Raw genomic sequence first — 52672 nt, 5'->3', positions numbered from 1 at the left:
AGTGATCTGAAAGAATTTCCTTTCTCTCATTCACATCAAGTCTCACACTCAAGTCTCATTTTGTCTCACCTTGGCTCTCACTCCAGAAATAGGGACATGAAATAGGGACTCTAATCTTGTCTGCATTAGTTTTGTTTGTACAAAAACTTTTCAGTTTGGTATAATCGAAATCAAATCAAAGTGAGCCTCTCAGGGAAAGAGGCATTCAGAGTGAGGAGCAACTGATGAAAAGGATAAACAATTATTCAGTGCTTACTTCATGTTGGAAAGGAGAGGGAGAGAGTGCAGTAGTAAATCTTTAACAACTGGCTCTCTGCAAGAAAAAAAAAAAAGAAAAGAAAAGAAAAGAAAAAAATAACATTTTCTCCCTTTATTAAGTCTAGATATTCAACAAAACAATAAATTAAGCTGGATTTGTAGCCATTGGCTGATTTGCAAGGTGTAAATGCTCAAATTTGGCTCCAGCACAGCCCTAGGTACTGGGAATGCAAATATGGAAATTAAACAGTCTCTACTTTCAATGAATATAAATTCTTCACACATATGTAACTACAAGTGTAATAGTCCTTGTTGGCTCCTCCTTAATTTGAACTCCAGAAGGTGACTGCTATCTGGGATTCAAGATTGTATACTGTGATATCACTCTTCTAAAATTATAGCTCACAAGCCCTCATTAGGGTGCTTTCCATTAACAATCAAGATAGCAGACAAAATTAATTTTTACCAAAGGCATTCACTGATAATGACATATTGACAGCAGTAGTTACAAAATGTTCCCCCACACACTTAAACTCTGAAGTGCTCCCTCCCACAAATACACATATTGTCTGTGGAAAGAATGGTAGAAACTTAAGGGAACAATGGTAATGAAGTTAACAAATGAAACCAAGACAACCTACAATTCCAGAGCCTGATTAAGGTCCTTTTTCTCTTATAGGATCATAGATTTTGATCTGAAAAGAATTTTAGAGGCTATCAGGTCCTTGTCCCTTCAGTTTACAAATGAAAAAGTTAAGGCATAGAGAGATTAAGTGACTTGCTTAGAGCCCCACGGCTAAAAATTAATCTGATTTGGCAGATCTTTTGATCACATTTGAATTCAGATCTTCAGGACTTCACATCAAACATTCTTTTCGTTGGGATAAATTCCCTTGTTCCTCACAAGAATATATTTCTACTGGGCAAGCTACCCCCCACATCATTCATTTGATGGATAAGTATATAATCAATACTATCTCCAACTTCAGGTTCAGTAGGAAACTACTATATTCTTTTAGAACTGAGACCCATATACTAGAACTTGAAGAAGCCTCCCTTGTTCTTCTCCTACAAGCTCTTAGCATGGAGGTTTGGCCTCCACAAAAAGGTTTATCTTAACATGGAGCCATTTTTTCCTTACAACTCTTCCTGTTACATGGAAAGGTGCCCTTAGTGAGATAACTCAGCTTAATTTATGGTCACTGTCCAATACATTTCCCAAATCTTCACTCCAGTAAGGGATATATATCCCTGTAGGATAATAACATCTACCTCCCAAGGTTATTTTGAGGATCAAAATGAGTAACAGTTATAAAGAGCTTTGCAGAGTGTCTTGCATTCAGTAAGCCTTAAATAAATGTTAGCTATTATTATTAATGTTAATATTAATAATAATAGGGGACAGGGTGCAGAAGCACCTGGGAGTATCCATTTTCTTTGTGACCCTTTCAGAAGGCTTCCTAGTCTTTTCATATGTAAATGAACAAACAGATCCAATGATCTAAAAGGGAGCACATTTTCTTTTCTTTTTTTTAAATAGCTTTTTACTTTTCAAAATACAGGCAAAGATAGTTTTCAACATTTACACTTGTAAAATTTTGTGTTCCAAATTTTTCTCCCTTCCTTCCCCTCTCCTCTCCTCCTCCTTCTCTAGACAGCAAGTAATAGGTTAAACATGTGCAATTCTTCTAAACATATTTCCACATTTATCATGTTACACAAGAAAAATCAGATCAGAAGAAAAAAAACAAGAAAAAAGCAAGCTGGCAACAACAAAAATGGTGAAAATACTATGTTGTGATCCACATTCAGTCCTTACAGGTTTTTCTCTGAGTGCAAATGGCTTTCTCCATAAGTCTATTGGAATTGTCCTGAATCACTTCATTGTTGAAAAGAGCCACATTCATCACAGTAGATCATCATATAATCTTGTTATTGCTGTGTGCAACGTTCTTTTGGTTTTACTCTACTTTATTTCACTCAGTATCAGTTCCTGTAAGTCTCTCCAGTCCTTTCTGAAATCATCCTGCTGATCATTTTTTTAACAGAACAGTAGTATTCCATTACCTTCATATACCATGACTTATTCAGCCATTCCCCAACTGATGGACATCCACTCAGTTTCCAGCTCCTTTTTCTAGGGCTCATTTTCTAGGTACAAATATTTTCTACTGGTCTTACCTATCTCAGTGTCTCTGTAACTTGCCCTCTTAAACCTATAAATTTGCTGGTCTGAAAAGGCCCTCATATCAGCTGATTTGAGGAAAGGTTACTAAGCTTACAGACATTATTTTTCATTCATTTTTATTTGTTATTCATGAGCATTGCAACCACTGTATGTTGTTGATGTTGTTCATCTATATTTACTGCAGTTCTACATTTAGATCCTGGGGAATGGATTCATATCCTGACTGCTACTTCCCACATGTGTAACTGAGCAAATCAAATCTTTCTGGACCTCAGTTCCTTCTGGGAAATGAGGGGGGTTAGTGAGCTCTAAGATAACTTTCAGGTCTAAATCTAATCTTATGAGCTAGATGACTTCTAAGGTCCTCCAACTCTTAAATTCTAAGAAATATATTAAAGATTAAATAGGGAAAGCCTGAGAAGCCGAGCCTTATATCTGTTTCCATGGGAAATTTCATTCTGGAGCCAAACAGGTGAGTTACAGAAACACTTTTGGGACACCGGTAAGCTGGATACAACTTGTACAATATATCAATCAACACACATTTATCCATTTCTATGTGGAAGGAACTGTGACATTAGGGCTTGTGGGGAGAATGCTAAGAATTAGAAGAAATTTCTTCTCTCTCCCATGTCTCCAATCTTTCCCAAGAGACTAAGACATTAGTGGGGAAATTGTGTGCAAAACCCACAGGAAGAAGATAATGACAGATAGTCTCTTGAGTAACCCCATTGCACAGAGATGTCCAGAGATGCTTCCTGTTCTCCTGTTTGGTCTCCAAGTTCCTTCTTCTCATCAATCTCAGCCCCTGTGCCTCTCTTAACCTCAACAGTCCGCCTTCCTTCCAGGGGGAACCTAAGAGTACTAGTTCTTCCCAGAAACCCAGCTCCAATTTCCCCTTTGCTCCTGAGCCTTCTGCACCAAGATGGAGAAAAGCAAATCTATTCCACCCTCCTCCCCCTCACCTCCTGCAGCTCTTACCTAGAGCTGAAAAATTCCCATTCCAGACTAGTGTGCTGATTCTTAGAATCTGGGGAGATGGGGAAGGTGTCCAGAAGTTTAGATGTTAAATCTAAAAGGAAGGGGAGTGAATTAATCCAAGAGGGGAAGAAGATGGGATAGTATCTAGACAGTCTTAAAAGATTTTTTAAAACAAAGTTTTAAAAGACTTTTGAAAAGACTAACAAAATGGATAAAAATTTAGCCAACCTGATTTTTAAAAGAGCAATTTTTTAAAAAAGTGAACAAAAAAATCAAGTCAGTAAAATAGCAAATGAGAAAGGAGAAATTACCTCAAAACCAGAAGAAATAAAAATGATCAGAATTTACCATGCACAATTATTTGTCAACAAAATGAACACCACAAAAAAATTAAAGGACTCCTTTCAAAAATACCTAAGCGAACAGAATACCCAGTAGAGATCTTAAATAATCCATTCTTAGAAGAGAACTGGATATAAAAGAATTATCAAAAGTTTGCTGATCTTGATTCATAAGCGGATTTTATCAAACTGTAGAAGAACAATTAATAAAGGCCAGGCAGGTAGTGAAATTAAAAAAGTATGGGCCCTGGAGTCAGAAGGACCAGAGTTCCAAAGTGGTCCCAGACACTAGCCCAGACCAGGGCAAGTCATCTAACCCTAATTACCTCTAAAGCCAAAAGTAAAAGAATAGTTAATAGTGGAACTATAGAAATTATTGCCCACAAGAAAAAACAACCTCTTCAAACTTCTTTTATGAGAAAAATATATCCTAACATTTAAACCAGAGAAGAATAAAAGAGGGAAAACTATAGACCAGTATCATTTACGAACATCTATTCAAATTTTATTTTATTTTATTTTATTTTTTTATTTAATAGCCTTTTATTTACAGGATATATACATGGGTAACTTTACAGCATTAACAATTGCCAAACCTCTTGTTCCAATTTTTCACCTCTTACCCCCCCCCACCCCCTCCCCTAGATGGCAGGATGACCAGTAGATGTTAAATATATTAAAATATAACTTAGATACACAATAAGTATACATGACCAAAACATTATTTTGCTGTACAAAAAGAATCAGGCTCTGAATTATTGTACAATTAGCTTGTGAAGGAAATCAAAAATGCATGTGTGCATAAATATAGGGATTGGGAATTTAATGTAATGGTTTTTAGTCATCTCCCAGAGTTATTTTTCTGGGCATAGCTAGTTCAGTTCATTACTGCTCCATTGGAAATGATTTGGTTGATCTTGTTGCTGAGGATGGCCTGATCCATCAGAACTGGTCATCATCTAGTATTGTTGTTGAAGTATATAATGATCTCCTGGTCCTGCTCATTTCACTCAGCATCAGTTCGTGTAAGTCTCTCCAGGCCTTTCTGAAATCATCCTGTTGGTCATTTCTTACAGAACAGTAATATTCCATAATTTTCATATACCACAATTTATTCAGCCATTCTCCAACTGATGGACATCCATTCAGTTTCCAGTTTCTAGCCACTACAAAAAGGGCTGCCACAAACATTCGTGCACATACAGGTCCCTTTCCCTTCTTTATAATCTCTTTGGGATATAATCCCAGTAGTAACACTGCTGGATCAAAGGGTATGCACAGTTTGATAACTTTTTGAGCATAGTTCCAAACTACTCTCCAAAATGGTTGGATTCGTTCACAACTCCACCAACAATGCATCAATGTCCCAGTTTTCCCACATCCCCTCCAACAATCATCATTATTTTTTCCTGTCATCTTAGCCAATCTGACAGGTGTGTAGTGGTATCTTAGAGTTGTCTTAATTTGCATTTCTCTGATTAATAATGACTTGGAGCATCTTTTCATATGACTAGAAATAGTTTCAATTTCTTCATCTGAGAATTGTCTGTTCATATCCTTTGACCATTTTTCAATTGGAGAATGGCTTGATTTTTTATAAATTAGAGTTAATTCTCTATATATTTTGGAAATGAGGCCTTTATCAGAACCTTTGACTGTAAAAATATTTTCCCAGTTTATTGCTTCCCTTCTAATCTTGTCTGCATTAGTTTTGTTTGTACAAAAACTTTTCAGTTTGGTATAATCGAAATTTTCTATTTTGTGATCAGTAATGATCTCTAGTTCTGCTTTGGTCATAAAGACCTTCCCCTTCCACAGGTCTGAGAGGTAAACTATCCTATGTTCCTCTAATTTATTAATAATTTCATTCTTTATGCCTATTCAAATTTTAAAAATAAAATCCTGCCACATTATAACAATTTACTTAAATATCATATATTATTAATAAGTTTAATTTATACTAGAAATACAAAAATGGTTTGAAATTAGGAAAACAATGAACAGGATTAGTTGATTTTACTTTTGCAAATATGATTTCACTTTTGCAACATTTCTTGAATCTTCTGTCCTGTGACATTGCCATCACTATACTATAGAGCCTCATCAACTCATGTCTGGATTCTTACAATAGCCTGTTGGTTGTTCTGCCTGCCTCAAGTCTCTCCCCATTACAATCTATCCTCCATTTTGTCACCAAAGTGACTTTCCTAAAGCTCAGATCTGAGCATGTTGCTCATACTCAATAAATTCTATCAACTCCCTTTTGCTTCCAGGACCAAATACAAAATCCTGTTTCACATTTAAGGTCCTTTATAATCTGATTCTGAACTCCCACCTTTCTAGTCTTACACTCTCTGAAATGTACTTTTCCATCTGGCATCCTTGTATTTCTCAAACAAGACACCCTATTTCTTAACTATGGCCATTGTCTTTTTCTGGCTTTCTTCAAATCCCAACTAAAATCTTACCTTTTAGAGGAAGCTTTTCTCAATCCCTCTCACTTCTAGTATCTTCCTTCTGTTAATTATTTCCTACTTATCCTGTATAAAGACACTGTGTACATATTTTTGTTGTCTCCCTAATTCAATTGTGAGCTCCCCAAGGACAGTGACTTTTACCTGTCTTTGTATATCCAGCACTTAGTACTTGGTCTATATTCCAAAGAGATCATAAAAAACCGGGAAAAGGACCCACATGTGCAAAAATGTTTGTCACAGCCCTTTGTGTAGTGGCAAGGAACTGGAAACTGAGCGGATGCCCATCAGTGGCTGAATAAATTATGATATATGAATGTTATAGAATATTATTGTGCTATAAAAAATGATCAACAGGATGATTTCAAAGAGGCCTGGGGAGACTTACATGAACTGATGCTAAGTGAAGTGAGTAGAACCAAGAGAACATTTACACAATATAACAAGATTATGTGATGATCAATTGTGATGGATGTGGCTATTTTCAACAGTGAGGTGATTCAAGGCAATTCCAATAGACATGTGATAGAGAGAACCATCTGCAGCCAGAGAAAGGGCTATGGAGACTGAATGTGGATAACAGCATCATATTTTCACCTTTTAAAAATTGTTGTTTGTTTATTTGCTTTTCCTTTTTTTCCCCTTTTAATCTGATTTCTCTTATGCAGCATGATAAATATGGAACTATGTTTAAAATTGCACATGTTTAACCTATATTGGATTACTTGCTATCTATGGGAGAGGGGAGAGGAAGAGAGAGGGAGAAAAAAATGATACACAAGGTTTTACAAGGGTGATTATTGAAAACTACTTTGCATGAATTGGGAAAAATAAAAAGATATTGTTTTTAAAAAAGAAAAAAAGGAAAAAAAAAACCTCCAATTCCATTTTTTCGTCCTGAGAATGAAAAGGCACAATTCATCCAAATGAGAGAAGGAGTAAGAATTATAGAGGAAGACAATAAAGGGGGCAGAGCATTCCTATGGCCCAGAGCAGAAAAAGGAAGATAGGTAGATAGACCTGGATAAATTTGTAACCCTTTACCCTGCACACTTTCCACTCTCACCACATGGAGAAAAGGATTCCATAACAATTTCTCCAATAATTCCATCCCTACCAGAGTGGTAGGTAAGTGGTGTAAAGGATAGAGTTCAAGATCTGGAATCTGGAAGACCTGAGTTCAAATTCAGTCCAGACACTTATTAACTCTGTGCCCCAGTGCAAGTAGATTAATCTCTTCTTCAATATTCTTAAATGTAAAATGAGGCTAATAGGACTTACCTTATGAATTGTTTTGAGAATAAAAAGATAACATTTATAAAGCCCTTTCCAAATCTTTTTTTGTTTAATTATTTTCTGATTATTCATGTACATAAATTTTAAAAAAAATTATGAATTTTGTTGGGAAAGAAAAATCAGAATAAAATGGGAAAATCATGAGAGAGAAAAAAAAGAAAAAAAATTGAAATAGCCTGTGTTAATTTACATTCAGTCTCCATAGTTCTTTCTCTGAATGCAGATGACCTTTTCTGTACAAAGTTTATTGTGTTCACTGAATTGCTGAGAAGAACCAAGTCTTTCATAATTGATCATTGCACAATCTTGCTGTTACTATGTACAATGTATTCCTAATTCTGTTTGTTTTGCTCAGCATCAATTTGTGTGAATCTTTCCAGGCCTTTCTAAAATCAGCTTGTTCATCATTTTTTATAGAACAATAATATTCCATTACTTTCACATACCACAACTTATTCAGCCATTCCCCAACAGAAGGGCATCTACTCATTTTCCCATTCTTTGCCACAACAACAACAACAAAATGAACATTTCTGCACATGGGAGTTCTCTTCCTTCCTTTATGATTTCTTTGGGCTACAGACCCAATAGTAGCACTGCTGGATCAAAGAGTACTGTGTGTACTCTTTGTGTGTGTGTGTGTGTACACAGTTTTAAAGCCCTTTGGATATAGTTCTAAACTATTCTCTAGAGTGCTTGGACAATTTCACAACTCCACCAACAATGCATTAGTATTCCAGTTTTTCCACATCCCCTCCAACATTTATCATTATCTTTTCCTGTCATTTTAGCCAATGTGAAAGGTATGAGATGGTACCCAAGAGTTGTCTTAATTTGCATTTCTCTGATTGATAGTGATTTAGAGCATTTTTTCATGTCTATAGATGTCTTTAATTTCATCATCTGAAAATTGTCCATATCCTTTGGCCATTTATCAACTGGGGAATGACACAATTCTTTATATATTTTAGAAATGATGCCTTTATCAAAAACATTGATTGTAAAAAAAAAAAAATTTCCCCAGCTTCGTACTTCCCTTTTAATCTTTGTGTTATTTTTGTTTGTGTTAAAAAAAAATTTAATTTAATGTAATCAAAATTGTCTTTTTTGTATTTCATGATGTTCTCTAGTTCTTCTTTGGTCATCAACCCCTCCCTTCTCCAAAGATCTAATATGTAAAGTATCCTTTGCTCTCCTAATTTGCTTATGGTATCATGATTTACACCCAAATCATGTACCCATTTTGAGCCTTTTTCAAATCTTAAAACATTATAGAAATGTTAACCATTATTGTCATCATTATTGTTGGTAGGATTATGAAAGACTAAAATTAAAAAAAAATCTGGTCACAATAGGACAACATTAGTAAAAGCAATTACACAGGCTAATAAATAGGGTGGTTAATGCAGTATTTTATAAACACAAAGATCCAAGCTTTTGGGACAAGAACTCACTATTTAACAAAAAAACTGGAAAACTATATGGCAACATTTTATACTATACACCAATATAAGGCCAAAATGGATACATGTTATAGACATAAAGGTTGATACTATAAACAAATTAGGGAAACATGGAATAGTTTACCTATCAGATGTATGGATAAGGGAAGGATTTATGCTCCAAAAGAGATAGAGAATAATAGAATATATAAAATGGACAATTTTGATTCTATTAAATTAAAAGTATTTTGCCAAAGAAAGCCAACTACAACCAAGATTAAAAGGAAGGAAAGCAGACCTGGGAAACCATTTTTACAGCAACTATCTCTAATAAAGGTCTCATTTCTCAAATATATAAAGAACGGAGTCAAATTAATAAGAATATAAGTCATTCTACAAAAGATATAAACAGTTTTCAGATGAAGAAATCAAAGCTATTATATTATTATAATAATATATTATATTATAGAGAGACTCAAGGGCATATATTTTTTAAAGGGGAGGAAGGACAGGAGTTTGGGAATGGAAGAATAGAGAGTAGGAGGGCCTTAAACCAAAAACCAAAGACTATTTTTAGGAAGAAGCTATTTCTTGTGTCTAATATGTCAGGTGGGATCTTTAAAGATAATCTGTAAGGTCTTAGGCTGCTTTGATGAATGTATAAAAAAGCACTTATTGAGCACTTACCATATGCCAAACAGTGTACTAAGTGCTGGGGATACAAATACAAGCAAACAAGTGTCTTTTTCTTCAAGAAACATTTTTAAAAATTATTTTATTTTTTCAATATGAAAAGTTTATTTTTTTCTTTCTCTACCAACTGAGGGAAAAATATACTTGGTAAAAACAAACAAACAAACAAATGTGTCCATTGGCCATATCCAGAAGTATCTCTTTCTGAACCTTGAATCCATCACTTTTCTGTCTGGAGGTAGGTAACATACTTGATCCATCATTGGTCCTCTGAAATTTGGTTAAGAGTTTTTGCCTTTGAAAGTTGTTTCCTTTTACCGAGTTGCTACTGTATAAGTTGTTTTTCTTGGTTCTGAATTTAGGGAAAGATGACATTATTAGGGGAATGGTGGATAGGGAGAGATGTTCTGGAGTGGGAAAGCAGGAGTTGTAAATGATTGACATATCCTTTTCAGTAATAGTGTGGATTATTTACTTTTTTCAGAGCTAGAGATAGGAAGTACAATTAAGGGTACCTTTCTGGCAGCCTTTAAGGATGACAGCCAGTAGTCTATCTGAGGCAAGATGTACAGGGGATCCCACTGATCTAAACCCAAGGTCCCAAGGATGGCCCAATTGAAATGGAGGCTGGAGAAGAAGTGACTAGAAAGAATTTTCCTATTATCATAAATACTGCCTCATTTTTTTAATTATTTAGAGAAATCCCCCTTTCACCAATACTTCTACCTCCATACATTTTTTTTCCTAATAAAATCTCCAAGTGAGGGAGAAAAGGGGCAGAAAATGAACTAGTGCCCTCTCTCCTGGACCTGTATCTTTCCCTTCCTCCTCTCCTTGATTTATAAACTCATTGGATATTAACATTGGAAGAAATCACCTGCTCTAGTCCCTTTTACTAGCAAAGAGTCTGAACCAGAATGGTTGTCACATAACAAGTTGCTGATCGAATGGGAAGTAGGATCTGGGTTTCATTGGGTGGGGAATCAGGAATCCTGGATTCTCTCCCTGACTCTGTCACTAACTTGCTTCATGACAGGGACTCTACTTCCTTCCCTTTTAAGGCTTCAGTTTTCTTCTGTCCCAAATGGGAAGAAAGTGGGTAAGCCCTATGATCCTAAGTAGTTGCCAAATAAAGGAAGTCTATCTCAAACCCAAACTAACTTGGGAAATGGAGGGAAAGGTGCTAAAAAGGGAGCAAAGGATTTTGGTCCTAGAGAACAAATGTTGAATCATATTCCCTTTCTCTTTTTGGACATGTTAGGGGAGGAGGCGGTGATATTACAAATGTGTCATGAGGGCTGGCACTGCTGGGGGCTGGGTTTGCTTAATTGCTTTTATTAGAGGCATGATGATGTGCAGGTGTAGGGGGAAAGAAATGAAATTATAACCATAAAGGACTGGCTTTTTAAAAGACGATATAATTTTTAAAAAGACAAAAATTAAGTTATTTGTCACAAGGGAAAGTTTGGTGGACAGGTGAAGAAAAGGAGCATATTCAGAAATGAAGATAATGTGGAAACAAAAGAGTAATACATTTTTAAAAGAGAAAGAAGGAAAAGTGAGAGAGAGAGAGAGAGAGAGAGAGAGAGAGAGAGAGAGAGGGAGAAATTGAGATTGGGAAGAAAGGGAGAGACAGAGAGAGGGAAAGAATACTATTGTGCTATCAAAAATGATAAAAGAGACAGTTTCAGAGAAATCTGGAAATATGTTATGAATTGATGCAGATTTCAATGAATAGAACTTGAATAATTTATACAATAACAATGTAAGACAAATAACTTTGAAAAAGACAAGAATTCTGATGATCCCAGAGGACCAGTGATGAAGCTCTTGACAAAGGTTATGAACTTGCAGTGCAGATTGAGACATTTTTTTGAACATGGTCAAAATGAGAATTTGTTAAACTTGATTATGCATACAAATACAAATGTTACAAATGCTTCCCCCCCCCCAAGGAGAACTAGTGAAAGAGGGGGGGAAATAGATTTTTGTTCATTAACAACATTAAATTCAGTTTAAAAAGGAAAAGAAAAATAAAGAGAGCAACTGAAGAAAGAAAGAAAAGGAAGGAAGGAAAAGAGGGAGAAAGGAGAGAAGGAAGAAAGAAAGAAAGAAAAGGAACAGAAATTTTACAAAGGTGAAACAAGCCAGCCTCTGGTACCAAGATGGCTCTGGGAAAAAAAAAAAAAAAACAGAAAAAAATATGCACCCTTGCCATCATAAAGAAGTGTACACTGGTATTTTCTTTCTTTTTTTGCATTTTTAAAAATTTTATTTTAATAGTATATTATTTTCCCAATTACATGTAAAGATGATTTTCAACTTTGATTTTTGTAAGATTTTGAACTCCAATTTTTTTTCTCCCTCTCTCCCATACCTTTTCCCTCCTCATACTCGCAAGCAATCTTATATAGGTTATATGTGTATGCAATTGTATATTCTTACAGAAATAGCTAGTCTCAGCTTTGGGGAAAAAGTCATAATGGATGGGTAAGTGGGCTGGAAAACCAAATATGAGTGACTACTCTGGTTTCCGCTCCAAGAGAAGTCACTTCTGCCTTTTTGTAATTTCACAATGTGTGTATGTATGTTCAGGGTAATGATGTAAAAGAATTAGTGAAAGCCAACCAACTCTTGATCTGGGTGGGTACAAAAAGGAGATGGGTACACAGGCACACACCACACAGTTGCTTGTAGAACCAAGGAATTAGTGAAATAGTCCTGGGATCCAGAAGCCATCTAACATGGAGAGGAAGGTCCCAATGGCCAATGGTGAGTATTCTGGAGGGATAGAGGGATGAGGTTGGGGAAGATTAGGAGCATCAAAGGATTCCTCTTGTGAATCTTACCTGCACACCAAGCCCCTCTAGCCTCCCCTATTTCCTGTTCCAGGATCAATTTCTACAAACAAGACTAAGGACTATTTCTTTGGAACCCAAAAAATTTCACTTTTCCCCCCTATTTTGTTCTATTTTCATATATAAACTAGTAAGTCCTAAAAGGAACAGGGCAAGAATTCTGTTTTAACTGTCAGGATGGGGTAGGGACACACCAGTCTCTGGTCTCATATCATTCTGAGGTCTCATCTCTCCCCTTATAATTATAGACTCTTCCTAATGCTCTGTCCTCGTTGAGGGAACTCCTCTGTGGTGTTGAATAGGATATATGAGATGTGGGGTGACAGGCACAAAAATTAGGGGACAAACTTTGAGTTTGAGAGCCCAAACCTTGATTCCTCATGCTTTCATCACATATATAAAATGTTTCCTTGCATATAATATGTGTGTATGTGTGTGTGTATATATATATATATATATGTGTGTGTGTGTGTGTCTTTATATGTATAATGTATATATCTGTGGCTATATCTGTAGCCTAACCTATTGTAAATGTGGCCACATAACTAGAAGAGCAGTTCTATGCCTCAGTTTCTTTTAGGTAAAGAGGATCAGAAGAGGTAAGATTATTTTTTATAGTATTTTATTTTTCCAAATACATATAAAGAGAATTTTCAGCATTCATTTTGATAATTGTGTTCTAACTTTTTTCCCTCTCTCCATTATCTCCTCCCTCCCCAAGAAGCAAGCAATCTGATATAGGCAAACTATGTATAATCTTTTTAAACATATTTCCATATTTGTTATATTGTGCAAGAAAAATCAGACCAAAAGGAAGAAAACTATGAGAAAGAAAAAAAACAAACAAAAAGGTAAAAATACTATGCTTTGATCTATATTCTCCATAGTTCTCTCTCTGGAAGCAGATGGCACTTTCCATCCTAAGTCTATTGGAATTGCCTTGAATCATCTCATTGTTGAAAAGAGCCAAGAACATCCCAATTGATCATCACATAATCTTCTTGTTATTAGTTACAATGTTCTCCTGGTTCTTCTTACCTCACTCAGCATCAGTTCATGTAGGTCTTTCCAGGCTTTTCTGAACACCATAATTTCTTACAGAACAATAATATTCCATAACATTCACATACCATAACTTGTTCAGCCTTTCTCCAACTGATGGGCATCCACTCAGCTTCTAGTTTCTTGCCATTACAAAAAGAGTTGCAATGAACATTTTTGTACACAGGTGTCCTTTCCCCTTTTTTATTAAGAGGTAAGCTTATATTGTGGTGGAGGAAGATCCCTTTAGTATCTGGACAGATAGGTGTGTGGTGGGGAACAGAGTGATGCTTAGAAAATAAGAGGGGGTAGGGAAGAAGACAGAAAGGCTGACTTTAAAATACTTTCCTCACTATGCTCAAAAAGTTATCAAACTGTGCATACCCTTTGATCCAGCAGTGTTACTACTGGGCTTATATCCCAAAGAGATTATAAAGAAGAGAAAGGGCCCTGTATGTGCACGAATGTTTGTGGCAGCCCTTTTTGTAGTGGCTAAAAACTGGAAACTGAATGGATGTCCATCAGTTGGAGAATGGCTGAATAAATTGTGGTATATGAATATTGGAATATTACTGTTCTGTAAGAAATGACCAACAGGATGATTTCAGAAAGGCCTGGAGAGACTTACACGAACTGATGCTGAGTGAAATGAGCAGGACCAGGAGATCATTATATACTTCAACAACAATACTAGATGATGACCAGTTCTGATGGACCAGGCCCTCCTCAGCAACGAGATCAACCAAATCATTTCCAATGGAGCAGTAATGAACTGAACCAGCTATGCCCAGAAAAAGAACTCTGGGAGATGACTAAAAACCATTACATTGAATTTCCAATCCCTATATTTATGCACACCTGCATTTTTGATTTCTTTCACAAGCTAATTGTACAATATTTCAGAGTCTGATTCTTTTTGTACAGCACAATAACGTTTTGGTCATGTATACTTATTGTGTATCTAATTTATATTTTAATATATTTAACATCTACTGGTCATCCTGCCATCTAGGAGAGGGGGTGGGGGGGTAAGAGGTGAAAAATTGGAACAAGAGGTTTGGCAATTGTTAATGCTGTAAAGTTACCCATGCATATATACTGTAAATAAAAGGCTATTAAATAAAAAAAAAATGAAAAGAAAGAGAGGGAAAGAAAAAAAAATACTTTCCTCAATCATGATAATTGTTTCATGATTCCTCCCAGGTAACAAGGACTCTAGGGATTCAAGTCGAAGAATCTATGGCTCCATCAACTCTCCAAACCCACCAGGGCTGCACCATGAAATGCCAATATCAACTTACTTAAATGAGAAGATCTCAATTCCGGACACGAAACCAGTAGGTTTCTGGGAGCCATTGGGCATTGTGGTGGAGATGAGGGGATAGTACCATGTATTATGTCCTTAGGATGGAGCCAATTTTGAATCTTCAGATCTGGCCCATAGTAACAACTTAAAATGCTTATTGACTGACTATTATGATATCCTGGCATCTAAGTCCCCAAATGGATGGAGCAAAGCTTTCTCCCTTGTAGTTTCTTCTTTTGGAGTCATAGAATGGGAATGGACCATAAAAATCTTTAAATCGAGGATTCTTAATATTTTTCAATGCCTTAGACCTCTCTGACAGTCTCATAAAGGGTACTCTCCCTTCTCAGATTTTTAATGCATGAAACAAAATGCATAGAATTACAAAGGAAACAAGTATATCAAAATACTTTTATAAAAATATATTATTTTAAAAATACAAGTTCATAGACTCTAGGTTAAGAACCCTTGAAGTAATCTTATTCTTCCATCCTTATTAGTGTGAGAACTGAACTTCTGAGAGTGAAAGCAGTTGGTCAAAGGTCACAGTGGGAGTTGAAGCTACTCCAAAACCCTTGTTCTTCCCACACAAAACTTCACTGAGGTTGTGTGACTCAAGAGTGCTCAGAGAGCAACTACTCCCATTATCTCCCGCTTGTTCAGCATCTTCAATGCTAGCTCTCCTCAGGGATAAGTTGAACCTGGGTTTTGCAGATGGCAGAAGAGGTTGAAGGGGAATAATTTCACTCAGTTTCCCCTACTAACTTAGAAGCTGAGAAGATGAATCTCATGATGAAATCAGCTCAGAGAGTGTAAGGGAAGTAAATTATAGGAAATAGAGTAGGGATGTAGGGGGCCAGAGTATAACAAAGCAATACCCAAAGTCTCAGTTTCCTCCTTTGAAAAATGGAGATCATCTATGTTTTACTTCCTTTTTTCCTTTTTCCTTCTGCAGTCAGGAAGACCTGAGTTCAAATTAACTGACACTTAGTAGCTGTATGACCCTGGAGCAAGTCAATTAAACTTAAACACCCATAGTTACCTTAACTAATTCCAGGGTTGCTGTGAAGACACTTGGCTAAGAGTTTAGCACAGTATGTTAAGTAGGTAATTAATAAATGCTTGTTCCCTTCTCTCATTTCTTGTCTCACAGGCTAAAAACAGATGATAATAATTGACATTTCTAAAGCTAAGCTTACAAAGCAGCAGACACAGATCATTCCATCTGATTTTACAACAACTCTCTGAGGGCAAACATTATCAGTTCCATTTTAGAGCTGGGCAGACTGAGGCTCAGAGAAATTAAAGCACCCATCTGTGGAGGGGGGAAATAACCAGGATCACACAGTTGGTGTCGGACAGGACCATGATCCAGGATGCTCTTTTCATTGCATGAAAATGCCTCACTTGTAAGCAAAGTAAAACATAAACTGTAAAGCAACAGACAAATGTGAGCTGTTATTAATAGTAGTAGTCTAGCAGGACAAGATGGAAAGGAAAAACGGGAAACCCTAAAGATGCCCACTTCCTTATGTGTGTAAAGGCAGTACTAAGAGTCCAAGAAAATCTGCCTTGTCAGGACAGATGGGTTTTGTCAGAGTTACTCAGATGTGATGGTCAGGGCAGGAAGCATGTGATAGGGTCCATGAGTGATTCAGCAAATCCTTAGACCTATCCACTTAATCCTCTGGCTCCCTTATTCTCCCCTTACCAACCACATGCACAGTCACCCTAAAGCTCTCTACAGGATGCGGCTGGATTAATGGATAAAGTCAGGAAGAGGTGCTAATTGGGGCACGTGGGAGATACAAGAATGGGTGATTCCATTCCCATCCACAAACGCTTGAGAAACACCCACAGAACACCTTCTTAAGCGTTGGGGAGCCCTTGTTCTCATGGGACTAACAGTCTAATAGGGGAGGCAAGGACACTGTGCAAGGGAGTCCTACTATCAGACTTGCTGTAGAGGGAAAAGTAATGGTTCACACTCATTCAGTCAACAAGTATTTATTAACCACTTGCTATGTGGCCCAGGGGATGCAAAGAAAGGCAAAAACTGCCCAATCCCTCACCTTCAAGGATCTTGGAATCTAGTGAATGCATTCTAATGGAGTCAAGGGACCTATGTCTGAATCCACTCTCTGTGGAACATTCGGTTATTATATATATATATTGATATATATACATATTGATATATATATTGATATATATATATATGTTATATATATAATATAATATATATATACTATTGATAATATATTATTACATTTTATATAACTTGATTTTTCATTATTGATTTTCTCTTGACATTAGCTTCCTCATCTGTAAAATGAGAGAACTGGAATAAGGGGATGGCTTTGAAAGGCAATCTCTAAGATCTCTCTTTGAAACCTCTTGTTGTTCTTCCTGGAGAGTGGGGTGATGGATGGCCTGACTGTAGAGAGGGTCAGGCCACCAGTTGTAAGTAAGAGAACTCTAGGATTGGCTTCTGGGGACGGAACCCATCTTGGTTAGGAGAGCAGGGGTAGAGAAGCAGACTGACTGAGGGTGGGAGTAAGAAGGATCTATTCTCTTTCTTTTCTATCCCTTAGGGAAGATTCAGCTTCCGAAAGCTGTGGGCCTTCACAGGACCAGGATTCCTCATGAGCATAGCTTTTCTGGATCCTGGAAATATAGAATCTGACCTGCAAGCTGGAGCCACAGCCGGATTCAAAGTGAATGAGGGGCAGAGAAAGAATAAGGGTCACTCTGAGTGGGTTAAATCTTCCTCCCAATGGCAATCATGGTTGCCATTCACTCTCCCATCCCCACCCCAGAACTTTCTCTGCTCCAGGGAGAGCATGTACCCTGAAGAAGAGTCCTTTGGGGTAGTTTCCTACTTTTCCCCAGCAATCCAGTGGCTATAAAATCCAGGTATCCAGTGCTGAAGTCATGTGGGCTGAATTAGAAAAGACATCTCTCCCCTCCACTTCCTGAACCCCAAGTACAGCGGGAAGGGGGACAAGTTCTCAGCCCGGGGGCCAGCTAACTTGTCAGGGTGGGGCAGTGTACCACAGAGGTTGGGGGGAAGGGAGTGGTTTCCTTGTTAGCTGAGACTCCTCTCTTGCTGTGTTCTCCCCAGCTGCTGTGGGTTCTATTCTGGGCCACTGTTCTGGGCTTACTATGTCAGCGCCTGGCTGCCCGGCTTGGGGTGGTGACCGGCAAGGACCTGGCAGAGATCTGCCATCTGTATTACCCCAAGGTGAGGAGAAAATGGGGCGGCAGAGAACTGAAGGAACCCACAATCTTAGCACCCAACAAGGCCATCTTGATTTTAAAGAGTATGGACATCTGGGTTTTGCTGTGTCAGCCCTGAAGTGTGTTAGAATCAGGAAGACCTGAATCTGAATTCAATCCTGGTAAAATCACTTAACCTAGACTTAAGTTTCCTTATCTGCAAAATGGGGATAATAGTAGCTCTCATCTGACAGAGTTAAGTACTACAAAAATGTTAGTTGTTATTAAATGAGGAACCTGAATTTCAAGGACAGAAAGTGACTATCCCAGAATAGAAAGGGATCAGACTTTGTTGGTAGAGGGATGGGAGGGTAAAAAAAAAAACAAGCAGGAACATAACTGTCTTGTCCAGGAAGACAACTGTTCTATGACAAAGTTATGCTTGGGGGTCCATATCCTGCACCCCCTACTAAGATATTTTCTAGACTATCTGTTCCCCCTTTTCATAGTTCTGCTTCTCTACTCCCCCAGTCCCATTGTCTCTCTTCCTCCATATCCCTTATATGTCTTGACCTTGTGTCACTTTATTTGTCTGAAGAAAAGATAGCAAATATACTAATTCACACTAGATTGTTAAAGATTTACTGGATTCTATCTTTTCAAGAGTAGCTAAAGCAAAGGAGAGAACAATGTATATCCCAAATTACTAATTTCAGGGATTGAGAATGGGTCTCAAGTCCTCTTTAAACATACCTAATATCTTCTCCTGCCAGCCTGGCCCAAAGATACACCCTTTATTTCCCTTAAGCCAGACACACCTGAAGGAATACACAGAGGAAAGAGCTGCTTAAGCACATTCTCTCCAAATCCCTACCTACATCATTTTGTCTCTATAAGAAGATGCTCATAGAAATGGGGGGACAAATGGAGAAACGGAGCTCCCCAGAGCTAGAAGAAAGAGAGGGGCAATGGAGGGCCCCCAGTCTGGTGGGAGAGCCCCCTCTGAGTCCTCTTTTCCTCCAGGTGCCCCGGATCCTGCTCTGGCTGGTCATGGAAATGGCAATCATTGGTTCGGACATGCAGGAGGTCATTGGCACAGCCATCGCCTTCAGCCTGCTCTCTGCTAGGAGGTAGTGACCCTAGCATGTCTTGTGAAATATCAGGGTTCCATGTGGTGGAAAGAACCAGATTCTCTGAGTCAGAAAAGACTTGGGTTTCCCTCTGCCCTCTGATAGTCATTCAGTGGGCAATACTGGACAAGCCACTTTCATTCTCTTCTCCTCAATAAAACGGGAGTAAGGAAGTAGTAACTGCATTGCCTAGCCCATAAAGCATGTGAGCAAGCTCCTCGAGGGCAAGCAGTTCTTGATTTCATTTGATCCCCAGTTTAGCATGGTAAGTGGCAGAGTAAGTGCTAAATGAGTGATATACATATTTATCCACCTCTCTATCCATCTACCATCCATCTATTCAGCATCTCTGCCTATCTATCCATCTACCCAACATCTTCTACCTATCCATCTACCCATCATTTACCTATCCGTCTATCCACCCATCATCTATTTATTCATCCCTTATTTACTACCTATCCATCCATCTACCATGTATCTATACAGACTATCTATCCATGAATCTATCTGTTCACTAGAAAGGGGAATGAAAGCCTTGGTAATAACTACAAGTTTATAACTATACAATGATAGGATTGAAAACCAGAATGGGCCTTATCTTTACAGATCAGAAAACTGAGGTCAAAAGGTGAGTTAAATGACTTGCCCAAAGATTCAAATCCAGATTCTTTGATTCAAAGTTTATTCCACTACAATCCATCACATAAGGCTTTAATTATTTCTCTAAGCTTCCTTATCTCATTGATCTTTCTAACAACTTGGTGAGAGTGGGTAGGTGTTATTATCTTTATTTGATAAATGAGGAAACAGGCACAGGAAGGTTAAGTGAGTTGACACCCTCAGTCCCCAACTCTTCAGTCTTAACTCCTATGACCTGCATTCCATCACAGTGACGCAAGGAGGTCATGTACTGAATCTTCCCATCAATCACAGCTTCTATCTCTATCATCAAAGTCCCAGAAATTCCTCAGTCTGATCATTGTATCCTATCATCCATTCTCTCCCTGTTCCCTTTTAACCCTACTCCTTGCTCTCATTAGGATCTTGAATCCCTCCATTTTTCTGGATTCTCACAGGCTATCACCCCTACTCAGATTTCATTTTCCTCCTTTTCCCATCTCACCAGCTCAGCTTTTCTTTCCTTAAATCCCACCAGGTTCTGATGCCATTCAAGCCTTATTCCTCATCCAACACGTTTGTTCTTGTTAATGTATGGCTAAATGGTTCAACCAGATTGACTGGGTGCCCTACCATCTCATCTGGGCTCTCACCCAGATCTAATAGAAATGTTTTAGCTTTTCCTAAGCACTTAAAACTGGAGACTGTGTCAGGGCAAACAAAGAAAAGCAAAAACACAGTTCCTGCTTTCGAAGAGCTCTTATTCTAATGGAGAACAACAGAAGTTTCAACAATCTTAAGAGAGGAGCCATTTATGGCCTTTAGATGGATAGAGTATTTTAAAAAGTGCTTGCTGCATGAAAGGTCCTGAGTGCTGGGGATAGAAGAGTACCTGGCCTCTAGGAAGTTACCTGCTACTGAGAGAAAATGACACAGAAAGAAAGGGGAGTTGGAAAGGATAGGTAGGGAGGGTTATGAGCCTTCATGGTGTGGAAATAGGGTAAGGTTAGGGGAAATAGGGAAGTCTGGTTTGGAGTAAGATAAGGTAAACCTTACCCATCAAAATCCAGCATCCCAGGGCAAAGTTTGAGGTCCGGGTGAGAGAATGATAGCCAGGAGACCAATATGGCAGGGAGGCAGCAAAGTAGTTCTACTTCTCCGAGTCTGTAATCTACTCTTCCCAGAGACTATTCCTAACCTCTTCTTTCCTCCCCCAATCAGCCCTTTCAACTGAGAACTTCACCCCTACTTTATTGAAAAATAGAGGCTATTTTTTAAGCTTCCCCTTCTCGAAAGATCAAACTGACATCATTCTCAATTTCTCCTTCTTGGCTCCAGTTTCTGACACACACACACACACACACACACACACACACACACACACACACACAAATGGAGTCCCTTTCTTTGTCATGGCAAGCCTGTCTGCATGTATGTGCCTTGGATCTCACCTTCTCCCATCTCCTCCAACAGATTATCTGCATCGTTCATTCCCCACCCCTTCTTTAATCTGAAATCTTTATCTCTTGGTCTTTTTCCTGCTACTTACAAACATGGATGTTCCTTAAAGGCAGAGCTTATTTCATTTTTTCTCTTCCTATTTCTATTACCTAACACTTATTAATAAATGCTTGTTGAATGATTGAGTGAGCCAAGCTTCACAGCTAGATGGTAATGGAGATGGAACTCCAGGCTATGTCCTCCTCTCTCTTGACTCTATTTATTTTGGGTTTTTTTTTTTTTTTTCATAAAACTAACTCTTAGTTTTATTTATTAGTTCAATAGTTTTTTTAGTTTCAATTTTATGAATCTCTCCTTTGAATTTCAGAATGTTTAATTTGATATTTACTTGGAAGTTTTAAATTTGTTCTTTTTCTGGCTTTTTTTTAGTTGCATGTCCAATTCATTGATCTCTTCTTTCTCTAGTTTATTCATGTAACTATTTAGAGATCTAAAATTTCCCCTAAGAACTGCTTTGGTTGCAACTCATAGGTTGTATGTTGTCTCATTAGTGTCATTCTCTTGGATTAAATTATGGATTGTTTCTGGGATTTGTTGTTTGACTCACTCATTTTTTAAGAATTAGATTATTTAATTTCCAATTGGTTTTTAGTCTATCTTTCCCTGCCCCTTTATTGAGTGTAATTTTCATTGCATTGTGATCTGAAAAGGAAGCAGTTACTATTTCTGTCTTTCTGTGCTTAATTTGAGATTTTTATACCCTAATACATATAGGGGCCATGTAGTTCTGAGAAAAAAGTGTAGTCCTTTCTGTCCTTTTTCAGTTTTCTCCAGAGATCTATCATATCTAGGTTTTTGAGGATTCTATTAACCTCCCTAGTTTCTTTCTTGTTTATTTTGTGGTTAGATTTGTCTGATTCTGAGAGGGGAAGGTTGAGGATTCCCCACTAGAATAGTTTGGCTGTCTATTTCTTCTTGGAACTGGCTTAAAATCTTCTTTAGGAATTTGCCTGCTCTACCACTTGTTGCATATACATTTAGTATTGTTATTACTTCACTGTTTACAATACCCTTTATCCAGATGTATTTTCCTGCCTTATCTCTTTTAATAAGATCTGTTTTTACTTTTGCTTTATCTGAGATCAGAATTGCTACCCCTTTTTTTTCCCCCTGAGGCAATTAGAGTTAAGTAACTTGCCCAAGATCACACAGCCAGGATGTGTTGTGTCTGAGACCAGATTTGAACTCAGGTCTTCCTGACTTCAGAGCTGGTGCTCTATCCACCTAGCTGCTCCCCTTCCCATACCCCATTTAAAAAAAAATTTTTAGCTGAAGCATAATAAATTCTGTTCTGATCTTTTACCTTTTCCTCTGTATGTGTCTCTCTGTGTCAAATGTGTCTGATTGTATTTCTTTGTGGCATTTCTCTTTCTCTCCATCATGTACTTTTAAGAAGCCCAGGGGCCCACGTTCTCCAGTTCAAAGGGAGACTGGGTCCCATATCTGGGTTAGGACTCAGTCCTGCAACTGACACCCATCTGGTTGCAGGATTCCCCTCTGGGGTGGTGTGCTCATCACCATCGTTGATACCCTGTTCTTCCTTTTCCTGGATAATTACGGTGAGTACTTGGATACTGGAGGATAGCTAAGACTTTCAGAGGAAGACCAAGCAGTAATAGGGGAGGGGGGAAAGCCACACATTTTTCCCAGGTTACACAGATCTTGGATTTATTTGTCATTGCTGAGGCTTTTTTTTTTTTTTTTAATGTTCCAGATGCTCTCTGTGTGAGACATTCTAGGTCCCCTCTAATAATATTCTGTGATACTATGAGTTTACAACTTAAACTACAAAGTCAATACTCTATGAGAAAACCCTACCTAAAACTTCTGCATAGGAAGGGTGGGGACACAAGACCAGAAAGTTGTAGAGTTTAATTGCCCAGAGACTTCTAGTGGAAGAGACTGTCTGGGAATGGAGATGTACCAGCACGGGGGTGATGTCTTCAACGTCTCTCTCTTCTTTCCACCTTCTTTCCCCAAGGGCTGAGGAAGTTGGAAGCCTTCTTTGGCTTCCTCATCACCATCATGGCTCTGACCTTTGGCTTCGAGGTAAGATACAGGCAGCACTCCAGCCTCCTCGATGTCCCTGAACTCCATCACTGTGATTCCCCACCTCCCCATACTTGGAAGGGCATGAGAGTAGTAGAAAGGCTACCCGTGTTCAAATTCTGAGTCTGGAACTAAAAAACTTTATGACTCTAATATAAATCAGTTTCTCTTTAAGCTTCATTTCTTTTTCTATAAAAGGACAGAGTTGAGCCAGATGAGGTCCCTTCCACTTCTAAATTTCAGTCTAGGTGGGGAGGGGCAGATACCACCCCAGAGCTGAGGGGAGGACTCCTGGTGATGTGACCCTTCTTCCTTGTCTGCTCCTCAGTATGTGGTAGCGAAGCCGGACCAAGAGGCACTGCTCAAGGGACTCTTTCTGCCCTCCTGCTCAGGCTGCGGTCAGTCCGAGCTCCTGCAGGCAGTGGGCATTGTGGGAGCCATCATCATGCCCCACAACATTTACTTACACTCTGCTCTGGTCAAGGTGAGAGTAATGAGGGAAGGAGGGAAACAAAGGGTGGAAGATGAAGGTGTGACTGGGAGGAACTGGGAACCTCTCTTTGAGCCATGGGGCTCCGACCCATCCTTCACCTTGTCCTGTGCCTTCCCCCTTCGTACCTAAGAACAGATTGATACCTTTGGACTTCTAGATGGAGACAGAGTTAAGGAGCTAAGAGGATCCAGCTCAGGGATTCCCTGAGGAGCAGATTTCTCCCTCCCTCCCTTCCTCACTGAAAGCTTTCCCTGTCCTATTCCCCAGTCCAGAGGGATTCGGCGTTCCCAAAGACAGGAAGTCCAAGAAGCCAACATGTACTTCCTGATAGAGGCTTCCATCGCTCTGTTCATCTCCTTCCTCATCAATCTGTTTGTCATGGCGGTCTTTGGCCAGGTTTTCTACCAACAAACCAACCAGACTGTGGTGAGCAATCCTGGGAACCTCATCCCACAGCCACTTTCTGTTCTTGGGGACTCCTTTCCCTTGGGTTTCCATGGGATCCTTTGCCCTTAAATCCCATCCCGGTCTCAGGATTCTGACCCTGAGCCACTACTCCCATGCACTCAGAGCCGTTGCTCCTTGGTTTGGCTTGGGTATCTATTTCTTCATCAAGTCTCATTTAACAAATAATACTGGCCACCTCCCACTGGATTTGTCCTCCAGCCTGCCGAGTCTGCACGGCCCATAGGAGAGCACATACACGGGCTGAGCCAGACAAGCCATTTACAATAAGGGAGTTGAGTCGGGTGGCCCCTGGGGACCAAGCTCTGATGTTATGGGGTGGACTCTTTATATGCCCTTGTCTCCATGCCTGCAGCACGACGTGTGCGCCAATGGGAGTCTCCCTTTTTATACCTTATTTCTCAAGGACGACCAGCCAGTGACTGCAGACATTTACCAGGGGGTAAGCTGAGGAAGGACCCCCTTTCTCATTCCCTCAACCTGAGTTCTCCCAAGGTCAGGCAGGAACCTCCTGACTTGAATGGGGCCATTCCAGATAGAATCAATCACTTAGATTTTGAGGGGGAAAAGGGAGGAGACCTATTTGAGGTCTTGAGGGTAGAGTCCTGGGTTACCCACCTACCAGCTAGCCTGAGGAAGGGAATCACTGAGGCTGGACAGACCCTTTTCCCCAGCAGCCCCTTTTTCTTTAGGGCGTGATTCTTGGCTGCTTCTTCGGTCCTGCTGTGCTCTACATCTGGGCTGTGGGCATCCTGGCAGCCGGCCAGAGCTCCACCATGACGGGCACCTACGCTGGGCAGTTTGTGATGGAGGTGTGTGAGCTCCCAAAGAGGAAATGGGGGGCCCACTGGGGTGGGCGTGGATAGAGAGGGGAGAGGTTTTGTAGGAGGATGGAAGGGTTGGGATCTCGACTACTAGGAGTCCGGAGGGAGTAGATACCTGCATCCCTTGTCAAGAAGAGTGGGTGATATTCTCACCTGGAGGCCAGGCTGGTCCCTTCTAGAATCCCCTCACCACTTCTCTATCTCCGTGGCTGAAGCTCCATCCCATAGAAGGCCAGAGAATGTCAGAGCTGGGAAGAACCTTAGAGACCATCTAGATTCTAATCGAAACCTTTCATTTTACTGCTGAGAAACAGAAGGAGCCAAAGAAAGATTATCACCTCTCTCTCCTTCACACAAGGGGAAAATGAGGGCCTCAGAAAACAGTTAGAATGGAAACCAATCTCCTGACCAGATTGCAGGATTTCCTCCAGTCCCTCTCAAGGTCCCAGACTTCTATTTCTCACTCCCCTCCCCTCCCAGGGCTTGCTGAAGCTCCGCTGGTCCCGTTTTGCCAGAGTTCTTTTTACCCGTTCCTGTGCCATCCTCCCCACCATCCTGGTGGCCATCTTCAGGGATGTTCAAGACCTGTCTGGTTTGAATGACTTGCTGAATGTACTACAGAGCCTGCTGGTAAGAGATGGCTTGCTCATGGAAGTGGGGGGCGATCCCCTTCTGCCTCCTTGCCTCCCTCTGCCCTCCCCTGACTCCCTCCCTCAATGGACAGCAAAACCAGAAAAAGGCTCATTCCCGGAATCCTCAGCCCCTCTTCACCTCATACCCTCCCTCACTACTCACCAGCCCTTCCCCATCTCTCCCTCAGCTCCCCTTTGCTGTGCTTCCCATCCTCACCTTCACCAGTATGCCCGCCATCATGCAGGAGTTCACCAACGGCTTGTAAGTGCTATCAGGACTCTGGTAATAATTATAATAATAACAACTAACATTTCCATAGCACAGTGAGGTTTACGAAGCACTTTTCACATGATTTCACTTGATCTTTACAACAGCTCACAGAGGGAAGTGATAATATCCCCATTTTACAGAAGAGGAAATTAAAACTGAGTAGTCACTCAGAGTCATAAGGACTCTAGTAATAATAATAACATTTCCATAGCACAGTGAGGTTTACAAAGCCCTTTACACGTCTCACTTAATCCTTACAACAGCTCATAGAGGGAAGTGATAATATTGTCCCCATTTTACAGAAGAGGAAACTAAAACTGAGGGGTCACTCAGAGTCATAAGGACTCTAGTAATAATAATAACTAACATTTCCATAGCAAGATGAGGTTTACAAAGCACTCTACACATGTCATCTCCCTTAATCCTTACAACAGCTCACAGAGGGAAGTGATAATACTGTCTCCATTTTACAGAAGAGGAAGCTAAAACTGAGTGGTCACTCAGGGTCACAAAGCTCCTTGGGGGTAAGGAGGGGCTTCCTGACCCTAGCTCTGCTTGCTCTGTGACCAGATGGCCCTGCTCCTGCCCCACCCAGGGCTCAGAGACCCTACATATCCCCCGATACAGGAAATACCAGACAAAATCGAAAACCTAGCCAGAGGTCATTCTCTGCCTAATTTAAATAGGCCCTTGGGTGAGTGAGGCAGGGAGAACAGATCTGTTCTGGCCAGCCCAAGCCCTAGTCCAGGTGAGGCACCGGGGCCTGGGGAGGAGGGTGAGGAGCCCTAATTGTATAAAGAGGATCTCTCCCATTTCTCTCCAGGATATGCAAAATCATCACATTCCTCATCATGGGGCTGGTGTGCAGCATCAACGCCTACTTTGTAGTCACTTATCTGCAGGGGCTGCCCAATCCTGCCTACTATGGGCTGGTGGCCGTGCTGGCTGCGCTCTACTTGGCCTTCTTCTTCTACCTGGTGAAGTGGGAAGGGGCAGCCCGGGAGGCGGGTGGCAGGGAGGCGGTGGAGGGCGGGGGGAAGATGAGCTCCCTGAGGCTTCAGGAGCGAGGATTTAGAGGGCTCCCTTCAGGTAAGCAGCCCACGGTGGTCCCAGTCAGTCAACAAACATTTATTAAATACCTACTACTGTGTTTAATAATATACAAACATTATTTCATTAATTATTATAATAATAATAGAGATGTGGTTATACAAGTGTTAATTTAAATGATTATTATTATTGATTAGTATATTGATTATATTATTAATGTAAAGTATTATTGTTATTATTTATATAAAATAAATAATAATAATAATGTGCCAGGGGAGTGTTTTATAAAAAAATGCCAAAGCAACTCTTTGCCCCCGATGTACAAAGAAATTCTACACAAAATAATGCCAGAGGAAAGGGACTAGAGTCCGGGAGGAGGACGGGAAACGTATCCGAGCACTAAGGGGGCGGGGGACCTGCCTCGCAATTCTGATTTCCCTCACACTTCTTCCCAAACCTAGACGTGGACCTGCTGTATCGCCCATGGGGCCGCTGTCCTGCTGCATCCTTCTCACCAGCATTTCCTCTACGGACTCCCAGAAGAGGAGGAGGGGCGTCCCGCCAGCTGAGACCCGGGGGCCTGGGGTGGGTAAGGGGGCGTCTCATCGGCTGAGAACCTACGGCCCGGGGAGGGCGGGAGTCCCTTCCCCGCAACTGCTGCAAAACTCGGCCTGAGCTCCCTCACACAAGCTACGGGCGGAACGGGGCCGGCTCCCAGGTCCCGGGAGCTTCGCCCTGGAACTTCAGAACAGAGTGAATGAGAGGATGGGGCAGCGAAGTCCGGAGGAGGAAGGACTCCCCAAACTCTCCCATCACCGGGCTTCTCGCCCCCATCCCGGAGGGGGGCCGGGCCGCCCCCCCCCCCGCCCCGTACCCATTTTCCAGGCGGGAGCCCGGGTACTGCTCCCGCCGGGCCGGAGCCCCGGGTACTGCTCCCGCCCGGGCCGGAGCCCCGGGTACTGCTCCCGCCCGGGCCGGAGCCCTGCCTCCCGGGCCCGGCTCATTTGCCATCTCCCCGGGGAAGGCCAGACGTCCGCAACTCCCACGCCTGGCTCATTAGCGGCGACCCACAAGTCCCTCACGGCCGCCCCTCCGGGGCCGGAAAGTCCCCACCGCGGGCTCAGCAAGGTCTCGGGCGCTCCGGACCCAGACCCGGGGGAGTGGGCGCAGGACGTGGGAGGTTCGGGGAAGCCCCAGGGACTGGCTGGGCTCCCCCTCCCTGCGCTACGCCCAGAGCCCGAGTGGCTCTTTACCGACGATCCCTGAGCGGTTTCAAGGCTCCCCCAGCTCCCTCCTCCCTTTCTGCCTCCCGCCTCCACTCGCACAAGTCGGGAAAACGGGCCCGGGGCGGGGAGAGGAAACGTGGGCTAGGCTTGCTGCGTCCCCGGGCCCGGGCCTCGCCGGAGATGGGGGTGCGTGAGGAACTCGGGCGCCCGGGCGGCCCAAGTCCGGCTGTCCGGACCCGCTTCGGGGCTGGGGCGCTTGTTTTTGAGAAGAATTTCCTCTTTCTTAAAAGGGCGAGTGCACAGGTGGGGCCCGCGCTAGGAGAGACGGGCGTGGTGGAGGGAGGGGAGGGGGAGGACGGGGGGGGGGGGGGGGGGGGGACCCACCCCCAAAGGCAGGGCGGATTGACGCCCCCTTCCCGCCCTACACTCCTCCTAGTGCTTCTTTCCCCAATAAACCGCTACCTCACCTTCCGTTCGGGTGAAGTTTTCCACCAGGCAATCGGGTACTTACTTATCTCCCAGGCTTTCCCCGGAGAATTAAATCAAGCGTACTTAAGTGAAAGACCGGGACCCCGAACCTAGTTCTTTATTAGCCTCTATCCGGGCCGTGCAGCGGAATCTCGAGTCGGGAAGGACCCGAGTTCAAACGCGACCCCATTTACACTAACTGCTTGACACTTGGCAAGTCGCTCAATCTCTGCCTGCCTCAGTTGCCTCAATTATAAAATGGGGACAACAGCATCTATCTCTTAAAATCGTGAGAACCCAATGAGGGATATGTGTAAAGTGAAAGCACATCGCAGGCGCTATATAAATGCTCGTTCCACTTTCTTTCCCGATTTCCCCCCTTTTACTTCCCTACAGTTGAAGATCATCCAGGTTCCCAGCTTCAGTGTAATCTATTACTCGGTCTCTCTCCTTCCCACGACGAGCCACAAGTGGCCAAATCAGATTGATTCTACCTTCACATGACCACCTTAATTAAAATTTAACCATCTCTGGTCTAGATTCCTGTAGTCACCTCATTCTCCTATACATCCTCGGTATAGCTGTCAGATTAGTTTTAAAATGCAGCGTCTGACCGTATCACTCTTCCTCATCCTAGGTTCTGTAGCTCCCTACTGCCAACAGGATAGAATCCAAACTTTTCAGTTTGCTGTGTAAATCCTGTAAATCTGCCTCTAGCGTTGTCCAAATTTATTTCATATTTCTCCCCTTCACACATTTAAATTCCAGGCAAACTGGCGGCCTGGTTCTTCTTGTAATTCAGCATTCCATCTTCACTTTGCACAGGCTGTCACCCCACCCCTTGCCCAGCTTGCCCTCCCTCCTCACCTGGATCTGAGTCCTTAACTTTCTTTGTGGCAAAACTCTTGCCAATTCCTTTAAGAAGTCTTCCCTGGTTACTGAATTATTCATTGCTCTTTCTTCTCAAGTTTATATATTTGCCTCTCGGTGTACATGTTACTCCCTCCCAAAACAATGCAAATTCCTTTTTCAAGGCAAAGACCAATTTTATTCTGCCTTCACAGCCTCAAAGATCTAGCAGAGTGGGTCTGGTGCAGACGTAAATGGTTGTTGAAATTAATTGATCTCAGTCGAGAAATTAGGACAGCAAAAATTTCTTTTTTCAACAAGGAAATGAACTAAAAGAGGGAAACGGAGGCACTTGAAGACAGCAGATTTAGCTTAGGGGGCGGGGTGGGTGGGAGCCAAGAAGCCTGATATTCATTCCACTTGGGGGCTCCTAGCTAAAGATCTCATCTGTAGGATGCTGTGTGGAGGAAGGGGAGGGAGTGGGGGAGGTGGTGGAAGGAAAGAGTTCTTTGGAATTGTCCACTTTGGGGATTAATCTTTTTGCCAAGGTTACCAGAATTTTACTCTGCAGTAAAAGAGGTAGCTCATATTTGGAAGGCCCGGAAAGGTTTTTAAAACATGCATTTTAAAATTCAATTCTCACGAAATTCTGTAAAGCAGATACTATTTTTATTTCCCTCCTCCTCCTCCCATTTGCAAAGGAAAAAAGAGAGGCTTAAAATGGTGGTGACTTGTGTAGAATTGGTTACACTGATAGTAACTATGGAAGGATTCCAGCTCTGTTCTTCCAGATGCCAAGCCCAGCACTCTAGCCACTGGGCCAGAATGACAGAGGGCCTCCCCAAATCAAGGAAAGCCACCAGCTGGTTTTACTCGGAAGCTTCCCTCAGTTTCCTTCTTTCCTTCTCCACACCGGCCCCTTCCCCAGCCCCAAATCCACTCCAGTCACGGGAGACCGGATAGAATCAGAGCAACTTTTAAAATATGTCTAAATCTAAATAAAAATGAAAGAATCGAAACAGAAAATTTTAAAAAGAAAAAGAAAAAAGCCCTCACCAAATCAACGCTAAACAATTTTCCTGTAAGGAGAGAGTATTAAACAATTTTCAGGTAAAGAGAGAGTATTATCTATTATTTAGGCGCATTTATTGTCTTCCCTTTTCAGGAGTCTTCTCACAATTTTCCTTCCTTTCTTTAATAAACCTGTAACTTTTTTGGCAACAGAAGGATTCCTACAACTCCTGTTATTTCAATAGCATTAGATTTAGAGTGAGGAAAGATTTAACAGAATTGGATTTAAAGTTCCCCTCACTTTAAATTAAAGGAAAGCGGAAAGCGCCCGAACAGGGACTTGAACCCTGGACCCTCAGATTAAAAGTCTGATGCTCTACCGACTGAGCTATCCGGGCTCCGTGAACACTGCAGATCTCTCGGTTTCTCTTTACATTTGATCCTCTGGGGATTCTAAGAAAGAACTCCGCCTTTTCCCTTCCCCCTTTCATATATATAGCGCTTAAGGTTGGAGGGAAAGTAGACACTGGAGTTCATCTTTGGAGCTAGAGAAAGACTCTGACACATACTTGGCAAGTCTCTTGCTCCCCAAAATTATATGTTTCAGAGCAGATGCCAAACTGCTTCTCTAGGAGTTTATTCAGCTAAAAATGCCTTATATCAACGAAATCACGTGGCCAGTCGCTTATCTATCATTTAAGGTTTACAAAGCACTTTCCTCAACATCCAAGAGACCTAAACAAAGTCTTTGTAATCCATTTCCTTAAATACAAGCCCTCAATATAACCCCAGAATCATCAAAAGTCATAATTTCCCTTTCCCAGATCCATCAGGGGGATTGAATAGGGGAGAAAAAGATGGATTTGGAACGTGTGTTCCATCCAGAGCACCACCTAGCGGTCCGTAGCAATTGCATGGGGGTTAGGTAATTCTGTCTCCACTGGCCCCTGATGGGAGACATCCCTGCTCCTCAGGTTTCACCCTTTCAGAAATGTAAAATCGGAAAGAATATTAGACATCAACTAGTCTGACTCTTACTTGGACCCCAACAAGTAAATGGTTAATCTCTGCTTTAACCCGTTTGGGGATGGGGAACTTTCTACCTTCAACTTCATTTGACAAATAAATGTCATATCCTTAGCTTATTCTTCCTAAATTAGTCCAATTACAGACTCTTCAGGGTCAGTGAAGCAAAAAAATCCTTTTTTGGAGTATTTGGAATAAAAACACATGGATTTGAAACTCAACACTGCTACCAATGGAATGGACACATTTTTAAAAGCTTTTTATTTTTAAAACATATGCACAGATAATGTGACATTGACCCTTACATAGCCTTGTGTTTCAGACTTTCTCCTTCCCTCCACCCCCTCTCCTAGATGGCAAGCAATTCAATGTATGTTAAACATGTTAAAATACATGTTAAATCCAACATGTGTAAACATATTTATACAATTCTCTTGCTGCACAAGAGAAATCAGATCAAAAAAGAAAGTGAGTAAGAAAACAAAATGCAAGTGAACAACAACAAAAACAGTGAGAATGTTATGTTGTGATCCACATTCAGTTCCCACAGGCCTCTCTCTCTCTCTGGGTGCTGATGGCTCTTTTCATCACAAGATCATTGGAACTGATCTGAACCATCTCATTGTTGGAAAGTCATGTTCATCAGAATTGACCTCCTATAATATTGATGTTGTCGGGGCAATGTTCTCCTCCTCACTTCACTCAGCATCAGTTCATATAGGTCTCTCCAGGCCTTTCTGAAACCATCCTGCTGGTCGTTTCTTACAGAACAATAATATTCCATAACATTCATATGCCATAACTTCCATTCTCCAATTGATGGGCAGCCACTCAGATTCCACTTTCTTGCCACTACAAACAGGGCTGCCACAAACATTCGGCACATGTGGGTCCCTTTTCCTCCTTTAAGATCTCTTTGGGATATAGGCCCAATAGCAACATTGCTGGTCAAAGGGTATGCACATATGATAACTTTTTGGACATAGTGAATGGACACATTTCAATGGTGGTCCCTTTTAGCTCTGATATTACAGCTGCCTTACTGGTGTCTCTGTGACCTGGGAGGTTAGGCTCTCTGCTGCAATATAAACACGCACAGGGGAAGAACCTTCCTTGATCTCCCCCATAAATCTCCCCTGCCCCATACCTGAGAGCTTCATCAAAGGCAAATGTGCCAGCTAATCTCCATAGCAAATGCCTCCCTAGTGCCCCTGGCCCACAGATCAAAGCAGAGAAGAAGGTCCCCAGGGAGTAAGGACCCCTTACCCCAAAAAAACCCCAAGCAAACAAACAAAAAGCCTTAAATCTGGGACAGCTAAGAGATGCAGTGGATAGGGTGTTCACCCTAAAGTCAGGAAGACACCTGTTTTAGAGTTCAAATCCAGCCTCAGACACTTACTGGCTGTGTGAGGTTAGGCAACTCACTTAACTGTTTGCCTTTGGGAGTCAGGAAGGCCTTGGATGCTGCATGATGGTGATACCGGCAGTATTAATGCTGCTATTAATAACTCGTGTATTATATTTTATGAATTCTATTAATTTTATTCTTTTTTTAAAAAAAATAACTTTTAAATTTTTGGAGTTTCGAACTCCTTCCCTTCAACTCCATTCCTTGAGAAGGCTAGCATTAGCGTGCATTATATGTTAAATCAATATACAGCTTAAATCTCTCATTAAGTCGTCCTGTACTAGTCGTCCTGCGAGGAAGCTGGAAAAATTTCATACGATTTGGAGGTTCCTTAGGCTGGGGGATTCCTGGACCCACTAAAAGGAGAAAAATTAGGCTCTAGTCTCAATTAATAAATTTAAATTTAACTGTGTATCCTTTAGGCCAATCGGGGCCTCAGTTTCCTTATCAGGAAAATGGAATAACAATACCTGCCGGAGGCATGGGGAGGAGTTTGAGTGGTGAGGAATGCTGCGTAAACCGAAAAAAAAAAAAAAAAAAAAAAAGAAGCGAGCCTTGCTTAAGATTCAGTATTATTGACCCAGCCCCGAGCTGGTTGAATTGAATTCGAAAGAACTACAAATAATTCTTAAATAGCTTTTTTCTGTCCCGGATGGAACTACCTCCCCAAAAGAGGGAGGAAGCGTGAGTCTGGAGACCTGGTTTCTCGGAAGTCATCGCCCTTTTAAGGGGGAACCTTGAAACGGCGCCTGGGTTCCATGTTTGTATCCGCCTCGCGGGGAGGAAACTCCATGTTGTAACAAAGTTTCCTCCGCGCCCCCTCCCTCCCCCCCCGTTTTTTCTCCCTCCCCCCCTCGAGCCTCCCCCCCCTCCTCCTTATTTCCTGGGGATCCCTTCCTCCCTTCCTCTCCCCTCCCCCCCCGCGCCCCCATTCCGGCCCGAGCTGGGGGGGGGGCCGGGCGCCGGGGGCAGAGTCCGGCCCGAGCCCGCCTGGCCCCATGGACAGCTCGGCCGTCATCACTCAGATTAGCAAGGAAGAGGCGCGGAGCCCGCTGCGGGGCAAAGGTACTGGGGCAGATGGGCTTGGGGGAAAGGAGGGGGTGCAAGATTAGGGAAGGGAAGGGGGTGCAGGGCTGGGGGAGGGGAGAAGGGAGGTGGTGCACGGGCCAGCCGGACGCCAAGGGGCCGCTGGCTCGCCTTCCCTTCCCGTCCCATCTCTCCGGGACGATCTCGAAGCACCCTGTAAGTGCTTGGAGAGGGGAGTTTAAACCTGAGGACCTGAGGCGGGATTTCGCTCCTTTAGCGCTCCCACTGAGCTAGAGTGGGGAAACTGAGGCTGGGGAGTGGAAGGTGCCTGGGAATTCAGGGGGAGCGGGGAAGGTTGAAGTAGCCAGGGCTTCTTCCGTATCACCCTGCCCCCACCCCGGGCGTCTGGAAACTGAACCTAAGCGACTGGGCCCCTGGGAAGTAACGGGCTGCGCCTGGGGGATTGCATATTTGGGGGGTAGAGGGGATTAAGGCCCCTCAGACTCCACCCCTTTCCGAGCCGGGTGTCAGGTTGGTGACGGGGCGCGGGTGTACGCTGTGGGTTCGGGGAGTGACAGGGAGTGGGCCGGGGTGGAGTGGGGAGGGGGGTGCTCCACCTCACGCCTTCCCCCCCACTTCCTGACTCGAGCACGAAAGCAGCCCAGAAAAGGACAGCCGCTTCTTGGGGACGCCGGCCCAACTCGGAGCCAAGGAGATGAGAAGCGCTTTGAGGGAGTCCGAAACCGGGGCGTGTGTTTGCACTTTTTTGGGGGGGGGGGGATCCCGGGTCCGAGCGTACGCGGCACACCGCCGACGAACGTCACTTGTTTTCAAACCCAACCCCACCCCCAGCTTTCTAGCTCTCCCTGAAGCCTCGCTTGGAGCTCCCTTCCTGGCTCACTTAGCCTCCAAGTGGGAGCTCGGGGCTCTGGAAATTGACTGTTATTGAGTGTCTTCGGGGCTTTAACTTAACTTGCTTCTCAGACCTTCGGGTCGGGAACCCCCCCCCCGCCCCAGGGCGCCCGTGAACTTGGCCGGAGACTAGTTAGAGCCGCTTCGGGCCTAAGGGGAGGGGAGGGGAGGGCGAGGGACCGGGCCTGGGACGTGTCAGTCCAGATGGTGTGGGACGGAGCAGACTCGCCGCGGCTGGCTCTTCGGAATCCCTCCTAGTGCCAGCTGGCGCGGTGGACATTGAACCCTAATTTCCAAAGGGAGGAGCTCCGAGGCAGGAAGCGAGTTGATAGAAGGTCATCGCTAGCGGAGTCTCCCCAGACTGCCAGGGGCCCCTGGGTCTAAGAGTCCATTTCCAGGGGCGTGTGCGTCTGTGTCTGGATACACCCCAGTGGAGAAAAAAGCCTGTCTTAGGATGGGGACAAGAAGACAGATCAGAGTTCAAATGCAGACTTTGTTATTTACCAACTCTTTAATGCTTGGACAGATCACTCTCTGAACCCCATTTTCTTCTTCTGTAAAATTAAGACAGAAGTGATTGACGCTTTTTGGATCTGGAAACTCTGTAAATTGATTTTTGGTGAATTCTGCTTACTTGTGACAAGCAGACTTTGAGTTTTTTTCCTCTGTCAGTTTTTAATTGGGGGTGTGTGTGGTAGACGAGGTTAGCTATAGTGATGGCCCCCCAAAATCAGTTTAATGCATGAGAAGTTCAGAGGGAAGCAAAATACAAATTTGAAAAAATATATATAGAATATGTGATAGACTTTTTTAAAAGATGAAAGAAATTCTATTTGTGAATCTATTTCAGTTTCAAATAGGAACTTTTTGTTTTCTGCCCTTTTCTAATATCTAAATTCAAAATAACTTTTTTCGTAATGAGGAATTTGAATTTTGATTTGAGGATCTTATGGTCCCTTCCAGCTTTAAATTCTGTGATCTCATCTCATAATATTACTTTTCTGGGATCAGCCAACCTTACAGAATAAACCTCTCTGTCTGGTATCTTGAGTAATCACCTTTAAATTTTTTCCACCATAAGTTAAAGTTACCAACAAACACAAACTTTTCAATATGTATGGGTGGAGGATCCTATAGGAAATCCCGAGTTCTTGTGTTTATTTTTTTTTTTAATGTATATTAAACTTAAGAAGGTAGTAATAAAATTGTCTTCTCCCTTTCAGAACTTGTTTGTTTTTAATATTTTACTGAGATTCTTTTCTTTCTTTTGGCATCTGTATTACTATCCATTAAGCTATTCACCTTCCCATCCCCAAGCCCTCTCTTTTAACCCATAAGACAATTTTTTAAATAAATCACATTGGCAATATCATAAATGTTTCATTCTGCACACCTACTCTTTGAGGTGATGGACGAGTGTCACTATTTCTTCCCCAAAAGTTCTGTTGTCTTTCAAAGTTGTTTTCCTGAAGTCATCTTGTCGATTACTCTGTAATATGCATTATTAGTTCATGCAAATTTAAATTCTCCAGTCTTGATGTGCATTCTGACCTGAACAGATTTCATTTGACTCCCCTTAGGGGGAGCCCATAAGTTGAGAGTCAGCTCCACGGGAAGCGGCCAAGTTTGGCCAAAGAAATGCTGGCCTGGCAACTGTTCCCTCTGATTTGGTGGTTGCCTCTGTCTCTTCCCCTCCTTGGCAGCCAGGGAACGAGAAGGGCTTTAGTGGAGAAGCCTTGGGGGGATGCCCCGAGGTGACGAGCCCAAGTTTGGATCTTTGGAGGGTTTTCGATTCATAAGAGCATCGATTTGGAGCTGGAAGAGACCTTTTGGGTCCCTGAGTCCGACTCTCATTTTACATATGCAAAATAAAGTTAAGTGATATGGTCACACTAATGGGGATAGAACCAGGATTTGCTCACTCCCCTGCTGGTTTGATCCAAGATTCTCCCCTGAACATTCTGACTTGTTTGTTAATGTTCCCATCTTGAGGAAGGTTGGGGGGAGTGTGGGTCCGCCCATCCCCACACCAGCCTGATGAGTCGGTTTTGGGCTCCACAGGTGAACAGCCTTCGAAGAAACCCCGGAACCGAGGAATCTTACAATCTCTGTTTTGCTGCCTGTGTCATGATGATGCTGAGCCCGTGCCCATTAACAATAACGCCCCCCTGCTGGTGGAGGAAAATGGGACAGTCCCCAAGGTCAGTAACTCTTGGGCTTCACCCTCCAGGAAGAGGGGCGATATAATTATTGTCGTTTCTGTTTCCATCAGCAAGTTATTAATAAACTTTTAAGATTACCAGCCTTCTTTCTTTCTTTCTTTTTAAAGGCAATCGGGGTGAAGGGGCACACAAGCTGTTTTAAGTATCTGAGGCTAGATTTGAACTCCAGTCCTCCTGACTCCAAAGCCAGTGCTCAATTCACTGGGGCAATTAGCTATCCCAGCATGCTTTCTTTACAACAGGCTGAGGTTGATAGGCCATGTAGGTGTTATTATCCCCAATTTGCAGATGAGGAAACTGAATCTCAGGTCAGATGTCTTCCAGAATCACACAGTTAGTAGAAAGCATTAGAGCCACAGTTTTAACCTGGGCCTCTGGACCATGAGTTAATCATTAGTATGGTGACTTCTAGAACCTATATACTGCTCTCAGCTTTTCAAATTGCTTTCAGAGAATTCAGTTTCTTAAACATTAAGTGTCTAGCTCTAGCTTTAATAGAGTAAATGGTTGCTAAATATCTTTCCTCAAGTACTTAATGCATTTAATTGAGCAAAATCATTTACCACTTAATAAGCCTCAGTTTCCTCATTTGCAAAATGGAGAAATAATGTCCATTCCTACTTCACAGGAGTAGTTGCAAAGCTGAAAGATAGGGACTGGATCTGTGATCTCCTTGGCACTGAGGACTCCCAACTGAGGAAAGACCTAGCAATGTGTGCTGGCCCTGTCTCTTCTATGTATAGTCGGAGTTTCTCCTTCCTTCCTTTCCTCTCTCTCTCTCTTCCTTCCATCCATCTTTCCTTGCTTCCTTTCTCCCTTTCTCCATCCATCCTTCTTTGCTTCCTTCCTTCCATCCCTCCCATCCCTTCCTTCTTTCTTCTCTTCCTCTCTTCTCTCCTTTTCTCCTCTCTGTCCACAAAAGAATATAAATTGTGAGAGACCAAACTTAACTAGATGTCTTGGGGTTTATAGATTGGATTTCTTTCTTAAGGATCACACCTCAAGCCCAAATCACTTAAGCTCTCATTGACTGACTAACAATTGGTCCAAGTCCAAGACTCACTTGTTCATTATTTTGATCCTGATGAACTCAAGTGAACGTAAATAGCATTTATTTCTGTTTGGGCCAGAAACTCTAAGGATCTGCCTTTCCCAGATTTTTTGAAAACTACTTTAAAGGAGCTATTTTAAAAAATAATATTTTATATTTCCAAATACATGCAAAGACCTGAAGTCAGGATGACCTGAGTTCAAATCTGGCCCCAGGTACTAAACACTTCCTAGCTATGTGACCCTGGACAAGTCATTTAACTCCAGTTGCCTCAGCCAAAAAACAAAACAAAATAAATATGTGCAAAGATAGTTTTCAACATTCATTTTTGCAAAAGCTTGTGTTAAAAATTTTTCTCCCCTAGACAGCCAACGATCCAATATAGGTTAAACGTGTAATTCTTTTAAACATATTTCCATATTCACCATGCTGTAAAAGAAAAATCAGATCAAAAGGGGAAAAATACAAGAAAGGGAAAAAAATCAAACAAACAAACAAAAAAAAGTGAAAATACCATGCTTTGATCCATATTCAGTCTCCATAGTTCTCTCTATATGTGTGAATAGCACTTTCCATCACAATTCTATTGGAATTGCCTTAAATCGCTGCATTGTTAAGAAGAGCCAAGCCCATCACAGTTGCTCATGACATAACCTTGCTCTGACTGTGTACAAGATTCTCTTAGTTTTGCTCATTTCACTCAGCTTCAGTTCATGTAAGTCTCTCCAAGCCTTTCTGTAATCATCCTGCTCATTATTTCTTTTAGAATAATATGAATTACATTCATATATTATAATTTGTTTAATCATTCCCCAACTGATGGGCATCCACTCAGTTTCTAGTTCCTTGTCACTACAAAAAGGGCTGCCACAAACCTTTTTGCACACGTGGGTTCTTTTCCCTTTTTTTCTGATCTCTTTTTTGGATACAGACCCAGTAGAGACACTACTGAATCAAAGGGTGTCCACAATTTAATAGCCCTTTGCTTCTTACCTAGCCTTAATCCCCAAATGGGTGTTACCTCAATCAAAGGGAGACCTGGGAAAGACCTTTGCTTAAAAGTCAAGCCCCACCCCTGCATCCAGGGTCTTCTCCTCTCATCCTGATCTGTGTCTTGCCACTGTACCCAGAAGGCTCCAGAGGAGAAAGTAAAGCTTGTAATGGGCTGAGGCTTGAGTTGACGCACTGAGGTCCCAAGTACATGAGGCTAAATAGTAATTGGGCTATACTCTATTAATATACATGATTGGATAAAGAATGGCCCCCGCCCATTCTCCTTGCAAGTCCTGATGTGTTGTATAGGAAATGACGATTTTGGTGGGTGGAGGCAGAGAGAGAGAGACAGGAAGAGAAGTTGGGAGAGATTGCGCGGGGTACGATTCTGTCGTGTGGCTGCTGGTCGAGCTAGCTTCTTGACTCAGTTACACACATTGCTATTGCCCATTCTCTTCCACCTCCGATCTTTCTTCACTGAGAATAGACTGACGATTTTCCCCTAACTTGAATTCCTGACTCCGGCTGATTTTGTGTGGTCTTCACAAAAGGTGGTAACTTTGCATAGCTTCCTCTCACTTGAATCCAGTTCATTTGCAAGTCATGATAGCCCCTTCCTGATGTCATGTTTCTCTTCGAGAGGACAAATAACCCTAGCCCTGGGGTGTTAGGTGATCTGCCCCCAGCCACTTCAGTCTTAGTGTGACTGAGGGGGACATCCATATTCTTGGAAAGTCAGCTTTCTGTCCACTGTGCCAAAGCCCTCACTGTGCCAAATTAAGTAACGTCCCATTTCTGAGCTTCAAGTGCTTTATAAATGCTGGGTGACTGTTACTGTTGTTATTGGTATTATATATACCCAGAAGGACTCGGGCATTTTTTCATTTTATCTCCCCAGAAGCTCTGGAAGACACTATAGGACAGATGAAATCCTTTACTTCCACATCTTAAGGAGAATTAGAGCCCAGTCCAGAATCCTGGGCTTCCCATTTGCTCTGGGCTGTCCTGGGGAGGGGGCTGCTGAGGAAGTAAGGATTGAGGGGCAGCTGGACGGTGCAATGGGTAGAGCTCTGGAAGATCTGATCCAGCCTCATAAACTTATCTGTGTGACACAGGCAAGTCACTTAGCCTCTATGGCCTCCAAAAAAAAAAAAAAAAAAAAGGAAATGGGGGTTGAATCCTAGCAGAAGAGACATTTGGGGACACTTGAGTTATCCTGTTGTCTCTTGATGACCCTCCATCCTGTTAACTGACCCCCTTTGTCCTCCCTGCAGGCACCGGCTAAATATCTGCTTCCTGAGGTCAAAGCCCAGGACTTGGGCAAAATCTGTGTGGTCATCGACCTGGATGAGACCTTGGTGCACAGTTCCTTTAAGGTTGGAATCTGTCCCTGGGACCCTCCCAACCCCAGGATGACCCTTCCCATCACCCTCTTAGGTTTTGGGCCTGGTGCTCCCCATTCCCTCCTGCTGGCTCTCCTCCTTTCTTTCCCTTCTCCGAGGGAGGGCTGGAAATGTGCTTCCACCTCCTAGGCAGAGTTTGGGAGTCACAGCAGTGACTCAGTCATCAAGTCACAGCCTTTTTGCATCTCCCACAGCCCGTGAACAATGCAGACTTCATCATCCCTGTGGAGATTGATGGAATGGTTCACCAGGTGAGTGGATGGGGAAGGTCAAGAGCAGGAAGTGTAAGGGTTTGGGGATGGGCGGAAGGGAAGATCCAATCTTATTCATGTTTTCTTGGAGTCCCTTAAGCTGCCAGGCTCTGGGGTCTCCTAACTTCCCACTCTTGTCTTCCCCACACTTAGAATCCTAGAATATTGGGGCTGAAGGGCATGCTGGAGTTCGGGAAGTGGGTCTAGCTGGGGGTCTGTCAGCTTTTTTTTTTGGTTGCTATTTTGTTAATTGTACTAAATAATATAATTAACGCCCCTTGTAATCTTGTGAATTTTGTTTTATTCATTTAAAAACATGATTCTGAATGAGGGTCTGTCAGCTTCATATGCAGCAAAGGTTAGAATGTTTGATTAAGCCTGACCTCTCATTTTACAGTTTGTGAAATCTGGTTTCTTATTTTAGCTCCGTTGAGAAAGACTAGGGGCTTTTGTTTATTCCTCTTCTTCCTCTTGCCTCCTCCAACCTCTCACCCCACTCGGTGGCCGGGACCCGTTTCAAGTAATCCAGGATAGGCTGTTTTCTCTTTAGCCTGTTCTCCATTACTTGGTTCGGGGGCCGGTACTCAGCATCACTTGGGGTGAGGGGGTCCTGGGGTCCCCCGCCCTGTCCCCTCATAGACCTTTTCCTTAGCAATCTGAATGTGACCCAAGCTCCTGCTCCTCCAAGACAGACAGGGTCAGGGCCTTAGTCACAGCGGCCATGGCGGGGGTGGACATCGGGAGGGCTCGGTCCCACATCCTCCCCTCGTGAGCCAGGCCAGCTCCCTCACTGCCCCTGCCCTCAGGTCTATGTGCTGAAGCGGCCCCACGTGGATGAGTTCCTGCAGCGGATGGGGGAGTTGTTTGAGTGTGTGCTCTTCACTGCCAGCCTGGCCAAGGTGAGCCTCTGCCTTCCTGACCCTCTCCCCGTCCTTTCCTGCCATGGGGCAGTTCCCTCGATGGGCTGCCATTCCTTCCCTCTGTTCCATTTCTCACAGGGTGGGGGTAGGAGATTAGGGCTTCTCCCCGAGTCCCTTCCCCCAGCATCCTAACCAGGCAAACCTCCTAGGGGGTCTTGACAATCCCCTTCAGGCCCTCCTGCCGTGATAACAAAAATTATTATCATTAATAGTAACAATAGCATTTCCATAGCCCAGAGTTTGCAAAGTCCCAAGGGGCAAACGTAGTTATTATTGAGGGAATTTGCCCCTAGCCAAACCCAACGCACTCTATGTCACCTATGTGTCCCTCCCAGTATGCAGACCCCGTCGCTGACCTGTTGGACAAGTGGGGGTCTTTTCGGGCCCGGCTCTTCCGAGAGTCCTGTGTCTTCCACCGAGGAAACTACGTCAAAGACCTGAGCCGCCTGGGCCGGGACCTTCGGAGGGTGCTCATTTTGGACAACTCTCCCGCGTCCTATGTCTTTCACCCAGACAATGCTGTGAGTCCGAGGGATAGCTGGGAAGGGGAGGAAAGACACGTGCCTTGGGATAGGCCAGAGAACCGGGGGACTAGCAGGGCTCCGGGCTCCGGCAGCTGGGAGGGGGCCGTGAGGCGGCCATCCCTGGGCATCTGGGAGGGTGGAACAGGGAGCGCTAATAGCCTTCATCCTGCTCCATGGCCCCATCCTTCTTAGGTACCTGTGGCCTCTTGGTTCGACAACATGGGCGACACAGAACTCCAGGACCTCCTTCCTTTCTTTGAACGGCTCAGCCGTGTTGATGACGTCTACTCGGTGCTCAAACAACAGAGGACTGAGAGCTAGTGAGGGGGGGGGCCGGTGCCCCTTCTGCTCTCCCGGCTCCGGGCCCCTGCTTGTCACAGAGCTAGGTCTGGCCAGGCACTCGCCGTCCCCGAGCCCCGGCTCAGCGTTGTGGAAGCCGACCCTCCCTCTGCACACTTGAACTTCCAGTCACCTCTTCCTTTTTTATTTTGTCTGTTTTTAAAGAAACAAATCAATTTTTAAATCCAGTGCCACGGGGAAGGACTCTCTCCCCTTACACTGCCACCAGCCAGCCCAGCCCACCTCACCAGACCCAGAATGGAAGGAGCGGATGGGGGTGATCAGAGAGACAAAGGGGCAGCGAGCTCGAAGATGCTCTCCGGCCTCACTCCCTCTGTCTGACTGTCTCCACAATGGCCGGGTCCTTTAGTACCAAGCCCCAGTGCCTTAGATCCCTCCTGCCCCAGAAATGGGGCCTTAGAGGGACTTCCTCCAAACCTTTCGCTCCTCTTCGCTCTCTTCCAGTGCTGCTGAGTTTCTCTGCTGCCAAATTTTGGGACCCTTAATAGGAAGGGGGAGAAGGGAAAAGAAGGGGACGATTGTCAGTGTTTCAGCTTTGTGACCCAGTGCCTCAGCCCCCTACACTGCCACTCTCACCTGACCCCAGCCTGCCCTTCTGTCTGGGCAAGGTTGGATGCCAAGTGCCTTGTTCCAAGCCCTTTCTCCCCAGACTCTGGGGGGTGGTAAGGAAAAATATAGGAGATGTCCCCAAAGCAGATTTCTCCCTAAAAACAGTCCGTTTGAGAAGGATGGGGGAAGGGATTTGACTCTCTATCCCCTCAGGGCCAGATCCCTCTAAAATGGATTCTTCTTTCCTCTTTCAATTAGTGCCTCTTAAAGGGGGGAGGGTGACTTTTACAGATGGGGAGACGGAGGCAAGTCAAAGAAGGACCTGCTGCCCTAGGCTTGTGTAGGGCCCAGGAATCTGCCCCGACCCCCAGGATCTGCAGGAGGAGGCGAGCGTGGGAATCCCCTCAGTAATGGAAATTCTCAGGCTTGGGAGATTCTTACCTAGTTCTTCCTGCCTTCCTTGTACCACTGCCCCTGCCCCCCCCCCCCCCCCACACACACACACACACATGACTCGTCATATCTGCCTTAACCAATAATGTCCCAGGCCAAATGGAGCGGTCATCTTGGTGACTTGACCTTTCTGTCCCCAAGTGGGGCTTGGGGGACGGGAGAGGGAAGGGGCTGGGGACCAGGGCTCCCGGCCCCCATTGTACCATATAAATATGTATATGTGTATATAGATTTTTAGAGGAAAGGGGCAGGGAGGTTGAAAGGGTGGGAAGTCACTCCTTCTGCCTCTTCGGGGCCCAGGACCTGAGGGGTAAAGGAGGTTGGGATGGGAAAGGATTTTTACATTTTTTAAATTGCTATTTTCTGAAAGGAACAAGGGAGACTTGGGGATGCCAGTTCTTCATCCCCCTGCTCCACTCTGTCTCCGGCCCCACCAGTCTTGGAGCTAAGTCTGGTTCTCCCTTAGTTTCCATATATTCCCTGGTGGTTAATTTGGCTGAAAGCTTTGTTTGCAGCCCCCAAGGGGGATGGAGTTGAGGGTCACTGGGATCTCCATCTCCCTCTCTAAGCCCTGCTATGGGGATGGAAGGTGGTGGGAACGGTTCATCCCCCAACATAAGTGCAACTCAATGTCTGCTTCTGTCTGTCCACTCTCTAGATGCCCCTTGCTTTGGGTTTGGCTTAAGGTGACTCTGGGAATCTCCCTTATGCCCTGGGTGATCTTTCTCTCCCAGCAGACTCCTGGTCCCCAAAGTCACCCCACAGAGCTACTAGGATATCAAAAGTTCTGGTAGCCAGACCAAACTTTGCTTCTAGTGCCAACCTAAGCCATACAGCCCATGCCCCTAATTCCTCTCTGTTTGCTCATTGAAGGTAGCTCCCTGGAAATCCAGAGCCTGTGCCCACTCCCCCCGACCCTGATCCACTTGGTTCTAAGACAGACCCAAAGTTTGGCCCATTGGACTCTTCCGGTGCCAAGGGGAGCCAGGCTCTTAAGACATATTAGAGTGTTTTCTTATTCCTCTTAAGGAGCTAGAGTGGTGAGCAGGGAAGACTGGGCAGGGTTGGTGTAGGGTCTATCTCCAAATAAGTGCCTTTTGTGGGACCCTGGTGTGATGGGCGTTCCCTTAAACTATAAAAGAGAAAACCAGATCCTTCCCAATCAACTTCTGTCGTGTGCTTTTTTTGGAGAGGGAGGGGAAAGAATGTGAGGGGTGAGGTCCTGGCTGTGGGATCATATGCAAGAGATTTGTTGAGTATCTGAAAGCTTGTGACATATTGTATATTTCTTCCAATGTATGGGTACGGGTTGGCTTCTGAAGGGGCAATCATAATTTCATGACCCCCACATTCAATTATGTGACCCCAGAGGCTGTGGACCACACTTTAAAAAATCTGGGTTCTAGAAATTTAAAAAGTCTGAGTGATCCCTCATTCTATATTGGGGGGAGGCATTCTATGTAGACTGGGCTAATTGACTGCTGAGACCCTTGCTAGCTCTAAAATCCTGTGATTCTAGTGTATTTGTGACTTCTGAGAATCTGACTGACCTTCAGAGGCTCCTGCTTTTTCTCTTAAATGGCTCCCAAAGGGAGTAGCGGAATCCCCTGCATTGTTGCTTGGAGCTGGCATACAGAACCTGCAATGGGACTTTTAGAAACCCTTATAATTTGGAAAACACCGAAAGGAGGGAAAAGGGTCTGGGATACCTCTTATAGCATCTGCAGAATGGTCATGTATTATAATTGGATAGAACTAGGACCTGTGGGTGGGCTCAATACAAGGAAGAACTGTTCATTTAAGTATTTTAATCCTGTTTTTAACTCTTCCCCCCTCTTTTTTTTTGCATCACCTACAGAACTCACCTCTACCTCACCCAATGAGCCATTCCTTGCAATAAAAATTTAGAAAGAAAAGTCATAGAAAGCAATTGGCAGAAACCACCAACATCAGCATACAAGGCTTTTTTGTCCTACAGTTGCCCACCTTTTGCAAATGGCCAGAAGGAGCATTTTCTCAAATTCTAAAAAGCTAATAGTGGGACTAACCCACAATGGTGGAAGCAACCGTATAATATTGAATGTCATAGAATTTAGAGCTTGAAGGAGTCTTAGTAATTATCTAATCCTACTGGAGGTTTGCAGAGATCCCTATTTTGGAATCTGGATCACTTGCTGCCTCTGTGACCTTGGGAAAATCTGAAATCTCAAGTAGGATACTTGGATTTGCCAATTTCAATATGGTGACAGGTGAAATCAGCCACTACCTTCAGGGAGCTTACAAACTAATGAGGGAAACAAAATATCTGTAATTATAGAAGATATACATTGGATAAATGGGAGGTAAGCTCAAAAGACACTAGCATTGGGATGGAACAAGAATGTCCTCTTGCAGAAAACCTTTGAGCCGAGTCCTGAAAGAAGCCAGAAAGTTGAGGGAGGAGGGACTTTGTCATTAGACAATATTTTGGCCATCCAAAAAAACAAATACAAGATGGGGAACCCAGCCTTCCCCTTTCTGTAGTGGCGGTGGGAGATAAGCAGATGAAACCCAAAGTCCAGTACCCTCATATCTAGACTTCATATAAATTAGGAACTGCTTATAAATCACCCCTTGGACAGTCTCCCACTGAGATTCACCCTTATGATGTTATTGGACTTCTTGAGAATGAAGGACAATATACATACATACATACATACCTGCTGAGAGCCTTAGGTTTCTACAAATTGTATAAAAGGGTCCTCAATATCTATGCAGATATTTCAGCTAACAGTATATATAGCCTTTATTTGATTCTACTTTCATTTCACAATCTAAGGAACTTATAGTTCAATTACAAATCAAAATGATTCTTATTCCTTATTGCTGGAAATGTTCAGGAAGAATTCATAGTCCTCCAGATCCATGATATCCCTACTTGAGGCTCTGAGAAAGGTAATCTCATTCCCATCAGAATGGTGCCATATGAATAATCTACAATAATAGAGAAGATCTGTTTGTTCTACCACATGGTAACTCAGTCAGCTTGTTTCTCTTCAATCCTTCTTGAATCCCAGGTATTCCTCTCCTCTCTATAATGTTGACTCCCAGAATTCCCAGCACTTCTTCAGACATTGGAAAGTTCACAGACTTATTCCACTTCACTGTTACAATCTTTCATATCATGTGATTTTCTCATCTTATGGGACCAAATGATTCCCTTTTGCCTAATTTCCATGTTTGAGATTGAGTCGTCCCATCTGGGCTTGAAAAAGGTGGGTCTTTGTTGATGCGCAGGATTTAACCTCATTCTTCACCTCCATACCTGAGGAACCAAATTTGGCGGTGGCCATCCTTCATGAGTATGAACTCACAAGATCCCTTTAAGGCAATTAAATGAGGATTTTCTGAGCCTTATAGTAAAGCTTCTGATGAAGGCCATGCCTTTAGTAAGCAGGCAATGGAGGTTAAAAATAGATTTAAGCTTGTGGATACTAGTTAGCTGAGACTATTGTGTCCCAAAGAGTTGAGGAATCTCCTTTTGGAAAGAGACACTCATTTTAACCATCGAGAACAGACTCATCCAAGGAATGAGTGTGTAGTAGTATTGCCTTCCTGAAAAGAGTTGAAACCATAGGTTTGTAGAGTCCACTCTTCCTCTTTAGGGGGAAAGGCAGCACCCCCACTGAAACAAGAACGTGGAAAGAGAGGACCTCAATAAACCAATGCCCAGTGAATCTGTGCCTGGTCAATATTCACCAGAGAACCAGTTGACCTTTGTCAGTAACTGATCACTTCAGGCAATTAGGAAGAGAAACTTGTGGAGGTGACATGCTTAGCAGAGACCGACAGAAAATGGTACATCATCACTGGAAGAGACGGCCATCCCTGAAGCATTGGAAGCCCGTGTCTGTGATTCTACCTGAATATTCCTCATATCTCCACTCTTTTAACTGATGGCATGTGTGTTTATATAAAACCAGAGTATCTTCAAATCTATGGGGGAAATGGATGATTGCTACTTTCTTATACTATGTTAATAAATGTCTTTATTTTGAATTCATTGTGTCATCTGGCTAACTGGCAAAAATAAGCCCATCAGCTAGGGGGAGGAGAGCCTTGGGAACTTTGGTCTTGAGTGGATCAAGACCCACAAAAAACCTTGAACCTCAGTCTTTCTGAGACCTGATCTGAGATCTGATAGTTGGGGGATGCCCCTAGAAGCTACACTTATTAAGTTGCCCAGGTTTACTCCTACACACAAAAAATAGGAGAAGCAATTAAGTAGTTTGGTGGATAATGCTCTGAGCCTGGAGTTAGGGGATTTTGAGTTCAAATCCAACCTAATGTACTTATTAGTTATATGACCTTGGGAAAATAATTTAATCTCATCTGCCTCATTTTTCTCAATTAAAAGGGAGGGAAAATAGCACCTTTCCCAGCATTTTCATCAGATATTTTGTCAAATATATATTGTCAAATAAGATATTTGAAGAGGAGTTTAGTACAATGTCAGGCACATAGTAGGTGCTTAATAAATGCTTAGCTAATGAATTTTTCCTTAAGAATCAGTCTTTAGGTGCCAATAAATGTTAATCAATAGCACCATACTCTAAATGTGATAAATTTGTCTAGTGGTCCACAATACTATAGAAATAGCTGAATGACATTAATATTGCTGTTTTAATTAGCTAAATCAGAAGACAAATGGAAGTCATGACCAAAAGAAAGGATGTTTTACAGTTGTCTCTCCTTAAAGAAGAAAGCAAAGGCATTGGCAGAGCTGGTTTTTATTTCAGGCTCAAGAGCAAGAAGCAGTATTATTTCATAGAACACACGGTCCCCTTCTCTTACAAGAAAGCCAGCCTCCACAGTGGTAATTACAGGTTTGCTTCGAGACCTTCTTAGTTACAAGAGAGGCTTTCAAGACAGATGGAGCAGAGGAAGATCACTGCAACTTAGGCACAAGCAGATGCTGAAGAAGAAGGGAAGACAAGGAACTTGACAAAACTATGGTGACATATACTGGAATATTCATTGACATCAGCTGTGAAAGGTGGGCAAGTCAAAAAATATGCTGAAAAATATACAAGGATAAAAATATGCTGAAGACAATACTATTACACACTCAATCCTTGGATGAGTCTTTTGTTGGGAGTCTGTTCTCAGAGCCCTGGTTAAAATGAGTGTCTCCTTCCAAAAGGAGATTCCTCAACTCTGGGATACAATACAATCTCAGCTAACGAGAGTCCACAAGCTTAAATCTATTTCTAACCCCCATTGCCTGCTTACTAAGGGCATGGCCTCCATCAGAAGGACCCATGTTTAGAAGCCTCATGCTTCTAGTTTATTAATCCCCAGCAGCAGACAACATAACAAAAAATAACTCTCTCTTCTTACTGTCTTCTTATCCCAGTCCTCCAGGCTGGTTAGTCTGAGAGTGAGTGAATTTACCACACTTTAAGCAAGTTTCCTTTGCCAACCCTTGGACTCCAGGCTGCTGGAAAGTTTGGTAAGCTGAAGATAAAACTTTGAGAGAGAAAAAATCCCTGGGATTCAAAGGCAGAGGTATTCCCAGTAATGGGTCGATGTACATTTTCCTTCAGTGCCCATTTCACTGGACCCTGGACTGCTCAGAAGCAAGAGTTGCTGAAGGATAGGCCTTGGACTACTGCTGTAAGCTTCGAGGGAGATTGGATGGATAGTTCCAGTGACATGGTCTGCATTCCCACCTCCGGGTTTGGCCAGAGCTTAGTCACCCATCCCAGGCCTCTGTTTTTTTTTTTTGTTTGTTTTTTTTGTTTTTGTTGTTGTTGTTGTTGTTGTTGTTTTGTTTTTCCCCAAGAAGCTGGGGAATTCTTCATTCTTCACCATTCTCCACTCTCATGAGCTTGTGTGATTGTTTCCACCTTGCCACAGCTCTGTCTGTTGTTCCTCCCTCCTCCAGGGCCTGGCCAGGTCTTGTTCCTTAAGGGAATGCTATCAGCCACTCTGTACCTTTCTCATGCTGGAGAAAATCCCTGTCTTGGTCCAACATCCCATTTCTGACTTCTCAGGGTGCTATAAGAGGAAATTCAATGTTATTTCAGAAATTGAAAAGAGACAAGACCAGAGCAAGCACATCCACTCAGAATATCTATACTGGAGACTGGATGATCTTGAGAGCATTGAAACTTAAAGGTTAAATTTTTTTTCAACCAACAAAACTAATTGAAGCAATGAAAAACTTTTGCAAAGTTACAAGATATAAAGTAAATCTGCACAAATCATTAGCATTTCTGTATATTATCAAAAAATCTAGCAGAAAATAAAACTCATTTCCAAATAACTGAAGACCAACTAAAATATTTGGGAGTCGACTTACCAAGACATACACAGGAACTTTATGAACACATATTCAAAACATTCTTTACATAAAAGGTCTAAATATTAGATATGTAGACAGAACTAAATATTAATATTAATTGCTCATGGGTAGGCTGAGCCAATATAATAAAATTAATAATACTGCCTCAATCAATTTACTTACTCAATTCCATGCAAAACTCCCGAAGGACTACTTTATAGCACTAGAAACAAATAATAACAAAATTCATGTGGAAGAACAAATAGTTAAGGATATCAAGAGAATCATTGAAAAAAATGGGAAAGAGGCCCACAAATTCATGATTTCAAATCATACCACAAAATCTAAATTGTCAAAATAATTTGTTCTTGGGTAAGAAATAGAGCTAGGACTAGTATCAGAAAGAATTCAAATCAGACTTCAGACATTTAATGGGTGTATGACCCTGTTTGCCTTAATGCATTGGAGAAGGAAATGGCAAACCACTCCAGTGTTCCTTGCCAGGAAAACACCAAATGGGGTCATGAGTGAAAAACAACTGAATAAAAACAAGGAATAGATAGATTGATTCGTGAAATAGATTAGATACACAGTATACAGAAAAAAAAATGAATCTAATAACCTAATGTTTGATAAATCTAAAGATCCTAGCTATTGGGGCAGAACTATTGGACAAAAATTATTGGGAAAACTAGAAAACAATTTGGCAAAACCAGTGTGGACCCATATCTAACACTATATACCAAGACAAGTTCCAAATGGGCATATAATTTAGACATCAAATGTTATATCATAATCAAATTAAAGAAGTGAAGAAGAAATTACCTATCAGGTCTATGATAGAGAAAGAGCTATAGATATAAATAAAAGATAGAAAAATTCATCAGAGGTAAAATGAGTAATTTTGATTACATAAAATTAAATTGTTTTTGCAACAAACAAACAAATGTATATAAGATTAGAAAAGAAGCAAGAAATAGGCAGGGGGGTGGTGGGAAAAGAAGTTTTGCATCAGTAAATGAGATCTAATAAAGGTCTCATTTCTAAGTGATATAGGAAACCCAAATTTATAAGAATAAGAATCATTCTCTAACTGATAAATGTTAAAGGATATGAATAGGCAGTTCACAGAAGAAAAAAAATCAAAGCTACCTTTAGTCATATGGAAAAAATACTCTAAATTTATGATAGTATTCATTAAGTGCTTGCTAAATTCTTATGGAAACACAAATATAAAGAAGCTAGACCCTTAAGGAGTTTACATTAAACAGCAGAAGATAATACATAGAGTTATTCAGTTGTGTCCAAATCTTCATAAATTCATCTGGAGTTTTCTTGGTAAAGACACGAGAGTAGTTTGCCATTTCCTTAAGCTCATTTTATAGTGAGTAAACTGAAGCCAACAGGATTAAATGATTTGCCTTGATCACACAGCTATATTTGAACTCAGGTCCCTACCTATAATCCCTGAAAACATTTCAATAAGACACCATTGTGATTGATGTATACACATACTATACATAGTATACACAGCATTGTATGTTAGTGATTTTCTATTTATAAAGAAAAGATGAATATTGGTGCTAATTTATCAGTTTCTATCATTATATCAATCTATGCAATTGTACCAGTAACCATATCCTTTTATGTGAATTTTGTTGTCTCTTTTCCTTTCTCAATTATCTTTCCTTTATACTTTTGTCCAAGAATGCATAATTTTCGCAAAAGTACTTAATATATGGGAAAGTAGGCTTGTGATTTGCTAATTGTTTATATTTTCATGATTGCTTTTTTCAATAAAATAAGGTCTATGATTTTGTCCAATCAAAAAAGTAAAAATAAATAAACTTGTCTTCATTTGCCTCAGTGTAGCAATTGTCTATATGATTCTTTATTCACTATATCACTTCATACAATTTTCCCATATTATTTTGAATTCTCCCTCTTTGTTGTCTATTATAGCATCTAATCAAGAAGCACATAATTTGTTTCCCTTTTCTCTTTCTTTTTTGTCTTTTTACTATTAGAAATTGGGGTCTTATGACTATTATCATTATTATTATTACTAGTGTATTATCTATTATCATTATGTTAGCTAGATATTTACTTGCTTGGGTGTAAACCCAACAGTGGTATTGATGACTTAAAGTATATGGATAATTTTCTAACTTGTATCATGCAATTCTACCTTGTTTTCCAAATTGATTAAACTATTTCATAGTTCTACCAGCAATGTATTAGTTCAATATTTTTAGTTTCTTGGCATTACTACCCCTGTCAAAATTGAATTTTTTTCATCTTTTATCATCATTGATAGTTTGATGAGTATGAATGTGTCAGTTATTTTAATTTGTATTTCTCTCACTTTTAGTGATTTTTAGTACTTTTTAGATAGCATTTTTTTTGGGATACTGTTCTTTTATGATTTTTGGCCACTTTCATATTGGAGAAATATTTTAATTTATGATAATAAGTAATTATGAAAATTCTCAGGACATTTTGGATTCCTGCCTTTCATTAAAAGTGTTTTATGGAAAAGATCTTTTTC

The 52672-nt window shown here is 42.2% G+C and overlaps 2 protein-coding genes and 1 non-coding gene across 3 annotated transcripts; 2 read left to right on the top strand and 1 right to left on the bottom strand.

Annotated features, from left to right (window-relative positions):
* The first annotated feature begins 12260 nt into the window (after nucleotides 1–12260).
* Nucleotides 12261–30911, top strand: SLC11A1 (solute carrier family 11 member 1). Its single transcript, XM_003765935.4, has 15 exons — nucleotides 12261–12445; nucleotides 14776–14909; nucleotides 17470–17592; nucleotides 18000–18119; nucleotides 19118–19224; nucleotides 22852–22922; nucleotides 23345–23412; nucleotides 23741–23896; nucleotides 24173–24331; nucleotides 24726–24812; nucleotides 25063–25182; nucleotides 25675–25824; nucleotides 26015–26088; nucleotides 26921–27074; nucleotides 27609–30911. The coding sequence occupies exons 1-15, from the start codon at nucleotides 12418–12420 to the stop codon at nucleotides 27714–27716; spliced, it is 1659 nt and encodes a 552-aa protein (XP_003765983.1). The 5' UTR covers nucleotides 12261–12417; the 3' UTR covers nucleotides 27717–30911.
* Nucleotides 30912–31026: 115 nt separating this feature from the next.
* TRNAK-UUU lies at nucleotides 31027–31099 on the bottom strand. Its single transcript has one exon. It is a non-coding gene; the product is annotated as a tRNA-Lys (tRNA).
* A 2913-nt stretch (nucleotides 31100–34012) lies between these two features.
* CTDSP1 (CTD small phosphatase 1) lies at nucleotides 34013–44966 on the top strand. The gene is made up of 7 exons (XM_003765905.4): nucleotides 34013–34200; nucleotides 37135–37274; nucleotides 40614–40715; nucleotides 40937–40993; nucleotides 41800–41892; nucleotides 42249–42434; nucleotides 42630–44966. Exons 1-7 carry the CDS (start codon nucleotides 34134–34136, stop codon nucleotides 42756–42758), a joined length of 774 nt encoding a protein of 257 aa, XP_003765953.1. The 5' UTR covers nucleotides 34013–34133; the 3' UTR covers nucleotides 42759–44966.
* Nucleotides 44967–52672: the final 7706 nt, after the last annotated feature.

This window comes from Sarcophilus harrisii, chromosome 3, assembly GCF_902635505.1.
Source record: "Sarcophilus harrisii chromosome 3, mSarHar1.11, whole genome shotgun sequence".
Lineage (NCBI taxonomy): Eukaryota > Metazoa > Chordata > Mammalia > Dasyuromorphia > Dasyuridae > Sarcophilus > Sarcophilus harrisii.
The sequence above is the reverse complement of the archived record's forward strand: the minus strand, read 5'-3'. Positions and strand labels throughout refer to the sequence as shown.

Excerpts from the sequence above, each read along its gene's own strand:
- CTDSP1 (XM_003765905.4), top strand. The coding sequence starts at position 34,134 with ATGGACAGCTCGGCCGTCATCACTCAGATTAGCAAGGAAGAGGCGCGG. Across the intron at positions 40,994-41,799 it reads TTGATGGAATGGTTCACCAG|GTCTATGTGCTGAAGCGGCC; the intron begins GTGAGTGGATGG and ends CCCTGCCCTCAG. Across the intron at positions 42,435-42,629 it reads TCTTTCACCCAGACAATGCT|GTACCTGTGGCCTCTTGGTT; the intron begins GTGAGTCCGAGG and ends CATCCTTCTTAG.
- SLC11A1 (XM_003765935.4), top strand. The coding sequence starts at position 12,418 with ATGGAGAGGAAGGTCCCAATGGCCAATG. Across the intron at positions 23,413-23,740 it reads CTCTGACCTTTGGCTTCGAG|TATGTGGTAGCGAAGCCGGA; the intron begins GTAAGATACAGG and ends TCTGCTCCTCAG. Across the intron at positions 26,089-26,920 it reads CAGGAGTTCACCAACGGCTT|GATATGCAAAATCATCACAT; the intron begins GTAAGTGCTATC and ends ATTTCTCTCCAG.